Genomic DNA, 70,957 nt, shown 5'->3' with positions numbered 1-70,957 from the left:
GCTGAAAGCTTGGACTCAAAACTATTAAGGTTGGGGACTCCACTCCCACTTTGGTTTTCTTGTGCTGGTTATTATCTTTATTGTTCTTATGGAGTTTAATTCTTGTTGAAAGGAAAAGGCAAGGAACTTTTTGTGTTAAGCAATGTGTGGTTGTGAAGAAGATAAAAACAACAACAACAAGAAAAAAAAACCCATACGTTTTTGTGAGACATAATTAAAAAATCAACCCAGTAAGCATTTTTTCCTTGATAACCTTAGTTTCTGATGTGGGAATTCTTATTTTGAAGTGAATGGCTTAGATCAGTGTCAGCAAAACATGTGCCCCTTCCCTTGCTATACGTTTAGAATTCAATATTTTGCCAAGAACGTGCCTTGATAATAACCCTTGGCTTCTCCGTAGTCTATGGTTCTTTCTGTTTATTTCTGAAAACAAAGTTAGAAGTTTCTTTGGGTACCAAGAAAAGTTTGTCTCCCAGAGTTTGATACTGCTTTCATTGCTACTACTTTGTGGATGTTTACCATAAAGCCATGTCATGGGCTCTCTGGAAGCCTCTAGAAGAGATATAAAGTCAATATAGAGAAAACCATTTATTTATGATCTTGTGAAGAGTATATGCCAACAGTTCTGTTCATGCTGTGACCATCTAGGTGATGAAAAGCAATAGATATATTCTTTTTTGTTGAATTCAGAATTTTTATTTTGTGACTGACTGAAATCCTCAAGATGAATTGGATGCTGCAACCTCTGCGCTCTTGGGTTTAGAATCCATGTCTGAATCTGCGATAGACAATCCTTAGGTGCCTCATCTGTCCAGTCCTGGTAATGTTTTGTCTCTTAGCCTTGGCACTCCAGTTATACTTTCTTTTGTGTTTTCCAGGTGGCACAGGCTGACTTCTGAAGGCTTTGGAGCTACAGCGGAGAGATAGCGTGGGCTTCTCATTGCAATGCTTTCCAAAAGATGATGTTCCTTTCATCATCTTCTACTACCAGCAAGTCCAAAGAGCTAGATACATTCCTATATTATGCTTGCCATTATTAACCGATAGGATGCAAAGATGTTCTTTCCATAGTTATATACATATATGTGTATATATATATATATATATATATATATATATATATATATATATATCATTTGTAACTTCACTTGGGAATTTTACTGCAAAAGAATAAAACGTAGTCTATTAAATGTCTTCTTTCGCAATTTCATATATATGTAATAGCTCGAGTTATTTTCCCCCCAACCCTCCCTTATCTTCCTCCCAATACTGTCAGTACTGTAAGGCCCCATTGGAGTTGGTGTTGGACATAGCCAGACACCAAATTCCTCCCTTACAAGTAACCCTTCATACAGGTCCCTTTCCCATGTTCAGGTGTTTTTGTTTTGTTTTGTTTTGTAATACAACAAGCCTAAGGAGGGCTGTCTCTGTGGATATAAGTCTGATGATACTGACTCTCCCTCCCTTTGACTCCTTCACTCACTAACAGTAGAGGTCAAAGCTGTAGGATCCCACAAATCATCTCCATCCATTAACTTAAGATACTGTATAATTTCATTAATTTCCTTCCCATGTTTATATACATTTCAAAATAACTATTTTTTTAAGAGAATTATTTGTCATGTGAGAATGTGTGGAGGCCAGAAGGCCACAAACACTATTTGTGGGAATGTCATTTCTTTCCACCTTGTGGATGTGGATGTTGGGGATTGAACTCTGGTCATTAGGCTTGCCAGCAAGGTACCTTTTCTCAGTGTTAACATTTCTGCTCCATAAAGTTGTTGTGATTACAGTTTGAGGTCTAGATGACTTGTTCAAATAGAAATGCAAAGGTTTATGGGCTGAAGAGGTGGCTCCTCAGCTAAGAACACTGGCTGCTTTTTCCAGCACCCTAATTAGAATCTCCACTCTTACTCAGTGGCTCCCACATGTCTGTAATTCTAATTGTAGATCAGATGCCATCTTCTGCCCTCCACTAACATCAGGCACATGGAATGTATAGATATACACACAGAAAAAAACAACCATACATATAAAATACTTTTTAAGTGTTATGAACAGCACTGGCATTATCACCATTATTCGTATTTTGATGGGAGGGAACAGGGTCTCGCTGTATATCCTTGACTGACTTGGAACTCACTATGTAAACCAGGCTAGCCTCAAACTTCTAAAGATTCACCTGTTCCTTTGGTTGTTTTCTCATTTGGGGGGGGGGTTTGGTGCAGAGGACTCAGTATGATCTTGGCACCACAGGCACTGACACTATTAGATTACACCAATTACTTATGAGGCCTTTTTTTGCTGATCCTTAGAGTCCAATGTCCTGTTTCTCTTCCTTGGCCCATATTATTCACTGACTGCTTATTACTCAAGACACTACATTCTATTCCTTGGCCCACATAGGCTTATCATGATGCAAAATGTAATTAGTCTAACTTCAAAAATCCACACAGTTTATTATTGTCTCAATACTATTTAAAAGTTCAAAGTCTCTCTGTCACTGTTTTTATTTTAATTTTATTTTTACTTATTTCCTTTATATCTGCTCACTGACACTAGACATCTCCTTCCACAGTCCTTCCCCTCCCCCCTTTCCTCTGAGTAGGTGGAAGCCCCAGGGGTATCCTCCCACCCCAACACTTAAAGTCTCTGCAAGGCTAGGCACTTCCTCTGCCACTGAGGCCAGAGGCAGTCCAGCTAGAAGAACATATCCCATATACAGGCAACAGCTTTTGGGGTAGCCTCCCAGTTGTTCAAGACCCATGTGAAGACAGTACTGTGTGTATGGCGGACAGTTTTACAGAGACAGGTGGCAGAAAGAGCAAGTTAGACACAGATTAAGACAGAATGAGCCAGAAAATGAGAAGGAGCCAGAAGATTAAAACATATTACTAAATTAGTATGAGGCCAATCAGAGAAATTCAGGCAGAAGCTGAGAGAACTCAGATTGAATCACTCATCTTGGAAGATTAGACTGTGTGAAGTCTAGAAGCTTCCAGGACAGAGAAAGAAACATTTTGGACTTAGCCCAATCCCTGTATTTGTACAGCTTAGATACAGTTCTCATCTAATCTCTACATCGGAGGAAATAAATTCTTCAACTCCTCAATGTATGGGAATCATCTTATAAAGCTGCTGCTATAAATACCATTGGAGAGTTAATCAGATATATCAAATTTATAAATGGGGAATCAAGAAAGTCATGAGCTAATAAATCAGCCTTGGATCTTTTTTATTAGTTTCTGAAATATTTTATATCTTTTGTATTTGAATCTGAAATATTTGTTTCTCCTTGAGATTAATTTTTTTAAAAGTATAACTATTTTTGAAATATTTGATGTGATCTACTATGATGGAATAAGAATAAGTAGTTATAAAGCAAAAAATATAATAAAAGAGAACATTTTTGTCATCTCAAAAGAAAGTTCAAAGTCTCTTCTGAGACTCAGGCCAATCCCTTAATTGTAACCCCCTGTAAAGGACACAATGGCATAGGATATACATTACCATTCCATAAAGGAGGAAAGGGAGCCTAGTGAGGAAATACTGGACCAAAGCAAACCAGCTGGGCAAACTCTAAACTCTACATCTCCATATCTGATGCTAAAGTACTCTTCCGGCCTCCAATTCCTTTTGACTTTGTTGACTGCAACACACATTTTTCTCTTGAGCTGTTTCTACATCTGTGTAGCAGCTTTCTCAGCAGCTATCCCAGGGCTCTGACATTTCCAACATCTTGGGGTCTCCAAGGCAACCCAGGCTTCACCTTCACAGCTCTATGCAAAGGCCTCTGTGGACCTCCATGCAGGGACATCCCTAATACATGCCTGACTTCAGTGGTTTTCCTTAACCCAGGGAGGGGCAGTTCATAACTCCTTTCTTCTATCCTTGACTCTAAAGCCAGAAGCACAAGTGGTGAAGTACTGCTGCTTCCTGGGGATGGAACTTGGCCCTCTTGTTCAATCACATTTGCATCAACTTTCTGTTGTTGATGGTTTGCTATACTGTGTAAGCTTTAACTACTTTTCACAAGAAGGAAGTTTAGTTAGGTAATGTCTTGCCCTGAAGTCACCACTCCCTTTATTCCATTTAGCATCAGGCTCTTCAACCTTATCTCCTTGAGACCTGAACCTTCTGTCTTCCATATTACATTTCCTGGTTCTCCTTTTCTCCTCAAAGTATACATTTTGTATTTGTTCTTGCCTGCCCAGGTTGCTCCTTTTCATTGTAGATCTGCATTATAGTGACCACTAGTAATCATGTGACATAGTCAATACTAAGATTTCATGAAATCTTCTCTAGTATTGTCATTAATCTAAAACTCCTGAACTTAGCCGAAGGCATATTTTTAGGACACAATCAGAAAGCAGCCACATTCTTTACAAAAATATCACAAGAATGGTCTCTAGGCCATTATTACTAATATTCTTCTGCCCTAAAACTTCTTGAGTTGGGCCCATGTAGTTCAAATCACTCTCAGTACTGTCTTCCATGCTCCTACTAGGATGGTCCATTAAGCTCAGTTTAAAGGTTCCAAACACTTTTCTAGTCAAAAGTTCCAAAGTCTTCCATATTACTCCAACAAACTGCATAGCCAGGCCTATTACAGCAATACTCTGCTCCCTGGTACCAACTTCTGTCGTAGTCACTGTTGTGTTGCTGTGAAGAGACCCTATGGCCGAGGCAACTCTTATAAAAGAAAGCATTCAATTGGGGCTGGCTTACAGTTTTAGAGGCTTAGTCCATTATCATCATAGCAGAAAACGGCAGTACCCAGGCAGACATGATGCTGGAGAAGTAGCTGAGAGTTCTACATTGTGATCTACAAACAGCTGGGAAAGAACTGAATCTGGCATGGCCTTCTGAAACCACAAAACCCAACCCCAATGACACACTTCCTCCACCCAGTCTGTTCCCACTCCAACAAAGCCACATCTCTTAATTCTTTTAATCCTTTCAAATAGTGCCATTCCACAAAGACTAAGCATTCAAATACAGGAGCCTACAGGGGCCATTCTTACCCAAGCCAACACAGCTTCTAGAAGTGTTTCCAAATGGCAAGTGGTGGCCAATGTAAGCATTCTTCCAGGCCCGGGAAATACAATGATGGAAAAAAAGAAAATGAATTTGTTGGCCATATGTGGAGAACTAACATTTAGAAGGGGGGAATGAGTATTCTTACATATCCATAAACATCTCAAGTGTATCTTCCTGGCCAGCAGAAGCAACATTACCTGAAACAGCTTACAAAACAATTTTGGGATTTGACAGAAAATGAAAAGCACTTGTTGGATTCCTGGCCCAGCCCTATGTTGTCCTTTTGTCTCCACAGTGTCATATTCAGCTAAATAATTTACTTACATTATTTTTAAAAAATTCCATGATTATTTATGTGTTTGTGCATGTGTGTAGCCATGTCATGGCATCGTTGCAGAAGCCAGAGGACAACTTGTGGGAGTCAGTTCTTTTCCACTATGTATGTCCTGTGTCACAAACTTGCTCGTGCTTGCCTAACACTTTTACCTGTTGAGCCACTTCACCAGACCTTGTTTTTCTCCTTAATGCAAGAATCAAAGATAATTTAAGAGCTAGAGCAACCTGAATAATGAGACAGGAGCCAAGGGCTCTGGGCCAGAAATCAGAGATTCTGTAATCTGCCAGGGATAGCATAGACTCCAGAGATCAGGGCACAGATTCTCGTGCCCTACAATGCTAAATCTGCCACAATTATTTCTACAGAGACCTGAAAGATCCCTACAATTTTGACTTTATACATTTTTACCAGGAAGACCAGAGGCTATAGTAGCTTCTCACCCTCAAGACACTGCAAATTCATTAGGACTTGTTTGCTAGCTCTATCTATATGCAGCAGTTAGCACATCATTTCCCTGGGTCTCAGCAACCAAGCATCTATAAAAGCTGCAGAGATATTCATGCCATTCTTCTCCATGGTGGCACTCTTCAGCTGCCCAATATTTGCCAGTCACAAAGGTGGAATTGGGTATAGAGGACCCTAAGGAGATGGGGATCTGCTTATGAAGGCTAACATTCTAGTGCTGGTCTCATTCACATTCTCTTGGCTCAACTGTTGGCTCAAGTATCTGTCCAAGGGCCTTAGCCTTGAGCTCCACAGGAGCCTTAGCCTTGAGCTCCACAGGAAGTACAATGTAAGAGGCATGGTCAGTGGTGGCATCTGGTAACATGAGAAAAGATGTTTTGGGACATACACTAGGCTCTCTGCTTGTACCACCTGCCCTGCTTGGCCCAAGAGAGCATGTCATATGACTCAGTTTATTCTTTCTGTCCTTACAATCCATGGATGCTTGCACTACACACTTGGCTGGCCAAATGACCATGACAGAAACTCTATACATGCTCATCTCTTCCCCACTGGCTTAGAGGAAAAAAGGGAGGAGAGAGGATGCTTCTGGAGTGTACAAGGACTGTTCAACACTGCACCCCCCCCATCCCTATCCCTTCTTGAAGTATAGCAATTTTGGCTATTCTAGCTAGCTAGCTAGCTCTAGGAATTTCTGTCTCAGCCTCCTGAGTCCTGAGGTGACAGTTGGAACCATCAAGTCCACATGAATTTTACATGGGGACTAAGGGAACTGAACTCTAACCTTTACACTTAAATAATCAATTGCTGTGTTTTCTTCCCAGCTCCTAATTCAACATGTTAGAAGGTGAAACAAGTAATAATTTTCAATTGTTTTAAAATGCATATGGCAGTGCCCTAAAATGAAACCATCTGATAATTCATTCAGCCTTTGCTTATAGAGATAAATATGCCTTATATTTTTTCTATTCTTTTTTAAGTCATCAAAATAATTTATAATAGTTAAATGCCTCTTAAATATACATAATATCTTCTGAAGCTAAAAGTTATATGCACTCAACCAGTTTTTATAATCTATTTGGAACATTAAACATGATAGAAGTAGGAAAAAAACTCTTCTGAAGTCCTTTATGAAAGGAAATTATGACAGGTTCCTGATTAAACAAAAAAACGTTCTGTCTCCAAGAGAAAATATTCAGAGTAATTGTGGCTTTGTAGAATGAATTGGGTACTGTTCCTTCTGTTTCTATTTTGTGGAAGAGTTTGAAGACTATTGGTATTAGGTCTTTGAAGGTCTGATAGCATTCTGCACTAAAAACATCTGGTCTTGGGCTTTTTTGGTTGGGAGACGATTAATGACTGCTCCTATTACTTTAGGGATTATGGGACTGTTTAGATGGTTTATCTGATCCTGTTTTAAACTTTGGTATGTTGTATCTGTCTAGAAAATTGCCCATTTCATCCATATTTTCCAGTTTTGCTGAGTATAGGCTTTTGTAGTAGGATCTGATGGCTTTTTGAATTTCTTCAGTTTCTGTTACAACTCCCTTTTCATTTCTGATTTTGTCAATTTTGATATGGTCTCTGTGCCCTTTGGTTACTCTGGCTAAGCAGACTATTTTGTTGATTTTCTCAAGCATTATATTTTTTCATTAAAATAATGTTGATATGAATTCCCAAGAACAATCTGAGGCATGACTCTAGGCACATTCAATTAAAGGGTCTGAAGATGGAAACCAACACTGTGTTTACAAGTTCTCTTAGTGGTTTTGCTGACTGCCAATGCCAAGAGAAACATTGATGCAAATAACACAGAAAAATACCAGGTGGTAAAGCTTTTGGATTCTGGTGGGTTAGAAAGAGAGACCCTGGGCACCCTGAAGCTGACCCTGTGACACAGCTTTCCATACCCAAATTCCTCCCAGAGAGAACTGGCCTCCAAGGAGTGCTGACACACAAGGCTTGCAGGAGGTGCAAGCCACAGTGAGAGAAAGCAAGACCAGCTAACATCAGAGATAACCAGATGGAGAGAGGCACGGGCAAGAACATAAGCAACAGAATCCAAGGCTACTTGGCACCATCAGAACCCAGTTCTCCCACCATAGTGAGCCCTGGAAACCCACAACACACCGTAAAAACAAGATCCTGATTTAAAATCACATTCATGATGATGATAGAGAACTTTAAGAAGGATATAAATAACTCCCTTAAAGAAATACAAAAGAACACAGGTAAACAGGGAGAAGCCCTTAAAGAGGAAATGCAAAAAAAAAAAAAAATCCTTAAAGAAGGAAGTGAACAAAACCATCCAGGATCTAAAAATGGAAGTAGAAACAATAAAGAAATCACAAAGGGATACAACCAAGGAGTTAGAAAACCTGGGAAAGAAGTCAGGAGCTATTAGATGCAAGCATTACCAACAGAATACAAGAGATAGAAGAGAATATCTCAGATGCAGAAGATACTACAGAAAACATTGACACAACAGTCCGAGAGAATGTGAAATGCAAAAAACTCCTAATCAAAAACATTCAGGAACTCCAGAACACAATGAGAACACCAAACCTAAGGATTATAGGTATAGATGAGAGTGAAGATTCCCAACTTAAAGGGCCAGTAAATGTCTTCAACAAAATTATAGAAGAAAACTACCCTAACCTAAAGAAATAGATGCCCATGAACATACAAGAAGCCTACAGAACTCCAAACAGACTGGACCAGAACAGAAATTCCTCCCGTCACATAATAATCAAAACACCAAATTACTAAACAAAGAAAGAATATTAAAAGCAGTAAGGGAAAAGGGGCAAGTAACATATAAAGCCAGACCTATCAGAATTACACTAGACTTCTCACTAGAAACTATGAAAGTGAGAAGATCTTGGGCAGATCTCATACAGATCCTAAGAGAACACAAATGCCAGCCCAGACTACTATACCCAGCAAAACTCTCAATTACCATAGATGGAGAAACCAAGGTATTCCATGACAAAACCAAATTTACACAATATCTTTCCACAAATCCAGCCCTACAAAGGATAATAGATGAAAAACACCAACACAAGGAGGGAAACTACACCCTAGAAAAAGCAAGGAAGAGAGACCCTGACAATGAAGTAGAAAGAAGAAAGAATGAATGAAGCAGGATACGGAGTACATACTACTATGTTAGTGGAAGACATATATGCATGGGCAAAAAATAGAACAACATGCTAAGAATTCCTTTGAGTATGGAGCACTATAGAAGCTACATTCTATGGTTAAGGGGAACAAAAATGAAGGGATCTTCTAAACATTGCAAGTTCTTGTCAGATGTAGAGAAGGCAGACAGCTAGTTTCCATAGAGAACAGCTATAGACTGTAAGGAAGTTGTGCCTATTCTGTTGACAATGGTGAACACAAACTGGACAACAAATAGATACATAGTTATCATATTTGTCAAATTAAATAGTAATGTTAGCTATCTTCCTGGTGAAGTTTTTGGTCCTCTGGTTTTCATTGACATCTAGGATTTTCTACTTGTTTCCTTTATTTTTACACTGGGAATAATGGCCTCTTCTTCACTGAACAAGCTAGATATGGAGATGTTTCATGACCTATGAATTTACTTCTTTCTTAGCTACTCAACTGGCTTGTTTCCACACTTTATTTACATCTTTGTTGGTTGGTAAGGTCATCTTCTAAAGGCCTTTATGATTTCTCTATCCAAAACTTTGGCAGCTGTGCCAGGCTTTGTAATTAACCTGGTTGGTAGGCAAAGTTCACATAGAAGGATACCTGCAGGTTGAAACCTCATCTTCATTTCTTTAAGTGTATTTATATGTCTTTTTGCATGCTTTCTAAGTTTTCAAAGCATGCAATGTTTAACATTACATCAGCGATGTAATGAAACGTTTTCACAGAGGGTGGGTGGGATAACAGAGCAAGGGCCAGGTTCACCATCCTATAACAAACAGTGGAATCTGTGAAGAACAGATGAATAATATTCAGAACAGCATTCACAGTGAATGGGGATTGGTTTGGAGATTTAGCTGGTAATGGAAAAAAATAATAAAATAAAAAAAGAAAGAAAAAGAAAATTTCAATACACGTGGAAATTTCCCAATATTTTTATCAGCTATTTTGTTAAAAGAATGATATTGGGTACAGCAGTATGGCAAGTCCAAAGTACTTTATTTAACTGCTTTTACAATTCTCATTCTCAAGGTGGTGGTGTATGGTTTGTGTCCCAGCAATAATTCACTTATAGGGCATTCGCTTGCAGGGAAGAGATGTGCAGAGTATAAACTTGGGGTGACTGCCTATTCCTAAATCAAACCTAGTCCTTCTACATGCACTATTCTACTCCTATATTCAACATCTGCCCATCTGTCCCAATGCTTTTGGGGTTACCACAGATTAATATCCACTTGGTTCTAATATTCACAAAAACACAAGTGTTTTTTTTTTTTTTTTACATTAGCAAAGTACCAAATAATTGGCAATTCATTGGGACTCTGGTTGCTACATGCAACTGCTCTCAATTTTGGGTCACTTTGGCCACAATATTAAGAAGTTGCTACTATGTTTCCCATCTCATGAAATTTCTTTAGTCTTTAGTATGGACCTATGGTGAGGATCACATGTCTACCACTGTCACCCATTTCCTCTTCTATCCCCTGGCTGCTATTGGGTGCCTTAGAACCTTTCAAACACTCACAGGACATTTGGTTTTTCATCCATTTTCTCCTAGGAACACAAGCTTGACATAAATCTTGCCATATTTTCTTTTCTGCGACCTGTACAGTAAGGTCACATCTTCCACTTTTCTTTTTTTTTTTTACCCCCTTCTGGATGCTTCAGCATGTTATGAATCCAATTCAAACACCAATCTATGTCATTCAGATCTACAAAATCCTCTCATACCTCTAAAGACCATGTTTAATCATCAATATTACACCCCTAACTTCGTTAGATTTTCTATTGCTGTGATGAAGCATCACGATCAAAAGAAACTTGAGGAGAAACAGGTTTACTTTGCTTACATATCCATATCATAGTTCACACAAAACCTGGAGGCAGGAGCTGATTCAAAGGTCATGAAGGCGTATTGCTTACTGGGCTTGCTCTGCATGGCTTGCTCAGTTTTTGTTATTTACATATACCCCTCCTCCAGAGAGAGAAAAACAGACACACACACACACACACACACACACACACAGAGACACACACACACACACACACACACACACACACAGAGAGAGAGAGAGAGAGAGAGAGAGAGAGAGAGAGAAGAGCTCCCAGAGGCCTGAACATGGCATAACAAATTACAATAAAACTGGGTACAAACCTTCATATCATTAGTCTACTTTCTTAGAGAAGCCAAGACCACTAGCATGGCACCACCCACAATGGGCTAGACCTTTTGCCATCAATCACTAACTTAGAAAAAGGCCTAGGCTTGCCTATGGCCCGATTTTATGGAGTCATTTTCTCAATTGAAGTTCCTTCTTCTCAGATGACTTTAGCTTGTGTCAAGTTGACATAAAACTGTCCAGCACATTCCCTCTGCTTAAGGCTCAGGGATGATCATGGAAGAGAAGGCAAAAAAATTACATGGTCTAAGGTCAGGGAGGAGTAACGCAAAACACCTTCTGGACATGTCAGAACAATTGAAGTTACGAATTCAAAAAAGCTGTGCTTGCCACCACAAGACCTATATAAAATCAAACCAGTCAGCATTCCATTATGAATTGCAAACGGGCTCATGAACTCCTCCTCTTACCTGAGGAGGTACTGATTGTTGATAGCTACTAGAAGAAGAAGAAATAGATTTCATAAAGAATGTGGTCCCCAGTAGGTCAGTCATGCAGTCATGCTCCAGTGGATGTCCCTACACCCATGAACATACAGGTAGCACAAATTAGACGGTGTTTTTTCACATAAGGAGGATAACTGTATAGAAGGAGGGGGGGGGTAGGGCTGGACCTGGGGAAAGTTAGAGGAAAGAGTAGGTTGAATATAATCAAATACATTAGGCATATTCATGAAGTTTTCAAAAACTTAATAACACATTATACTAAACAAAGGTTATATCCCATGATATGCAGAGCAAAGTCAATAAACATCCATACCAGTGCTAGGTCCCTTACTGAATCAATCATTCTTCCCTCTACAATAAATAGTCATGTACAGCCTGTAAAGCTGGGCAGAAGAAATCACTTCTGTCATGTCAAGTTTCCACAGTAATACTTGCACTTCCTTTGTTTGTCTCCCAATTCCTGATATTAGTGGGAAACAGCTAATAATAACCAAGCATCACTAACAGGGTTTATAAGCCAGGGATTTTGTTCCTTCATATTGCCTTAGGCACATTACTTAATTTCTCTATTTTCACATCTCTTAGACAGATTCCATCCATCCTTAAGTTCCATACCCTCAAGATATAGGTTGCAAGAGGGCCTTTCATTGTTTGTTAAAAACTCTCCCCTAAAGAGACAGAGAATACCCTGAGCTAGGCCAATATTGTCTTTTACCTCCCCAGTGGTAAAGTTGAGGCATAAAGGATGTCTTTTTTCACTCCTACCTTGTTTTCCCCACCACTTACTGTCTATTTCTTCTCATGGGTTCCAAATCTTGGGTCTCCAAATGTGCTCTTTAGCACAGATCCATTCTGCACCATCACTCCTCTAAAACTAACTGATTTTATGAAATGACAAGCTGACACCTTCATGTTATCGCCCCACCTCACTTTTCCTGCCAAAATCAGAATAACGAGGAGGATTGCATCCACTTGTCTTATCTCTGTTGCAGTTCCTCCTTTAGCAAGTACAGCTTCTTTCTGGGCAGAGAATGTTGTTTTGTTGGGTGGTGATAGGTCCTGAATGTATGATGTTATGGAATAAAATTTAGGAAGTATGTGGTTATAATAAAGACAAAGAATTTATTCTGGGAAGATTATGTAAGATAGATTTAATGGACTGTTCTATGGTTATATTAACATAGTCTCTTGTGGCTAGAATTGATATAAAATCTTTAGTAGACACTGATGGGTATTTATAACCACTACTTCTAGCTCACTGAACTCCATCCAAAAAAGACAGAAAGCCAAGTAGAGTACTGTAATTTGCACAAAGCTACCTGCTTGCAAATCTACTCCTGGCAAAGTACTGAGGAAAGAACTGGCTACAAAAGCCCCTCTCTCTCTGCTGGAACAGTTGAGATGTTTCCTCATCACAGGCTTAGCGCTGTACCATTCTGTGAAATTTAGCACTACTAGCAGTCCATTGAACTTTTGATTTCTAAAGTTCCCATTTAGCATCTGGTGAGAGAAATTGCTCCAGACCTGAAAATAGAACTGAACTTCCAGACTGTGGCTATTGGTACTTTGCTGGAGGCAAATCAGTGATATCTAGCATATCTTTGGAAGTTACCAACCTGTGTGCTATCCATGCCAAACATGTAATGATTATACCAAATGCTATTGAGTTATCATGCTATGTGTGTAGTGAATGTCTCAGGAATCCTCCATGAAGGGAAAGTTTTATTCTTACTTTTTCCATTGGCTTATTTTCACTGGTACTAAATGTTAGATAATTTCCCCCATGGAGCACAAAGTTATGTAAGTATCTGGTATGCTAGGAGAAAAATAAGGGAGAAAAGTCAGATAGCAGCAGTTCCTCTCTTTTCATGTTTATAGGAACTTTTACTAATAAATGCTGACTATAAAGCATAAATGCAAATCAGAATATTACATTAAAACTTTTAGCTGTTCAATATTATGACAATTATAAATAAGCATGTGGACTAGTGAGATGGCTCCACAGTTAAGAGCACTGGATAGTTTTTCAACATCCATATGGTGGCTCACAACCATCTATAGCCCCTGTGCCTGGGAATCCAATGACCAATTCTGGCCTCCACAAGCACCAACCATATACATGGTGCAACACATGTACATGCATATAAAATACCTATATGTATAAAATAAAGAAATCTTTAAAAAGTAAATGTCATCTTTATCAAAATAAAATGAATTGATTAAATTTATATATTAAAAAAAGACTAGACAATCATGGACACAAATACAATGGAAAATCTCAGAGAAAGAATTGTTCCTCTAAGAAAGGATGGGTCCCTTTATAACAGTTGAATAAATTTATCTGGTCTGTCCTCTTGGGTTACTTAAGTAGGATTATATTTTAACAGAGTTCAGCATGTAAGACCCCTATTTTGGGATAATAAAGTGTATAATATCATGTCCTTCTTGAGACTATTTAAGGTGATGTACCAGGACCAAATTGGAAGTTAATCTCTACTTGTTTGTATAAGACATATAAATAATTGTGTATGTTCCACACATTTCAGCTCTAGAAAATGAGAAATTTTGCTTTTATTTTTAAAAAAATTGCTTTGCCTCTACAGAATGTACACCTATCTAGAAGTATAATAGTGATCACAACTGACAACAGAATCATAAAATATTCATAGACTAATGAACCTAATGATATTATTAGTATGAGAATTAATATGTAAGCAGTAAGTGACCTTCAGAAGTTGTAAAGTTTTGGAATAATTAGTTCCAGTGAAGTTCTAGAGAAGAACAGAATATATCTTAATCCATTTGTGCTACTTTACAAGAATATATAAGACTGTATAATGCTTGAAGAATAGAAATTTCTTTCATTGTACTTCTGGCATCCAAGGATTCTAAACTGGATTTGCTAGCAGTATAGGTGTCTAATAAGGGCTGCTCTGCTTGTAACACAACATTTTCAATAATGTGCCTTCTGGAGGGAAGGAAATTCAGGTTATTAAATGCCAGAAGGCAGAATGGTAAAAATAATGACTTATACCCATCTAGCCTTTCATAAGTCCCATTCACAAAGGTTCTACCCTCATGAGTTGAATCACTCACTCACTTTGGGAATCACCCCAAAGGACTCACCTCTTTACACCATTAGATTTCTGGCTAAGTTTCAACATGAGTTTGGGAGGAGACAAAAACTATAGTGATTTTTGCTGTAGGAGAAGGAATATGACTCATGTTGCCCAATCCCATGAAATCTCCAAACACACAAGACCTGAAGGGAAACTTTCAAAATAACTGTATTAGCTGGGTAGTGGTAGTGTATGCTTTAATTCTAGTACTCAAGCAGCAGAAGCAGGTGAATCACTAAGTTTGATGTGACCTTGGCCTATAGACTGAACTCAAGAATGTCCAGGACTCCAAGACTTTTTTTTTTATCAAAGAGGACATTCAAGGCTAAGATGACATAACCTACTCTTAGTTTCATAGCCTGTTAGAAGAAGAGATTGGGGTTAGAATTCAGACCCTTCTTCCATCCACTCTGTTTTCTATCCAGGCTATTTTATCTCCATATGGTAGTGGCATATGTGTGTTGTTATACTCTGGAGCCAGACTACTGTGTATCACATTCTAGTTCCTAGATGTAATGCTGTGAAACTCATCTTTCTCTTATGAAATGTGGAAGCCAACACTGAAGGCTGTTCCACTTGCTTTGGTGGACAATCAGGAGACCAAATTTTTTCTCAGTTATATATAAAGTTTGAGGCTAGTCAGAGCTACATAAGACCCTATCTCAAAATCCAACAATATAAACAGAAATACATGTAAAGTTATTTCCAAATATACAAAAAAGCATGTAAACAATGACACAGGAAATAAGGACAAGAAAACAAAGTGCAAGCACTCATGAGATTAATAAAACTATGGAGAAAAGTCAGTGCCAATCTAATACCCTCTAATTTATTTACTGAGATTAACAAAAAATTTAGCAACCAAGCTGACATCAAATATAGGACATACAATAGCAAGATGCATTGTGTGCCTCATAAGAAACAGAAACAAAACCAGCAAACAAATTTCAGTTATTTCAGTTGTTCTCCCAAATAACTTCTGTGACCAAAGTAGCTTTCTCTGGGAATTCAAGGTTGTCTGAACACTTAGAAAGCCCTGGAATTCTTCATATCAGCAATATTAATAATATAATAGCAATACAGCTCAGTGATAGTGGGTAAAACATAAGGTTTGGGATAGGAATAGCATTCGAAGGTGACTCTGAGACATATTACTAGGAAGTCATGAGTTTATTCTAAAGGTTACTAATACCATGGAAAGACAGATAGGCAGCAGTATGGTACAGATGTTGAGGGGAGTTGAAGACCCTAGCACCAGAAATAAACAATATTCTCTGAAGAGAGGAAATCAGGGCACACATGACAGATGTAGAGGTCTCTTCCATATTTTAGATGATGGGAGAGGCTTCACAAAACATGTCTGGAGTCAGGCTTTCTGACTTCTATGTAGGAAGCATGGAAGAGGTAGGCAGGAGGATATATAGCCATCATAATGCACTTTTACTTAAACTCACTACTCCAGGTGAGAAATATTGGCATCTAAAAGTATGTTACTTAGGGATTTAGAGATTATGTTTCACTAGGATGCCTTCCTGTATCTATGCAAGGAGATAGGCTATGCTAGCTATCGTGGTTTGAGCAGTAGCTGGATTCTGATATCACATACTTTTGGTAGTAATTTATTTTCTGATCAGTATGTATTCTTAAATCACACAGTGACTTTATACTAATTCTAATACAAAAGGTTGTTCATGATAGTTTAATCAACTGTGTGAAAATAATAGGGATTAATCAAACTTTCAATCTGCTTGGAAATTATTTATTTTCTTCTTTCTCACATAGTCTCTTGGGTTCTTCCTTCTTATTTTGGACCTGACCCAAATTTTTCCAAAGATCAAGTATCAAGAAGTGATATTTTGCCTTTCTTCAGGTAGTGACTGAAGAATACACCAGTGACAATATGGAATATACTCAAAGTATATAGTATATGTCCATAAAAATGGCCTTGTGTAATGTGGTAAAATAAAATTATAGTTAAGTGAAATAAAGTAATGACCTTTATTTCTAAAATGAAATTAAAGATCCAAAAGGGGAAAATTAAGGAGCATAAATAGAGGGAAAAAAAATAAAAAACAGGGTTCACAACAAAAATATAAAAAAGCCTCAATAAATAAAATCTCAAGGAAAGAAAAAGGATCAGCAATATTCAGAACCATAATACTAAACTAAATAAAGAACAAAATAAGGACAAAGGTCGATCTAGTCTCTGTCATACACATGGGTACAAGTGATGAACACTAACATGCATTCGAAATCCACTAAATTGTTGTCAGCACACATTTGCTACCAGATGGTTAATTTGTTTTAACATGAGGAAGACAAAAAAGTTTTATTCAGCATAACACTTTAAGGGGAAAGACATATGATCATTTACATACATATAGAAACATAATTTAGTAAATGGCAATATATTTATGAATTAAAATACAACAAAACAAAGAACAAACAAAGGTCTCTTAGCAAATTAAAAGTAGAAGGTAAACATTCAAAAGGAGGAACTACCAAAAAACCTACATAAAGCATCATTATCAACAGAAACCACGGAAGCATGTTCTTGACAATAGGTTTAAAGAAAAACATAATAAATATTTATAGTCTAGTCATTAATAATAAAGCAATTGTCCATATAATAAAAAAAGGAGACAGGAGAAAGTGAGAGTTGAAAAGTAAAAAAGAAAAATGTCATTATTTTCAAATAATATTGCTGTTAAATACCTACATTTTCTAAAATAATTTACAGATTAATAAAAATCCTCATCTTAATGACAATGACATTTTACAAAGTATTAGAAAAACATTGCCCTCAACAATGTCTCACATAACATATGTTAGAACTACAAAAGAAAACTTTCAAAGCGTACTAAAGAGAGAGTAAACAAAATAGTAGGCAGTAACAAAGAATCACAAATATCACAGCTATGGTGATGCCTGAGTGGATAAGAGCACTTGTTGTTTTTGCAGAGGATAGGGGTTTAATTCTCAGCACCCAGATGGTGGCTCACAATCATCTGTAATTCCAGTCTAAAGGGAGCAATTCTGATGCTAAGGTCATGTTCTCCCATTGGTTTTTGATTTTTTCAGTAAAGAAATCAGGGGGCCAATTGCTGGGTCGAAGGTTCAAGTGGGACTTCTGGGTCCCAGGTAGAAAGATGGACACATGGAAGAAGAGAGGAGTTTTCTGCCGTGCTTTGGAAGGAGAAGAACACAACAATAATGTGTCTCGGGGGAGCTGGGGCCCGTGGCCACTAATACAGGCAGGTGGCTAAGGATGTTTGACAGGAGCCAGGTGGGACAAGCCACTAAGTTTAGGGAAGGAGGAGAAACAGATAAAATATTATTAAGGGCACACTTTTCCAAGTGGGAGATGTCTGAGCTCAGCAATTATGCCAAGAAGGCAAGTTGTAAAGCAACAAACTGTATGTATGTGTTTTACCCTTGGATTAAGGGAAGTTGGGAAGGGACTGGTATCACAGTAACTTCCTGGAAAAAATGTGAGTAGAACAAAAGGGAAGCTGGGTAAGAGCTGGTAGCAATGGCCAGTTCCAGTACAAAAGGCAGTAGCATAAAACTACATGTAACAGCAGTCCCTGTGGATTTGACCTCCAAGGGCATCAGGACCATATGTGGTACACATACACACATGTAGGCAAAATACTTACACACATAAAATACAAAATAAATTAACAGAAAAATTTGAAGAAGAATCACAAACACCAAGGGAAAGAATGGATAACTGCCAAAGGAAAGCATACTAGCTTCCAAATTAACTGGTGCTCAGTGGCAAAAGTACTTACCTAGAGTGCCCAAGACCTCAATTTGCACCTAATCTCTAAAAGAAAACATAAATAAGGTATATAAATCAATAAGTTTAATAGCAACCAATTTTTAAATACCAAAAAACCCATAAGCAAATATTTTGAGGAAATAGAAAAGCATATGACTACTATAAGTTTTCAGGAAACAAAAGTGTGCATGATGAGAAAAATATAAAAGACTCTAATAAATATCATTTCCCCATACATTTAAATAGCAAAATTTAGAAATGTGATCAATATCAAGTGATCATGAATATAGATAACAGTGTTCTGGTTTTTTTATATTATGTTTTTTCTACATTTTCATGAAATTATCCTTATGTCCAAATACCTTTTAAAAATTTAACAATATGCTGTTATGGGGAGACCACCAGAAATGACCACTGAGGCAGTTTTACACAATTGAAAGTTTTTGTTCCAATTGGCTTCAGTTACACAAGGTTTTTTGGGAGCCAAGTACAGCCTTGAGTCTTTAAGATAAGGTTTTGTTGTTGTTGTTGTTGTTGTTGTTGTTTTAAAGAAAAGAAAGCTTATCCTGGTATCTCAGCAGCTGAGGAGTAGGGTTGTAGAAATTGCAAGCAAGCAGTTAAACGGAAGCTAAAATAAGCTATTGTTTGTAGGGAGAGATTTACACAAGCAGGCAGTTTAACAGAAGGTAAGAGAAGCTGTTAGCTAGTGCACCTTGATTATGGGTTCCTAAAATAGAATTGGGAAATGTTTTACAGAATTCTCCATCAAGGAGATCAAATTCTGGTCATCTCTTGTGAGTTCTCTATAACATGCTGGAGAACCCAGAAAGATTCAGAGACTGTACCTGTACACTTAAGGGAACTTCCAGGAGCAGGCAAGAGTGCATGCCCTGGCTGCAGAGGACACCTAGAACTTTAGATGTTCCAGGGATGAGGGAAAAATCTCTGGCCAATTGCTACAATGTGTCCTGGGGACACAATATGCTGAAAATAACAAAAGGTAAATCTGAACACCTCCAGAAGTAAGTTTGGTTTTTAGGAGAGGCCCAAATTATTTTGATCTGGCCAGGTTGCCCAAAGAAACCCCAAATGTACCTGTTTTCTCAGCCCTGCTGGAGGACATTGGCCCTCCTCACCCCTCTTATATCAGACTGTTCTCACTTTGTGCTTCTTTAGTGGTTTGAGTATTGCTCCTCATCCAGGAGTCTCAGTCTGGTTGTCTGTGTAGAGTCAGGAGAGGCTGGAGGCCCCTGCCAACTAAGCAGAGTACAGGCCAGGAGTAGAAATATGTCCCTGAGATGCTGTAAGCTGCTAGGTGAGGCCAGGGACAAGGGACATAGTTTTCCAAGTTGTACCAAGGGGAAAAGTGATAGTTCAATTTCAACCCCGTCGTTCCCTACTAGTGACTGTCGTATAATTGGAAGACTCCAAAACCATCTATTTTTCTGAGAAGCTACAGGCCTTTATCATCCTGTTGGAAATTGTTTAAAGGTAAAGGTACCTGCTTCCTGGCCTGACAAGGACCAAATAATGGACAGAAATGACCGACTACCTCAAGGAGTCCTCTAAACTATACACAATTGCTATATGTCTTATCCACAAATAACTGTAAATTTTTATTACTTTTTAAATTTTTTAAATTTATTTTTCCAGACAGGGTTTCTTTTGAGTACCTCTGACTATCCTGGAACTTACTGACTGTGTAGACCAGGCTGCCCTCGAACTTGTGAGTGCTGAGATTAAAGGCATGCACCACTACTGCCTGTTTTATTTTTCTCTTTAATTTTTAAAATTATTTAAATTATGTGTATGGGACGGCATGTTCACGTGAACACAAGTACCCATAGAACTCCAAGGTTTCGGATTGCTGGTGTTACAGGGAATTGCAAGCCATCTGATTGCTAGGAATCAAATTCAGATCCCTTGGGAAGAATGGCTTATGCTCTTAACCACTAAGCCATGTCTCTAACTCCAAATGTAAAGTTTTAAAATAATTCTAATGGACTGGTTAATAGCCACACCCATTCACCCCCACTGGTTCTTTCTGATAAGCTTTACCTTACCCTATACCAACCCACATGACCCAAGTCACACCCCATAGGATTTCCGCCTTTTTCTGCCTTCTCCCACACATCCCTCTCCTTGTTGATGGGGTCTGTCTCCTTCCCACAAAACCTGGATGAAGACTGTAAAGTCACCATCCACATCCAAGCCCTACCCCTCAAGGAGCAGCCCAACACGGGATGCCCCTCCCACACCCAGATTTTTGCTACACCCTCAAGAGCCTAGGAACCCACATACGCATGCGCATAGCATTCATCCAATCAACGAGGCTCCTGGGTGAGCCTTTCCTGCTTAAATTCGCTTACCTTAGCCTTGCCTCACAGCAGTGAAGCAGAGCTCCGGTGGACCCAGAGGTTTTAGCCTTTCCTCGAAGGCTGCTGAAGCCTGCCAGAGTTGTGAAGGTGATTATGTATTGGAACAGTAAACATAGTTCAGCCAAGGGAGTTAGTTCAGGTGGGAAGAGGGGATGAATGTGAGGAGAGAAAGAGTGTGGAGGAGGGGAAGAGTATGAAGGAAGGACTTTTAGGAAAGTGAGAAGGAAAGTGTGGGAATGAAAGAGAAGGAAGTAGGAGAGGAATGTGGACCCTTGGAGGATGCCTGGACCCTGCTGCCATTTTATCTGTAAGACAAATCCCTTTGGCATTACTTGAAGCCACAGAGGCAGCAGCAGGCCTTGCGGAGGTCCGGAGGGGAAAATGGAGACAGCAGTAGGCCTTGCGGAGGTCCGGAGGGGAAAATGGAGGCAGCGGCAGGCCTTGCGGAGGTTGCCGAGGGGAAAATGGCGGCAGCGGCCTTAGGCCTTGCAGAGGTCCGGAGGGAAAATGGAGGCAGCAGTAGGCCTTGCAGAGGTCCGGAGGGGAAAATGGCTTCTGTGGTGGGCCTTGTGGAGGTCCGGAGGGGAAAATGGCAGCAGCGGCCTTAGGCCTTGCAGAGGTCCGGAGGGGAAAATGGCTTCTGTGGTGGGCCTTGTGGAGGTCCGGAGGGGAAAATGGCAGCAGCGGCCTTAGGCCTTGCAGAGGTCCGGAGGGGAAAATGGCTTCTGTGGTGGGCCTTGTGGAGGTCCGGAGGGGAAAATGGAGGCGGCGGTAGGCCTTGCAGAGCTCCGGAGGGGAAAATGGCGGCGGCGGTAGGCCTTGCAGAGGTCCGGAGGGAAAATGGAGGCAGTAGTAGGCCTTGCGGAGGTCCGGAGGGGAAAATGGAGGCAGCGGCAGGCCTTGCAGAGGTCCGGAGGGGAAATGGAGGTGGCGGTAGGCCTTGCGGAGGTCCGGAGGGGAAAATGGCCGCTGTAGTAGGCCTTGCAGAGGTCCGGAGGGAAAATGGAGGCAGCGGCAGGCCTTGCAGAGGTCCGGAGGGGAAAATGGCAGCAGCGGCCTTAGGCCTTGCAGAGGTCCGGAGGGGAAAATGGCTTCTGTGGTGGGCCTTGTGGAGGTCCGGAGGGGAAAATGGCAGCAGCGGCCTTAGGCCTTGCAGAGGTCCGGAGGGGAAAATGGCTTCTGTGGTGGGCCTTGTGGAGGTCCGGAGGGGAAAATGGAGGCGGCGGTAGGCCTTGCAGAGCTCCGGAGGGGAAAATGGCGGCGGCGGTAGGCCTTGCAGAGGTCCGGAGGGAAAATGGAGGCAGTAGTAGGCCTTGCGGAGGTCCGGAGGGGAAAATGGAGGCAGCGGCAGGCCTTGCAGAGGTCCGGAGGGGAAATGGAGGTGGCGGTAGGCCTTGCGGAGGTCCGGAGGGGAAAATGGCCGCTGTAGTAGGCCTTGCAGAGGTCCGGAGGGAAAATGGAGTCAGCGGTAGGCCTTGCAGAGGTCTGGAGGGGAAAATGGAGGCAGCGGTAGGCCTTGCAGAGGTCCGGAGGGAAAATGGAGGCAGCGGCAGGCCTTGCAGAGGTCCGGAGGGGAAAATGGCGGCAGCAGCCTTAGGCCTTGCAGAGGTCCGGAGAGGAAAATGGAGGCAGCGGTAGGCCTTGCAGAGGTCCGGAGGGGAAATGGAGGCAGCGGTAGGCCTTACAGAGGTCCGGAGGGGAAAATGGCGGCTATAGTAGGCCTTGCAGAGGTCCGGAGGGAAAATGGCGGCTATAGTAGGCCTTGCAGAGGTCCGGAGGGAAAATGGAGGCAGCGGTAGGCCTTGCAGAGGTCCGGAGGGGAAAATGGAGGCAGCGGTAGGCCTTGCAGAGGTCCGGAGGGGAAAATGGAGGCAGCGGCAGGCCTTGCAGAGGTCCGGAGGGGAAAATGGAGGCAACGGTAGGCCTTACAGAGGTCTGGAGGGGAAAATGGCGGCGGCGGCCCTAGGCCTTGCAGAGGTCCGGAGAGGAAAATGGAGGCAGTAGTAGGCCTTGCGGAGGTCCGGAGGGGAAAATGGAGGCAACGGTAGGCCTTGCAGAGGTCCGGAGGGAAAATGGAGGCAGCGGTAGGCCTTGCAGAGGTCCGGAGGGAAAATGGAGGCAGCGGCAGGCCTTGCAGAGGTCCGGAGGGAAAATGGAGGCGGCGGCCTTAGGCCTTGCAGAGGTCCGGAGGGAAAATGGAGGCAGCGGCAGGCCTTGCAGAGGTCCGGAGGGAAAATGGAGGCAGTAGTAGGCCTTGCAGAGGTCCGGAGGGGAAAATGGCGGCTGTGGTGGGCCTTGCAGAGGTCCGGAGGGGAAAATGGAGGCAGCGGCAGGCCTTGCAGAGGTCCGGAGGGAAAATGGAGGCAGCGGTAGGCCTTGCAGAGGTCCGGAGGGAAAATGGAGGCAGCGGCAGGCCTTGCAGAGGTCCGGAGGGAAAATGGAGGCGGCGGCCTTAGGCCTTGCAGAGGTCCGGAGGGAAAATGGAGGCAGCGGCAGGCCTTGCAGAGGTCCGGAGGGAAAATGGAGGCAGCGGCAGGCCTTGCAGAGGTCCGGAGGGGAAAATGGCAGCAGCGGCCTTAGGCCTTGCAGAGGTCCGGAGGGGAAAATGGCTTCTGTGGTGGGCCTTGTGTAGGTCCGGAGGGGAAAATGGCAGCAGCGGCCTTAGGCCTTGCAGAGGTCCGGAGGGGAAAATGGCTTCTGTGGTGGGCCTTGTGGAGGTCCGGAGGGGAAAATGGCAGCAGCGGCCTTAGGCCTTGCAGAGGTCCGGAGGGGAAAATGGCTTCTGTGGTGGGCCTTGTGGAGGTCCGGAGGGGAAAATGGCAGCAGCGGCCTTAGGCCTTGCAGAGCTCCGGAGGGGAAAATGGCTTCTGTGGTGGGCCTTGTGGAGGTCCGGAGGGGAAAATGGCAGCAGCGGCCTTAGGCCTTGCAGAGGTCCGGAGGGGAAAATGGCTTCTGTGGTGGGCCTTGTGGAGGTCCGGAGGGGAAAATGGAGGCGGCGGTAGGCCTTGCAGAGCTCCTTAGGGGAAAATGGCGGCGGCGGTAGGCCTTGCAGAGGTCCGGAGGGAAAATGGAGGCAGTAGTAGGCCTTGCGGAGGTCCGGAGGGGAAAATGGAGGCAGCGGCAGGCCTTGCAGAGGTCCGGAGGGGAAATGGAGGTGGCGGTAGGCCTTGCGGAGGTCCGGAGGGGAAAATGGCCGCTGTAGTAGGCCTTGCAGAGGTCCGGAGGGAAAATGGAGTCAGCGGTAGGCCTTGCAGAGGTCTGGAGGGGAAAATGGAGGCAGCGGTAGGCCTTGCGGAGGTCCAGAGGGGAAAATGGCCGCTGTAGTAGGCCTTGCAGAGGTCCGGAGGGAAAATGGAGGCAGCGGTAGGCCTTGCGGAGGTCCGGAGGGGAAAATGGAGGCAGCGGCAGGCCTTGCAGAGGTCCGGAGGGGAAAATGGAGGCAGCGGCAGGCCTTGCAGAGGTCCGGAGGGAAAATGGAGGCAGCGGCAGGCCTTGCAGAGGTCCGGAGGGGAAAATGGCGGCAGCAGCCTTAGGCCTTGCAGAGGTCCGGAGAGGAAAATGGAGGCAGCGGTAGGCCTTGCAGAGGTCCGGAGGGGAAATGGAGGCAGCGGTAGGCCTTACAGAGGTCCGGAGGGGAAAATGGCGGCTATAGTAGGCCTTGCAGAGGTCCGGAGGGAAAATGGCGGCTATAGTAGGCCTTGCAGAGGTCCGGAGGGAAAATGGAGGCAGCGGTAGGCCTTGCAGAGGTCCGGAGGGGAAAATGGAGGCAGCGGTAGGCCTTGCAGAGGTCCGGAGGGGAAAATGGAGGCAGCGGCAGGCCTTGCAGAGGTCCGGAGGGGAAAATGGAGGCAACGGTAGGCCTTACAGAGGTCTGGAGGGGAAAATGGCGGCGGCGGCCCTAGGCCTTGCAGAGGTCCGGAGAGGAAAATGGAGGCAGTAGTAGGCCTTGCGGAGGTCCGGAGGGGAAAATGGAGGCAACGGTAGGCCTTGCAGAGGTCCGGAGGGAAAATGGAGGCAGCGGTAGGCCTTGCAGAGGTCCGGAGGGAAAATGGAGGCAGCGGCAGGCCTTGCAGAGGTCCGGAGGGAAAATGGAGGCGGCGGCCTTAGGCCTTGCAGAGGTCCGGAGGGAAAATGGAGGCAGCGGCAGGCCTTGCAGAGGTCCGGAGGGAAAATGGAGGCAGTAGTAGGCCTTGCAGAGGTCCGGAGGGGAAAATGGCGGCTGTGGTGGGCCTTGCAGAGGTCCGGAGGGGAAAATGGAGGCAGCGGCAGGCCTTGCAGAGGTCCGGAGGGAAAATGGAGGCAGCGGTAGGCCTTGCAGAGGTCCGGAGGGAAAATGGAGGCAGCGGCAGGCCTTGCAGAGGTCCGGAGGGAAAATGGAGGCGGCGGCCTTAGGCCTTGCAGAGGTCCGGAGGGAAAATGGAGGCAGCGGCAGGCCTTGCAGAGGTCCGGAGGGAAAATGGAGGCGGCGGCCTTAGGCCTTGCAGAGGTCCAGAGGGGAAAATGGAGGTAGCAGTAGGCTTTGCGGAGGTCCGGAGGGGAAAATGGAGGCAGCGGCAGGCCTTGCAGACGTCCGGAGGGGAAAATGGAGGCAGCGGTAGGCCTTGCAGAGGTCCGGAGGGGAAAATGGCGGCGGCCCTAGGCCTTGCAGAGGTCCGGAGGGGAAAATGGAGGCAGCGGCAGGCCTTTATGAGGTCCGGAGGGAAAATGGAGGCAGCGGCAGGCCTTGCGGAGGTCCGGAGGGGAAAATGGAGGCAGCGGTAGGCCTTTATGAGGTCCGGAGGGAAAATGGAGGCAGCGGCAGGCCTTGCAGAGGTCCGGAGGGGAAAATGGAGGCAGCGGCAGGCCTTGCAGAGGTCCGGAGGGAAAATGGAGGCAGTAGTAGGCCTTGCAGAGGTCCGGAGGGAAAATGGAGGCAGCGGCAGGCCTTGCAGAGGTCTGGAGGGGAAAATGGCGGCGGCCCTAGGCCTTGCAGAGGTCCGGAGGGGAAAATGGAGGCAGCGGCAGGCCTTTATGAGGTCCGGAGGGAAAATGGTGGCAGCGGCAGGCCTTGCGGAGGTCCGGAGGGGAAAATGGAGGCAGCGGTAGGCCTTTATGAGGTCCGGAGGGAAAATGGAGGCAGCGGCAGGCCTTGCAGAGGTCCGGAGGGGAAAATGGAGGCAGCGGTAGGCCTTGCAGACGTCCGAAGGGGAAAATGGAGGCAGTAGTAGGCCTTGCAGAGGTCCGGAGGGAAAATGGAGGCAGTAGTAGGCCTTGCAGAGGTCCGGAGGGGAAAATGGAGGCAGCGGCAGGCCTTGCAGAGGTCCGGAGGGAAAATGGAGGCAGTAGTAGGCCTTGCAGAGGTCCGGAGGGAAAATGGAGGCAGCGGCAGGCCTTGCAGAGGTCTGGAGGGTAAAATGGAGGCAGCGGTAGGCCTTGCAGAGGTCCGGAGGGAAAATGGAGGCAGCGGCAGGCCTTGCAGAGGTCCGGAGGGAAAATGGAGGCAGCAGTAGGCCTTGCAGAGGTCTGGAGGGGAAAATAGCGGCTGTGGTGGGCCTTGCAGAGGTCCGGAGGGGAAAATGGAGGCTGTAGTAGGCCTTACAGAGGTCCGGAGGGGAAAATGGAGGCAGCGGCAGGCCTTGCAGAGGTCCGGAGAGGAAAATGGAGGCTGTAGTAGGCCTTGCAGAGGTCTGGAGGGGAAAATGGCGGCAGCGGTAGGCCTTGCAGAGGTCCGGAGGGAAAATGGAGGCAGTGGTTGGCCTTGCAGAGGTCCGGAGGGGAAAATGGCGGTGGCGGCGGTAGGCCTTGCAGAGGTCCGGAGGGAAAATGAAGGCAGCGGTAGGCCTTGCAGAGGTCCGGAGGGGAAAATGGCCGCTGTAGGAGGCCTTGCGGAGGTCTGGAGGGGAAAATGGAGGCAGCGGTAGGCCTTGCGGAGGTCTGGAAGGGAAAATGGAGGCAGCGGCAGGCCTTGCGGAGGTCCGGAGGGGAAAATGGAGGCAAAGGTAGGCCTTACAGAGGTCCAGAGGGGGAAATGGAGGCAGCGGTAGGCCTTGCAGAGGTCCGGAGGGAAAATGGAGGCGGAGGTGGGCCTTGCATAGGTCGCGGAGGGGAAAATGGAGGTGGTGGTGGTCCCTGCTGAACTTGCTGAGAGGAAACATGGAAGTGACAGTGAACCTTGCTGAGGTCGTTGACAGGAACATGGAAGTGGTAGTGATCCTTGCTGGGCTTTGAATGGGTTGAAACCTAAGTGGAAGGAAGGAAAGCATAGAGCAATGTGTAGACCCTGGGAGGTATTTGCTGTCATTACAGGGGTGGCAACTTAGAGTGTGGGGCTTGGGGAGTCGGGGTGGGGGGACTGAAGGCAGACACTAGTAGTGAAGAGAAGCTGGTGGTAAAGATATAGAGCTATCCAAGTCTTCCTTATAGGTAGTCTCTTCCAGTTAATTTTTCTTTGGGGGAGGAGGAGGAGCAGGGAGAGTAGTTAGGAGCAAGGAAGAAATCGTGGTGGTAAGAATAAATTCTGGGTGATGTGGAGTTGGAAAGAGGAGGGACTATAGACCAGTTCAAGGTATGGAGGAGCTTACCAGGGGGATGAGTTGGGGAACTGATAGGAGGGGTTGGAGACTGCTTGGCTTTCCCTTTGAGGGTAAGGGTAAGGAAGATCAGGGGCATGGTTAGGATTGGGGATGAGGAGGAGCTGGGGACAGGTAAGGAACAAGAAATACAGAGTGAGGATGTTTTGGGGAGGAAAAGCACTGGCTGGCCTGTACAAATTGAATAGGAGCTGAAGGTGAGGAGAAGATGGAGAGGGGCTAGAGAGGAGACTGTAGAGCTGAGGCAGTGATGGGTGAGGAAAACTTGGGAGAGACTATGGATAAGAAAGACTTGGCCAGGGATAAGGAACAAAGAGAAAATAAGCAAAGAGACTTGGGTAGGGAGAGGATGGGGATAATGGGGGAGAGTAGAAGTTGGGGAAGGGCTAGGAATCAGAATTGGGAGTAGAGGTTTGGGGAGTAGGGAAAAGGAGGAGCAAGGAGGGAATACCTGGTGATGAGGAGTTGGGAAGAGAAGGGACAGTGGGGAATTTGAAGCTGGGGAGGAGCTTAGCAGGAGGAGGAGTTGGGGAAGAGATAGGCGAGAAAGAAGTTGGGGAAAGCCAGGAGAAAAGATACGGATATGAGGAAGATCTAGGAAGAGACTACAGATGAGGAAGACCTGAGAGGTAATGAGAAGCAAGGAGAAAACAGAAGATGAGGAAGTTATGGAGGAGCAGGGGAAAGGCTTAGGGTTCAGGAGCTGAGGAGGAGTTAGGATGATGGGAGAGAATAGGAATTGGGAAATGGTAGAAGAAAGGAGTGAATAGGAGCTGGGGCTTATGAAAAAGTTAAGGAAAAGTTAAGGGTGGTGAGTTGGGGGGAAGGGCTAGGAATAAGGATGATCTGGGTAAGGGTATGAGGAGCAAGGAAGAAATGGATGCTAAGGAGTTGTGGAGGATGAGGGGAAGGTGGGGGGCAGGCTGTGAATGAGTTGAAGTTTGAAAGGCATGAGCTGCACTGTTGAGCTACATTCCTACTGCTGTAAATATTAAAATTTTTGCTTTTAATATTTATTTTGTTAGGAGCAGATTTTTGGCATGCTCATGCTCTATTTTTCCAGCAAAAAAAAAAAAAAAATATATATATATATATATATATACACATATATACATATATGCAAATGTGCAAATGACATTGCAAACTTACTTCTTTGCTCAAATGTATAGAGAATTAGCAAACAAAAGATTCATAAAACTCAGAACATTGAGTGAAGGGGTGCAAATGTAGTCCAAGTTAAACCACCTTGTTTTAACTTCTTTTTACATTGATACCTGAAATTCACTAAAGTAAGAAAACCAACATTATTCAAATAAGAACATCTTGGTTTTATATGATAGTTTTCTAAGTTAATTTAAATAATGCCTTTGGATTCGGATGGCTTGGCTGAAAGATTTGTTACTTATTCTGTTTTAAAATAGAAAACACAATTATGTTTCCCCATGGACGAAGAGACCCTGAAGAATTTGAAAGCACACCAAGGGACCCTGAAGAATTTGAAAGCACACCAACAGAGGAGGAAGAACATTCAGCAGTTTATACCTTTGATGATGACTTTCAGCACCCCAGTGTTTCACAGAGGAGTGACATTGAAGGTATAAGGTGTCAAATGTTGGGCACTGGCAAGCTGCCTCAGGGGGTAAAAAGTGTTTGCCATGTGAGCCAGAGAGGATCTGAGTTTAATCCCTAGAGATCACACAGGAGAAGAATCTACTCCAGAAACCTGTCCTCTGATTACCACACTGATGTGTGTGTGCATACACATATTATTAATTTTAAAAGAAAATTTAAAGCTTATAAATGTTGAATATTGATGATATCTTCTAGTACTTTTGTTTTGAACTTAAAATCTGTTAGTTTCTTTCATGCACTTTGCTCTCATCTGATGTTCATATTCCCATATCTAAGTTCTAGAAATTCATGTGGTCTTGCCTTTGAAGTTCTAACATGTTAATAATACTATTTAATATTAATACTATTAATGATTATTATTAATACTATTTAATATTTAATGTTTTCTATTTAATTTTATCTAAGAAAGACTTGGAAATTTGTTTTTACAAATGACCATGAATTGTGATCTAACTTCATCTGTCAAAGAAAATTTTATATTGATGTATCTAATACAAAGTTGTCAAATGTCTGTGAAAAAATATAAAATATACTGTTTCATTGCAGTTTCTTTTTTTCTTTTTTTAGGTTTTTCCAGACAGGGTTTTTCTGTGTTACAGCCCTAGGTGACTTGGACCTCTTTGCAGACCAGGCTGGCCTCAAATTCACAGAGATCTGCCTGTCTCTGCCTCCAAGTGCTGGGATTAAAAGTGTGCACCACCATGCCCTGCTTTATTTCAGTTTCTTAAAATAACATTTAATTTCAAAAGTGTTTTTCTTTTTCTTGTCAACAGAACTGAGTTCCGCATCTGATTCACATGGGAAGAAAAGTCCTATAGAACTGTTTACAGATGCAGGGTAAAATATTAAAAAATGTTTGCTGAATAATGTTCTTCAAGAACTGTTTGTTTTGTTTATGTAACAAGTAGCATACATAAAATATTTGCTATTTCTCCCAAACTATTTTACCTTATGAATCTTTAATTGAACAGTGATATCCAACAGAGGGTTTTATGCATGCTTGGGAAATGCTCTATTACTGAACTACAGTGCCAGCTTTAATAATTTTTAAAAATGTGATTTTTTTCATAGGGAAAAGGTAGAGGTTATTCTTGGAAAAATTGGAGGTATGTTTTTGGGTATCTTTATATTTTTATAAAAATTGTTTAAAGCTACATAACAATTTGCATAAAATGTTAGACAATATATTTCTGCTCTTTAATGCCTTGTTTTCATAAGATTTTTCATAAATATTTATGATTTAGCATCATAGATATTCTTCCTTAAATGTTTCCGTGGTGAGAGAAGTAAAATTGATGTTTTAGGACATGTAACTTTAATGGAATTCCAGAAGAAGAAAATAAGAAAAGTTTTTATACTTCTTTGAACAGATGAAGTGATGTAGTATTTCTGTATATCAGTTTCTTTTGCCGTCTATATTAGTTTTTTTAATTCAATTTATTTTCTAGGATTTATACTGTATTCCTTTTTTAAGAATAGGCGGTATAAATCAAAGCTTCTTAAATAAGTCCTTATTATTTTCATTCTAGTAAATTATGTGAAACTTTGCTAGTAAGAATTTTAAAATACTAGCCAAAAACCTCTTTTGTTTTAAGAACAGTGTTAAAGATCAGTGATACTGGCTTTCATGGAGAGAATATTCACTGTTGTTTACTTTGTTTTAAGAAAGTCTTGGTATGGGGCTGGCATTAACACTGTAGATTTTTGACTTAACCTCATAGATGTTGACATTATAAGGACAGACAAACCCAACCAAGGGGACAGTACTCTTTTTAAAAAAGTTAATAGAGGTCAGAGAAATGGCTCAGTGGTTTAAGAGCACTGGCTGATCTTCTAGAGGAATCCAGTTTGATTTCCAGAACACCCATGGTAGTTCACAGCCATCTTTAACTTTAGTCCTAGGGGATCCAGTGCCTTCTTTTAGCATTAGTTGGAACCAGGTTCATGGTGCACTGGCATAGATGCAGCCAACCATTCCCCACACATACAAAAATAGTTAATACCAGATCCCTTTAAAGACTACTCATATAATCAACTTCTTTGGAAGAAGCACATGTTTTATAATATATTGTTTCATCCATGTATTATAGCAGCTAAGATCATCTCTTTCATATATTATTATAGGAAACACTTTTATTTAGCTGATAAAATACGATAAATTATTGATATAATAATGGAGCTTTGCTATGGTTACTAAAAGTAACTGGTAAAAAGAATATTTTTCCTTATTGAGTCACAGCTTGAATATGCAGCTCTGGATGGCCTGGAACTTGATATGTCAGACAGGCTGGCCACAGACTGAATATTTGACATTTGCCGTATAGAAGCTTGATGAAATATAAAGGATAACCAAAGCATACTAAAAAGATACCATAAGCAGGCACTTACCAACTGAGCAACAGCCCTAGCTTCTCATTGACAGTCTCTTTTACAAGTAATTTTAATAATTAAATGAACTATTTTTTTGTTTTTAGTGACAGGGTTTCTCTGTGGCTTTGGCTTTCCTAGAACTCACTCTGTAGACCAGACTGGCCTACAACTCACTCTGTAGACCTGGTTGGCCTGAAACTGACAGAGGTCCACCTGTCTCTGTATCTCAGGTGCTAGGTTTAACCTTTTTTTAGATTCTATTTTTAATAAACTATTTCATTTCTTTCTCTCAAACAATAACTCAGGCAATCATATGCTTCTAGTATAGAATGTTTTATGAATTTTTTATTTAATTCTTTTCTTGTAGATAACATCCACCTTCCCCCTTTGTTTTGTTTATTAGTTAATTTTTATCATCTCTCCCAATATCCATTAGAAAAAGCCTAATTGTGGTGTGCTTGCACAAAAATAATTAGGACCAGAAAGGTTTCAGATTTCAAAGTTTTAAATATGGAATGTTTTCATCGAACTTGCTGATGGAACAGACCTGGTCAGAAAATTCAAAATACCAGATGTTCAAAGTATGAAAATTGTGTACTATCATGTTGATAGCATTTTAAAATTTAGTTTTAAATGTCTTTGCTATTGATGAGTACACATTACTCATATTTGTAATTATCTGAATATGTAGGAACAAAATAATTTTCTTTGACATTGAATTCTAACCAACATTAATTTTTAATATAGTTGACATTAACCGTGCTCTTACTGCTAAGAGACAAAGAATGGAGACATCTGCCCAACAATCTTTTGAGGGAGTTGAGATGAAAATGAAAGACGTTTGGAACTCACATGAAGATGCACTGTAAGTTGTTCTTTAAGAACCATGTTTATGTCAATTTTAATATATACTAATATAAATCACTCAAGAAAAATGCTATAAATCTGTTTATTTGGAAGTCTAGTGAAAATGTTTGACTTGAGTTTTCTTTAGGAAGGTACATCCTACCTTCATAGAAGCCAGTGAAGATTACATTTAAGTAACAACCCTTCAAGTAACAATTGAGGTTTATCACTCCTTGGTATTTACTCTTGAAATTAGTTGGATAAATTTTAGATGAATAAAATCTAATAATTGTTATGCTATGTCATAACAGTTGTCAGCTATGACTGACAGTGTAGAGAAAGGTCAATTTGAACATATTAAACATCATGCTTTATGCTAAATTGTGGCTGTGTCAAAATGGAGAGTGGGGAAATTAGTGAAATGTTTGTACTTGTAAATCATTTGATAATTTGTGAGAATCTACCTTCGGTAGAAAAAATGAAAAATAAATTCTTTAAAGAGAATATTTTCTGAAAATTGATAAGTATGATAAAAGTTGCTTAGTTTTCAAAAGCTGCTGCATGAGAGCGACATTTATATTAGGAAAAAGATCTACAATCAATATAAATCTAATTTACTTCAGAGTTTTCAATCAAAGTATTTAACTGTTATTTCCTCTTTATGCTGTGAAAGTGTGTCAATTCAATTTTGTCTCAAGTGTTGTTTACATGATAGTATAAGAGGTAACGTTATTACTGAGTGTTGTTTTTATAATAGTAAGAGATAAAACATTATTATGCCTTTCAGGGCACAGCTTAATGAAGAGTCTGCTCAGGCATTTACAAATCTGTTTGAACAATGGGATGAGGATTTTAAGAAATTTCGAGAACAACATGAGAAGCTTGTGGTCGGTATCACAATTGTAATTACTCTATTATAAGTAAAGCTCAAGTAAGAATAGTGAAGCTATCTGAGTTGAATGAAACACATCCAAGCTTGTTGAAAGATGTCCAAGAATGAAATGTCCAAGAATGAGTGATGTCTTGAAGATGATTTCCTACCCTGTGTGAGGGTTATTTTAGGATGCTGAGTAAGGGGAAACATAGCATGTGAGGAGTAAGAGTAGCCTCACTTAGACATAATGCTTACTATAGGAAAATACTAAGGGCGTTCATCTTAAAATGTCTTTTGCTAAGTTTAGAATAGTATTGTTTTCTTAATTTAAAGTTTTAGGGTTCAAGCTATACCTCAGAGGGACTACATTTGCCTTACACATATGTGACCCACAGCAACAACCAGCTCTTACTAAATTGTTAATGCAGGTTTTTTTTTGTATTTGTAGAATGATTTTAAGGAACAGGAGAAGGTTTTTCAACAAGCTAGATTTATTCAGAGCCAGAGACTGAGAACAATTCAACAAGTACATGAAGAATTCTTAAAGGTATATTTGCATGATAACGTATGTTCCTTAAAATAAAGTACATATTTTTTCTTACGAGAATAAGATAATTTCCACTTTGAATTAATTGTTTCTAATTGATATGAATAGTAGTTATCTAGCATTCTAATGTTTTCATGGAAGTTGTTAAATACAGAAGATAAGTTGTGAATTTTCTGTAGATATATACTTGACATGTAGTATAGACATTCTTCAAGTTTAGTCGTTTTTTACATAACTGAAAAGAGAAAGATTGCATATCATTTCTATGGTCTTTGTCTTTGTATCCCAGTAGATATTAAATAGGAAATGCTTGAAATAAATCTTCTTAAGGATTTAAGGCAAAACATGCCCTGGAACTGGAGTTAAAGTTACGAGCTGTTTTGTAGGCACTAAGAATCAAACCCAGGCCCTGTGGTAGAGCAGCTGGTACAGTCATCTCTCCAGCCTCAGGCAGGAGCCAAATTAAATCAAACCCTTTTTGGAAACTTAGTAGGGAAATAGCTTCTGGTATGTTATATTTTAGAATGATTGATTGCAGCGACTAAAATAACTGTATATATAAATTTGTAATGTTAGCTCAGAATTTAATAAAGATTAATAAAGTTGTTGCTTGAGAATTAAGCTTATACTGGTAAGTTGAAGTATAAACAATAATTTTAAAACAAGTATTTTAAAGTACTTTAACTTCTACACAAATTACTTTATGTGTTTCCAAATACAGTTCTTAGCAGTTTGCTCTACTGTTCCCTGAAAACTATTTGTTAATTGGTACTGATAAAAGTATGTTATCGATAATATCAACAGATATTACTGTTAATTAGTATAATTTTTATTTCCTCTGTAGCCCATGTTTTCACATTCAGTATCTACTAGGATTCTACCATTTTTTATTTCAATAGTTATTTATTTATTTAACATTTATTTCATAATTAGCACATGCTATTTAATATTCTTAGGATCCTTTGCTAGTACTATGAAAACTGTTTTTTTCTGTTCTTCAGTCAATGCTTCATAGACTTGTCATATATTTTTAAAGCGTTGTTTTTCCTGTAAGTATATTAACTTCCCATTTTCCATTTTGAAGAAGCCCTATGACACGAATCACTTTTGAGGTTACATTTATTCTAATTGTCCATTAATATACATATCTTTCTACATAATCATTTTCTTTGTACCTGCTGTCTGTCTTCCCCTCACTTAAATGTTTTTAACTCCTTTTCATTAATTCAAATTGGTTCCTTTGTTACACAAGCTGGAATAATTTCCCACTTTGTACTTTATATGAAGCTGCACTATCGTTCCCAATGTAAAGTTTTTGTATTATTTCAGTTTAAATTTTTATTTTCTTTGGGAAAAGGAGCAATTATCTATTATAATCTTTTATTTTCTCCATAGTATTTAATGTGGTATTTATGACTTGGTTGGTGATTTATCTCACTGGAAAATGATTAGAAAAGATTTAAAGTATCGTTTTAAATGGACAGCACATGCATATTAGTGCTGAAGAGACTTGGACAGATGGATAGATGGAAAGTTGGAAGGTAGCCTGGCTAATATAGTGAGAAACTGTCTTACAAAACAAAAAGAGGAATTTTGCTATTAATTACTTGTAAAAGGATCTCATTTTTTAGATTATTTTCCCCTTTAGTAAATTCATCTCACATTAGGTCACACTGACTTTTGGTCTTAAGTAGAATGGAGCCTGATGTTTGAGAAAATTAGTAGAACTACTCCCAATTATGATGTTTGCTAAGAAGACCCTGCTTTGCTTCTATATTTTTCATTTTCTTAAAAAGTGTATGTGTTTCACAGGCTAACTTTCAAGCTCTCAGTCCTTCCAGTTGTGCTTGTGAACCTTGTGATTCTGTGCCCAACTATCTCCTTCTCTCCTTTCCCTGTCTTGACCTTAATATTTCCTCAAACCATTTTTTGATCAGCGAGTACCATTGGATCTTCTATAATTAACATTTGGCTGGTGTCTGAGTTACTTTGCATCTCAAGAGTAGAAATTTGGCTTTTCTTGAATTGGAATGTTTTTTTTTTTACTTGAAATAATGTGTATTCAATATTTAAAATTCACTTTTGAAATTTTATTTGAAAATTTTACAACTTGAGGTGAAAAAATACTGCCCTAGGGATAAACTAGCCTTTTGCATTTTAGAATTTGGAAGACCTGGAGATCAGGAATGATGCTCTTCTTACTGGGACACAAAGTGAACTTAAGGAGGAAATTAATAAGCTGCAGAGAAAAATTATGAGAGAATCCGTAAGTTATGTTTCAAATTGGAAAAATGAATTAATGAAAGCACTTCCTGGTTGATAAGTACCACTAAAATGAAAATATTCTCTCTCTCTCTCTCTCTCTCTCTCTCTCTCTCTCTCCCCCCTCCCTCCCTCTCTTTCCCTTTCCCCCTCCCTCCCTCTCCCTCTCCCCCTTCCTTCCTTCTCTTTCTTTCCCTCTCTCTCCCTTTTAAATAGCAGCAGCAGGAAATGGCAAATGTTCGCCAGTCTCTCCAGTCCGTGCTCTTTTGATGGGAAGAATATTTGAAGAAGGAACATAAACTGAAGCGATACAGTTCAAATGCCAGCTAGCAGCCATGTTTTAAGACAAGTATTAGTATAAATGATAAGATCTTTAGTCATTAGTTTGTTACCCTCATCCTTTATTTAGAATATGTTAGTATCAACTATTCCTGTATTTCAAGGGTTTGCCTCTTGTTATAATGCAGTGAACTTTTCTTTATGACACTGTTGAGTTTTTATCAATAAAAATGATTAAAGTGTGGATATTGACTTTATATTTATCACTCCCAAAGGCACAAAGTTCAGGTATAGAAAGTTATGTTGGTTTTATTTTTTTTCTTTTTCTTCTTTTTTTCTTTTTCTTTTATTTTTTTGGTTTTTGGGATTTGGTTTTTTTTTTTTTTTTTGTGACAGGGTTTCTCTGTATAGCTCTGGCTATCCAGGAACTCACTTTGTAGACTAGACCAGGCTGGCCTCGAACCCAGAAATTTGCCTGCCTCTGCCTCCCAGAGTGCTGGGATTATAGGCGTGCACCACCACAGCATGGCAGGTTTTATTTCATTTATTTTTCTGGCAAGGTCTTACCATGTTTGCCATGATGGTGTCTAACACTGAACCTAAAAGATTAGATATAGTCGTCCTTAGATATAGGTAGTCCTCGAACCTCAGCCTCCAAAGCACCTGAGACAACAGGTGAGCACCTCTATTCCTCATTTACATGGTTCTTTAAAGAAAACCCCTTTCAGTCCATTTTATATACTTTCTAAATTGCTTAACCCACTTTAGGAAAATGTATTAAAGAGTTTGAGTTCATGTTTTGGCATTAAACATTTAAGACATTAATCTAGCTGACTATATATATTAGGGTTTACTTTGTTTTTGTTTTTTGAGACAAGATCATGCTATGCAGGCTTGCTTGGCCTGCAACTTACTATATAGACTAGGCTGGCCTGAAACTCATTTATTTACAAACTGTCTCTGTTTCCCAAGTGCTAGGATTAAAGGCATGTACCAGCATGCCTTGACTACATACTAGATTTAAGACATTACAAATTTCATTTCCGTGGGCTATCAAAATGTCATTAAGATTGATCTGCTGTTAAATAGCAAGTATCCTTAGGAGGATTAAGTAACAATTATCATAATTATGAAATAGTAATGATTATCATGAAGGCAGGGCATGGAAGTGCATGCCTTTACTCCCAGCACTTGGGAGTCAGAGTCATGTAGATCTATTGAGTTTGAGGCCAGCTTGGTCTACCTAAAGCAATTTCCAGGACAGCCAGAGCTACAAAGTGAAACCCTGTCTCAAAAATTAAAAAAAGACACCGCGGCGGCGCACGCCTTTAATCCCAGCACTTGGGTGGCAGAGGCAGGTGGATTTCTGAGTTTGAGGCCAGCCTGGTCTACAAAGTGAGTTCCAGGACAGCCAGGGCTACACAGAGAAACCCTGTTTCAGAAAAAAAAATAAAAAGGATATCCTGAGTATAGCTACTTTTCTATTTAAGGATGTTTTATCTGTTTTCAAAGATAATTTCCCAACTAATAGAAACAGATGCAGAGACCTACAGCCAACTATACAGAGCTTAGGGAATCCTGTGGAAGAGGGGGAGGAAAGAGTGGAGAAGTCAGAGGAGTGAGGTCATCACAAGAATATCCACAGAATCAACTAATCTGGGCTCTTAGACAATGAATCTACAACTAGGGAACCTCCATGGGCCTGACCTTGGCCCTCTGCTGTTACAACTGTGTAGCTTGATCTAACAGCGGGAGCAGAGGCTATCTCTGTTTCCTGACTTTAGAACCCTTTCCTCCTACTGGTTGCATTGTCTATCATTAATAGGAGATGAAGTGCCTAGTCTTAGTGCAACTTGATATATACAATGGCTGCTGGATGTCCATGGGAGGCCTGGCCTTTTCTGAAGAGAAACAGAGTGGATTGGGGGAGGGGAGGAGGAGAGGCAGGAACTGAAGAGAAGAGAGAGGGGAACTGGTCTGAATGTAAAATGAAAAATAATTTCCTAGAATAACATTTCAAACACTTGCATACTAATGTTATCAAATATTTCCAAGTTTCATTTTTACATTAATCAAATATGAAGTTTAATAATTTGCCTTTTAAGATATAATTTGCCTTTTAAGATAATAATTTGCATTTTGAGCCAGGAGGCCTTGGTTTGCACCTTTAATCACAGCAGTAGGGAGTCACAGGGAAGTGGCTCTGAGTTTTAAGGCCAGCCTGGACTACAGAGCAAGTTCTAGGACACCTAGGGCTACACAGAGAAACCTTGTCTCTAAAAGACAAAAAAAAAAAAAAAAAAAAAAAAAAAAAAAAAACCCAAAAAACCCAAAAAAATAATTGTCCAGAGAAACTTAACAAAAATGTGTTTAATAAATTTGAAAGTTTAAACATATTTTTGGAATTAATAGGTTATTCTCGTTGTAGTTGACATTGCTCTCAATGAAGCATTTAGAACAACTCCTAAAATTCTATTTTTCTCTTAAATAACCCATTCTTAGCCTACAGTGAATGTTCTTCAACTTAAGAGACATGTTTAAGTTGTCTTTTTTTAAACTTCTATAGCTTATATAGAAAGTCGATTAAGAGAATGGTTTCATTACTTATTGTGTGTGTGTGATTCTGGGATCCTTCTAATGTCTTATACTGGAGGGAATCTCTCAGGTCACCCATGACATAAACGCTAGGTTCCTTTCATTGCTAAGAATTGAGCAAAACACATAGTGGTAGTAGTAGTTAAAGTCTAGACTTAATAGAAGTAAAAATAAAAGCGTGAACTCTGCTGCACAGAACTGGAAGGGCCTGAGTAAGTGTGTGGCTCAAGAACCCCATTTGATGTGTCCAGGTGCTTTATATTACAAAAGGGAAAGTCAGGGTACTCTAAAAGGATGGAGACTTGGTTGGCAGGTCATGTGATTAGTGTTCTTTGCTGGAAGGGTTTTGTACAATCCTTAGGGCAGTCAAATGGATGATTTTTTTTTTCGGGTTTTGTAATCTCGTTATGACTCATGGTCATGTGTGGCTGGCCCTATTTTCCTGCCTCATTTTCCACAGGACTATATTCCCAACATGAAATAGGAATTGTAAATACTGACCAAGTTTCTAAGGGGTTCTTTATGTTTTAAGTTACTGATAGTTACAGACATGAAATAAGTACTTCAGAGTGTTCTCTGTGTACTTAATTCACATAAGTATGCTTTTCCTTTTATGGTATATTGTCTTTCTTCATTGTGCCTGTTCTTAATATATATAAAGTACATGTGTCTTACTCTAATATATCAACAGACATATGGCATATGGGCAGTCGAATTTTAAAATGCTCCCTTTCTTCAGCAAGCCCACCTTCCTCTTTTCCTCTACTGAGCTGACTTAAATGGCAACTTTGAAAAAGCTGTTTGCTGTGTCCCCACCCTTCCTGTGACATTGCCCCCAAGTAAATAATAAGGCCTTTCCCAAAGGAATCCCCAGACAGTTGTGTCACGTGCTGGAGACATTCCTGTATGGAGTATGAGTAGGTTGTAGGCCTTGTCTGTGACTGTCTTGCTGAATAGTATGTCCTACTGCAAGAATGGAGCCAAGTTAATGATAATGCCACCATGTAAATGGCAAGTTGTTACCTGGGCAGCTAAACATTCAATCTCTTAAATCACCAAACCATCCAAAATAGCAATTTAGGAAGTAACTAAAAAAAGGGGGTACATATTATGTAGTACAGTTTACTGGTTAAGGATATAGGTGAAAGTATCTGGGTAGGAATAGCTTACTGCTAAATATTCCTGGGTTTAGGAACCTGAGAAATAGTGACATGAGCCAAGTTCCATTAAAACCTGGACATGTGTGTTTTTTGTTTCATTCCAATGTATAGATCACAGCTGGATACCTAATACACAGTTATCAAGAATTTACTTAAGAGTGAACAAGTTTAATTCCTATGATCTTAATTACAACATGGAGTAAAACCCTTAGGACCATGGGGAATGACTACTAGAAATACAAAGCAAATTCATAATCAAGCTTATTCAGGGCCAGGAGCATATGTTAAAATAGTGAATCTTAAGAGTGTTAGAGCCCACCATTACTTTCTGTAGGCAACACAACCTGGTAGTCACATGGGTACATGCTGTTAAGAAAAAAAATAAAGAAATCTCATGGAGTAGACCAATGAGATCCTGGGAACAGTTCCCAGCTTGATTAAGAAACTTCTCTTCCTTTATAGTATTTGGATTTGCTCCAATTCTTGCCTGGAAATAGGCAGTACCTACCTCTCTCAGAAAGAGGCTCATGGAAAATTATGCACACCCCATACAGCATTGTTTTTGTTTCAAAAAAAAAACACCAGCAAGTAAATAACTAACAATATACAGAGCAATTTCATTCCTAGATTCTGAACGGCAAATTGACCACATGTAAACATTATTGATGCTCAAACAACAGCTTTACTGAAGGTAGTAATGTGCGGTCTGCCCCAGCCACCGAGCACTGCTGAGAGACCATGGAATAAACAACAACACTGTGTGTATGGCTTTGGCATTCTAACATGGGAAGATGGGGTCTACTAGAAAAAAATATTAAATTTAGCAAACTGAGCAGGTAATGGAAAATGAAAAATGTCATGGAAAAGTAAACACTCTACACAGCAGGAGGGAACTCAGAATTGAAGGCATCCAGAACTTTAAATTACACACATCTACTTCTGGCCTCCCTGTATATGTTTCTCAAGGGAAAAACAAGGCCACTAGCAGCATTCCTGACCTTGGAAAAAAACAGAATTTATTGTAATATGCAGTGTTGTTTCCTTGCTGTAGACAAAAAACAGTTTGGGGATATCTTTGAGTAGATTAGACACCTTCCTAAAGTGAGTCCAAAAATAATTACCAGGGCATTTCCACAAACAAAAATGTATTTAACATGTATTTTGGCTTACTATTGCTATTACTATTCCAAAAACTTGCATTAAACCAGGTCCTTCACTACTCATATAAGTATCATTGAAGGAGGAACACAGGGGTTTGGTTCCTACAGTACTACTGGGGTCATTGCAACTGCTCTCCAGAAATAGTTGGGTTGAATACTCTGTACTGCAACCACATTGACAACATCATCTGGTTGCGGCACATATCCAGAAGGAAGTTTAAGAGAATCCAAGGTGAAAAATATGGTGTCTTCCAACACCCCAGTTCTTCCATCTGTTTTGGTAACACGGACCTGTGAATAAAAAAAAATGGCAACAATGAGTGTAGAAAATCATAATCTATGGTCATAGACTCTGCCCTTCTCTCTGGCCCTAAGCATCAGACTCTGGCATTCCACTACAGATTCCCATCCTGCTTTGCATGTTAGCAGCTCTAGGTGTTGTGTAAACACCCTCCCTCAGCCCTCACCCCTCACCTCTCCACCTAGGTCCAACCTTACAACAATCAAAGCAGTCTGGGGATGAGCACCAGGTCTCCACCGAGATAATTTTGTTCTAAATAATTACCCACAATGGGTGTGAACTTGTAGTTAAGGCTGATTGCTTGAAAAGAAAAGAGAAAGGAATGTGTTGTTAACCTTTTTCTCTGCTTCCTCTGTTGCCTTAGAAGCACATTCCTTCATTTTTCCAATGGCACAAAACAAATGCCAGCCAATTCATTTTCATTCTTTCCTGCCCATATCATACTCACATGCTAGCTAGGAGTTCAATTGACACTCCACCCATTTTTCCTAACAATTCCAAAAAACCTGATCATTCTTTTTTTTTGATTTTGTTGCTCTTAGAACATTCTAATGCCTCCCAGATAACGCAAGTTTTGTCATTATGTACTATATATTAGTCTCATAATTTCCCTTCAGAATTACAGTATTTTTATTTACTTTACATCCTGATCACAGCACCCCCACTCCACATTCCTCTCTCCTTGTCTCACCCTCTCAAATCCTCCCATTGCCCTTTCCCCTTCTCAGAGAAAAGGACCCCCCACCCTTGATGATCACCCAACCCTGGGACATCCAGTACCAGCAGGGCCAGGCACATCCTTTCCCACTGAGGCCTAACCAGACAGTCCAGGAAGGGGGAAGGAGATCCACTGGCAGGGGACAGAGACAACAGTCCCTGCTTCACTTGTTAGGGGACCCACACAAATACTATACATCTGCTACAAATGTGGTTCAGCCCTGCATGTTCTTTGGTTGATGGTTCAGTCTCTGTGGGCCCCCATGGGCTCAGGTTAGTTTCTTCCTGTGGTGTCCTCGACCCCTCCAACTTGCACACTTCCATCCCCCACGCTTCCACCATACTCCACAGGTTTTGTTGCTCTTAGAACATTCTAATGCCTCCCAGATGCCTGATGTTTGGCGGAGGGTCTCTGCATCTGCCTCCATCCACTTATATAGCAAAGCATTTATTTTTGGTTTCCTAACGATCACTAAAGGAAAGATAAGCAGAAACAAAGGACAAGTGCAGCACACAGAAACTACCTCATTCACATGACAATGTTTCAGAGGCTTCACCAAGGTGGCTCTTCTGCTCTGTGTGTCTTGCTCCTCAGAAAACTCAATTTCTACCAGGTCCCCATTATAAGGTTGAAAATCTGCAACAGTCATGGAAGAAAGTCAAGTTAGAAGAAGCACTGTGACATTTCACCATTTCCTGGAATGTTAGCCCTGACACACAGTTTCCATCACACATAAAGTACATGCTGAACCTTTAGGAGCCTAGGGTTGGACAGATGGCTCGGGGAGTTTTACTGCTGTTGCAAAGAATTTAGGTCCACCTCCCAGTGTCCCCAGTCACCTCTAGCTTATCTGTGCATTCCTCCGGTCTCTGTGGGTACCCACATACATGTGGCATATGCTTGCACAAAAGCACACATACACATAAATAGAGACACTGGTTTGTAAAGGATGAGGGCTGGGAGGAGGTTCTTCAGCTAAAGGTACTTGCTGTTCTTGCAGTGCATCTGGGTTCAGAGTTTCCGCACCCACATGGAGGCTAGAGATGCCGGTGGCTTCCACCCCCAGAGCCTCTGAAGGCATTTGGATAGCGTTGTAACACATACATGCAGGCAAACTTCTCTCACACATAACATTTTTAAAAGATAAGAGTAAATAAAAGGATCTGGAACAGCGTGAGACAGTAAAATAACCTACACAATGAATAGGAAGGAAATAACATATTCATTGCTCAGTTGAAGTCAAAACATGCTTTTTTTTCCTTCTTCTTTCCATTCTTTAAGTTTCTCATTGAAGAAATTAGTGAGGCTGTAGCTTAGTTAGCATGGGCAAGAACCGGGATTCGATTTCAAGCAACACACAGATAATAAAAATAGTAATGAAGAACTGTTTGACATTTTCACTGGGTTTCATAGAATTCATTTAATAGTATTTAGTCTGACAATTATGGATATGACTGGCTAAGCCCTCTAAGACTGGTTCCTAGTGCTAGGGATCAGCCACACCCTCTTTTTTAGCCACTGTCTTTTCTTACCCTAGAACAGTCTGCTATGATGACTAACCCTGCTTCACAGGAGTAAGCCTTTCCGCCTATGCCTTGGGTCCTACCGTCTATTTATAGCTCAGGGACCTGACTCCATCCTGCTCTCTTCAGAACCTTTAGTCATATCCTTTGCACTACAAACATGTCCAAGTCTCTTCCACTCTAAGAAGAGTATTTCTAGCATCCTTCTTGTTGTTGACAACTTCCTGTTGGCATAGTGACAGGCTAATACATTGTCTTTGGAACTTTACAATCACAGGGACCTTTTTCTCTGAAAACTGAAAATTTCTGAGGGAAAATGTCATAACATCCTAGACATCACCAAGCAATTATCATTGGAGAGTTCCTGAGATAACACCAATATCAAGTTGAAGTTTTTACACCCAAGAAAATTAAACTAGAAAGCAATTTTGTGTAGCTGAGACAGTATCACTCTTCTTTTTATCCAAGTAAAATAGCACCTGTTTGAAAAGAGTTCAGCCTGGTACTGGAAGGCGTGATTTTAACAGTTTGAGACAAAACACAGGACTATTGGAAGTCCCTATCTCAATTTGGGGGGTGGGAGGGTTATAATAAAGGTATCAAGTTTGCATTTCATTAGGTTTACATTTTATGAGGTTTACATTTCATTACACATAAAACTGTTATTTTTCATTTTGTCTTGGTCTCAATCTTGATCATTAAAGGCACAAAGTGATAGGGTATAAAGTGCAGCTTGCACAGTGCACAGCCCAATCAGCCTTCCCTGATTCTCCCTCGCACTGCTTTTGAATGGATTCACATGTCTGTCTCTCCCAATGATGAGCTATGAACTCTTAATAAGCAAGGTTTAATGAAGCCTTCTATATTTTGTTCTATGCCTTAAATATCTAGAACTCTCTTAAACCAAATTAAAGCCCAATAAACTGTTTAAATGATCATGTCGTTGCTTTAGATATAAAACCAATAAAATGTCATATCAGAGAAATACAAATAGAATTTAACACTGAGTGCATATATACACGGTTTTCAGGCTATTTCCAGGTCTTATTTTAAAGCATTGGAAGTATTATGAAATAGTGTCTTTTCATTTGTGTAATGGTGTTAGAATAGAAATTTGATACCTATATAAATAAAATGTTGCACAAATATTAATGTACCCAAACAAATGAAGATGCAATAAATAATAGCATGAGATTTTGTGTCCCTTGCTACACATTATTTTCAAACTCCAGTGGTCCACTTCACATATTGAAATGAAGCTGAAAGTGCCAAGTATAGGACTGGGAATGTAGCTCCGTGATCAAGCACTTGCCTTGCAAACACAGGCCTGAGTCTGATCCCTGAAAAGATCCAAGTATATTGCACTTGTAATAGAGAAACCCTCTCATCAAATAAGCATGTTCTAAATTTAAGCCTAAAGAAGACTCCTACACCCAATTGGTAATATTTCAAAAATGAGTGAAACTTAATTTTACATTTAAAAATGTGAGTTGTACCTTTGCAAGCAATGTCTAGAGAGAAGGACAATTCATGATCATTGTAGTCAGTGTCACCCACTAGAGAGGTAATACAGCCAAGCAAAACTCTCATGTGAGATTCTGATGGTTCTTCGCCATGGTCATCAGAGAAAGCATCCACCTATATAACAAACAAACTAACTTTAAAAAATGTTACTTCAAACAAGCCAAAGCTAAAGAAAAAAATTAAAAAATCTGAAACCCACCCTAAAATCATTGTTCAAGAGATAGTTCAAATAATGATCATAGACAACTGACACATAAATCGGCATGCACTAATGAAATAATGCTTGAGCTTCATATAATTTTTGTTGTAGTTTTAGAGTAAATTTGGAGAATTGAGAAGAAAATAGAGTGTTGCCACATACTCATATTGATTATAACTGATAAGCCAGCATCAACACTTTATAAAATCCACAGGTTACATTAGGGCTCAGGCTTTGTGTTGTATAATCATGAATTTTAAAACATTATTTGCATGTCTGCCAGACTTAAGGGACTGCTATTATTTATGTAAAAAAGATATATAGATTCTATTATCAGTAATTAAAAAATAAAAAGTGAGTAAAAGCTAATTCAAAGTAAATCATGGTATGTGATAAAAAGATTTAAAAATTGGTCCCTGGAGTTTGAAAGAAAAAGAGAATTAAGACAGAAGATTATTAAGCGAACAGAAAAGGTTTTCAGCAAGTGCTTTTTGACCTGGACTGTGAAAGAAAAGATTATCTGGTAAGTTGAGCTAGGATCTATGTTTGTCTCTATGTGTGTTTGTGTATCTACATGTGCATGTGTGTGAGGGTCACTGAACTAGAAAAGGGATCATGAGACAGGAGGAAGAGTGCTAAAGAGAATAGGGGAAAGACAGGGTAATAGAATGCATGTGACATAAAAACAGAAAGGGGGATGGGAGAAAGGTAAGAGGCACACAGTGAATACTAGTGAGTCAGTGGGAACGGGAAAGAAGGGCAAAGCATCGTGGTATGTAAGCATGAAAACAGCATAATGAAGCCCATTACTTTGTATGCAAACTTTAAAACTCATTTAAGATTTTGTGTATGAGTGTTTTGCCTGCAGGTATGTATTGTGCCACTGTTGCTAAAATTTCTTTTTCCCAGGGAGAGGGGAACAACATCTACTACCCCTTCTCTAAGATCCCAATGACAAGCAGAGACAGGATTGCACTGGAGTTCGCTCTCAGGAACCAATGAGTTCATTAGGCTCCCTTACATAGATGGTGAGGAGCTACTTATGGGGTGTGGACACTCCTTTTCCATCCAGCCACAGTGGAAAGCCTTACCTAGCAGGGAAGAGTGTTTCCTGTAGTTGCATAGGTGAAACTAACTCCCCACCCCAAATCAGTCGTCCCTGGCCTACATATTGACTCTAGCCTCTTCCCCAGGCCATATGCAGAGTTGATAGAGAACAGCTGGATATTTAGGTGGAAGGGGGATGGTGGCTGAACAGGTAACAAGCCCAACTGGAATGATCTTTAGAAAGGGGGCATTTAGCTAAATGTACCAAATACCAGTTGCTTGACTTGACATGGGCCTGCCCAAGTGCCTTCAGAGATCAAAAGCAGAGACATGAAGAGGTTATCAGATCCCTTGGATCTGGAGTTACAGATGGTTGTAAGAAACCATGTGGGGACTGGGGATCAAACCATGGTCCTCTACAAAAACAACAAGTGTTCTTAACTCCTGAGGCATTTTCCAGTCCCCAAGCTAATTTAAGAAGACTCAACAGCAGCAGCAGTAGCAGCAGCAGCAGCAGCAGCAGCAGCAGCAGCAGCAGCAGCAACAACAACAACAACAACAACAACAGTAATAAGAACTAAAAATCAGGAAAAGGGAGAAAAGAACTTAGGGTTGAAGTTGGGCAGAGGGCCAGGGAGACAGCAAGGGTACAAGAGAAGGGTAACTAAATCAATGCTAGCACTCCAGAGAAGAGCATCTGGGGAGACAAAAGAACATTGAGATAAATGTGAGAAAATAAATCTAATAGCCATATGCCACCTTAAATATGATCAGTCTCATCTGACCTTGGACACGAAGCAGGGTTAGTGTCACTCTGGGACAGAAGAAAATAACCAAGAGCTACAGGGTCCGAAAATCACAGTTAATTTAGGACTTTAAAATATTTTTTAAAAAGTATCTACATTTTTATTTCTTAAAATTATAGTCATCTTTACCTTATGTTCTGTTTTTCTCATTACAAAAATAACACATGTTCAGCATATAAAATGTAAAAAAGACAGAAAAGCAAGAAAATCACATATAATTCAGAAATACAATCCCTAGACAATAACAGCTGGCCACGGTCTTAAGAAGTGACCAAGATAACTACATCTTGGCCTGATCTTACCCTGAATCCATTTCTTTTCTGCTCAGTCAATTTTCATTTGTAATTCCATTAACAGTCACATCTGCTTGGGCCACACATTGGAGGCTGGGCCCTGACCATGGCCTAGATATATAATCTAAGTACTGATTGAATGTATAACCAAAGCTAATCTAATGGTTTTCTCCTGACCCATACCTGACAACGCCATTGCAGGTTTTTGCCTTTATAAACTCTGTATTCTGAGCTTTGGTGCCAAGAGTTCAGTGTAGCTACAACTTGTTCTCTACTGTCAGCTAATAAAGGACTCACAAGCTGTGCAGTGGTGGAGCATGACTGTAATCCCAGCACTTGGGAGGCAGAGGCAGGCGGATTTCTGAGTTCGAGGCCAGCCTGGTCCACAGAGTAAGTTCCAGGACAGCCAGGGCTACACAGAGAAACCCTGTCTCCAAAAGCCAAAAGCCAAAAAAAAGATATATTTGTTTTTATATGGTAGTAGTCTATAACTTTCTTCCGTGGACTTGTTCTACCAGATAATTTACCTATACACTCTTTTAAAGGAAAAGGTAATAGCACACATGTATAATAAATATAGAACAAAATGGACCAATTAAGCCAGTTTATTTTAACCTTTTAAAGGATGGTGTCCTATGAAAAGGAAGTGCTGTAATTTAGGGACACTATTCCACAGTTTGGCATACAATTTATGAGCTAATACACTACATTGTTTCCTAATATACACATGTAAGATCAACTCTCAGGAGCAGAATTTCATGCTTGAAAGTTTCCATTGACAGTTCCCACAGCTGCTGGACTCTGGTACAAGCCCAGTGGTCCTGAGCTCCACTGTACCCTGCCCCAGCTTAGGTCCTACTCTAACTTCTGCTGTGGCCCCTGAAGCCGCAGAGTCCCTAGATGCCTGATGCTAGTGATGTCCTGCTGAAGGGAAGAGTTCAAAGAAACAAATGAAGGAGGCTGTTCTGAGGCTGGGAAAGTCAGTCACACAGGGCCTGTGCAACCTGGGGCTCAGAACATTTGTTATCTTGCAAATATGGCTGCCTTGCTTTTCTTACCAGGTCCTCTGAAAGAAGAAGAGGACGCCATTGCACAGACTCAACGTTGCCCTACTTTTTCTCACTCATCCCTGCCCCCACTAAACCCTAGCCTCAGGCTTCACCCAGAGCTGAAGCTGCTGTCTCCATCCTGAGGCAATGGTCTTTGCTTCAGATTGGCCAGAATGCACCCAGCTGGGCTTGTCCTGCCTCTTTGAAGATTTCCCTCTGGGCAGGGAGTAAATTGAGGCTGCCTGCCTGAAATTGTCTCTGAACTGACTTGGTCTTTGGGACATTTTGTGTTTGGACTGTTTAGAGAGCTTCATCGGTTTTCTTGTTTATTGGTCTTTCTTTCTTTCTTTCTTTCTTTCTTTCTTTCTTTCTTTCTTTCTTTCTTTCTTTCTTTCTTTCTTTCTTTCTTTCTTTCTTTCTGTCTTTCTTTCTTCTCTTATAAAACACATCCCTGTTCTGCCCTGTCTCCCTCACCCCCACCCCTTTGTGTCTACTATTATTGTAAATAACTTTTTTTGTTTGTTTCTTTTTCTGAGGCAGGGTTTCTCTGTGTAGCCCTGGCTGCCCTGGAACAATCCCTGGAGTTCAGGCTGACCTCAAACTCCCTGAGATCCTCCTCTTTTTGCTTCCTGAGTACTGTGTCAATGACTGTTACATAGCTATTTGCCCTGAATTGCAAGGCCCATTGCACAAGTCGTCATTGATGCTGGGGACACTTTGGTGACAAAGCTGCCTTTGAGTCACTTGTGATCCTATGACTAATCTGCCTCTAAGACTCCAATAAGCTCACTACATATCCAAGTTAGAGTTGGCTAGATAGTCTGTCTCTGGTGTTCTGTCTGGAGTCAACTTTTGTTCCTACATCCCAAGGAAAAAAGCAAGTACGGGTGACTAGAATTGTGGTTTTCAATGTGACTGTCTCGAAGGAGAAAGTGTTGGTTCACTCTCCCCTTGTAAAATGTCTGTGTTGGAGGAAGCTGTGGCTGGGAGATGTTCATGCCTGTACTTGCAGAATTCAGAGGCTCACATTGGGATCGTCTGCAACTGGTCTCCACCTTACCTTAGAAGGTAGAGCCTCTCACCAAACCAGAATGCTCTAACTGGCTGGACTGCCTGGCCAGCAAGCCTCAGGAACTCTCCTGTCTCTGCTTCTCCAGCACTGCGATTAAAGGTCACACTGCAAGTGGGTGCTGGCCCAGGCCACTCTGCTTGTGCAGCAAGCACTGACTTCACAGGCTGAGTCATTTCCCTGAACCTCCTTACTCTCCTGAAAGTTGATGACATTTTACTAAGCTGCTAAACAATTAAGGACGTTTTCATCTTCCTGATGTAGCTACAGGCATAACCCCATTACAAAAGAGTAAATGAATCTGTGGTGATCCTGATTTATGGAGCTTACTAAGTAAATTTCCTTGGGCGGGAGGAAATGAGTGAGAATTTCATGCATTATGAATTTCTTTGCATGTTTCCAATTTGGAAGACCCTAGATTCTCCATCTATTTAACCTCCATCTTCAGCTGTCAAAACCAGTTTCATGATTCTTTATTCACTCAGTTTTATCCATAAATCAAGTACCAGAATCACATCTCCCTACCACCACTGAGTAGCGTGTCAGTGCTCGGTCTTCACAATTAACAAATAGCCATTCTACATGTGGAAGCCTGACTGGCTTTTCTCCTCCTTCTCCTCCCCCTCCCCCTCCCCCTCCTCCTCTTCCTCCTCCTCTTCTTCCTCCACTTCTTCCTCCTCCTCCTTCTCTTCTTCCTCCACCTTCTTCCTCCACCTCTTCCTCCTCCTCCTTCTCTTCCTCCTCCTCTTCCCCCTCCTCCTCCTCCCGGCACTTGCTCCTCCTCCGTGTGTGTGTGTGTGTGTGTGTGTGTGTGTGTGTGTGTGTGTGCGCGCGTTCAAGCTCATAGTTGGGGGTTTTGAGACAGGGCTTCTTTGTGTAGCCTTAGCTGTCCTAGAACTAGCTCTGTAAACTAGGCTTGCCTCGAAAACACAAAGATCTGCCTCCGGCTGCATCTCAAGTGCCAGTATTAAAGGCATGTGCCACCACTGTCTGTCTGTCTTTTCACATCTTAGATAGCTAAAAATCTCAAAAATTGATAATACTTCCACTCTTGCCAAACCTGAGAAATAAGGAGTCTCACATTCTGCTGATGGTGGTGTCAATTAGTAATAATAATATTCTTCGTTTGCATATACTGATCAAAATGATAAGTATCTGAACTTGGATGCTAGATTCAGATTCTGTAAATATAAAAAGGTTTTAAACTGTGGAACTTCATACTAAGTAAATTATACTTCAATAAAATTATTTTTTAAAAATATAATTAAGGTAAACACATAAAGGCAGACACTCTGAAGCTAATAGAAAAGAAACTGGGGAAGACCCTTAAGGACATCGGTACAGGGGGAAAGTTTCTGAACAGATCACCAATAGCGCATGCTCTAAGATCAAGAATTGACAAATGGGACCTTATAAAATTACAAAGTTTCTTTAAGGCAAAGGTCACCATCAAAAGGACAAATTGGCAACCAACAAATTGGGAAAAGATCTTCACCAACCGGACACCAGATAGAGGACTAATATACAATATATACAAAGAACTTAAGAAGTTAGACACCAGAAAACCAAATAACCCTATTAAAAATGGGGTACAGAGTTAAACAAAGAATTTTCACCTGAAAAACTTCGGATGGCAGAGAAGCACCTTAAAAAATGCTCAACTTCATTAGTCATTAGGGAAATGCAAATCAAAACAACCCTGAGATTTCACCTTACACCAGTCAGAATGGCTAAGATTAAAAATTCAGGAGACAGCAGGTGTTGGCGAGGATGTGGAGAAAGAGGAACACTCCTCCACTGCTGGTGGGGTTGCAAATTGGTACAACCACTCTGGAAGTCAGTCTGGCAGTTCCTCAGAAAACTGGGCATGTCACTTCCGAAAGATCCTACTATACCACTCCTGGGCATATACCCAGAGGATTCTCCGGCATGTAATAAGGATACATGTTCCACTATGTTCATAGAAGCCCTATTTATAATAGCCAGATGCTGGAAAGAACCCAGGTATCCCTCAACAGAAGAGTGGATGCAAAAAATGTGGTATATCTACACAATGGAGTACTATTCAGCCATTAGAAACAATGAATTCATGAAATTCTTAGGCAAATGGATGGAGCTGGAGAACATCATACTAAGTGAGGTAACCCAGACTCAAAAGATGAATCATGGTATGCACTCACTAATAAGTGGATATTAGCCTGGAAAACTGGAATATCCAAAACATAATCCACACATCAAATGAAGTACAAGGAGAACAGAGGAGTGGTCCCTTGTTCTGGAAAGACTCAGTGTAGCAATATAGGGCAAAACCAGAACAGGGAAGTGTGAAAGGGTGGGTGGGAGAACAGGGGGAGGGAAGGGGGCTTATGGGACTTTCAGGGAGTGAGGGGCCAGAGAAAGGGGAAATAATTTGAAATGTAAATAAAAAATATATCGAATAAAAAAATAAAATAAAATAATTAAGGTATATGTTCACCTAGTAATTAACAAATAACACAGACCTATTTGCATTATAAGAGGAAGTTGCAGGATAATATAAACTCTAATAATTATTGTTAAATACTGGTCATACAATTTGTACTTTTCTAAACAGATATTACTACAAAATAGAACAGATGTGCCATGCAATCCCCTAAATTAGACTTCACCTTCCATCCACTACAACATGTCCATTTAAGAGGGCCTGAGAACTAGAAGCCATGGTGAAAGAACTCGGAAACAGAGAAAGTATCCAGGATATACAAGTCTTACTGTGGCTGCGTTCAATCCACAAGTGTTTTGTTCTTCCGCAGCTGCAGGAAGTTTTTGTTCAGCTTTCGGAGGGTTGTCACCAGTCATGCTGTCAGCACTGAAGTGGATGTGCTCAGGGATCCAGTCATAGTTACTACTGGACCCTGCCACAACTTGCTGTTTGTTTTGTAATGTAGTACTATCTAAAAGATGAGCAAAGATGAATTTATTTATATAAATTATTTTCAAGTACAAACACATACTACAAATAAGCCCAACCAGAGAAGCTGTGATAAATAATCATCTAAGTCTAGAAATAAAGTGACTTTGATTTGGGATAGGAATTAGGTTGGTGAACAATGATTACTCATGCTGAACTCCAGAGGGAGAATGACAAGGTTTAAATCTCTCTCTCTCTCTGCCTCTCTCTGCCTCTCTCTCTCTGTCTCTGTCTCTCTCTCTGTCTCTGTCTCTGTCTCTGTCTCTCTCTCTCTCTGTGTGTGTGTGTGTGTGTGTGTGTGTGTGCGCGCGCGCGCACGCGCCGTCCTTTATTTGTTCAATCTGGGTGTGTTAGGGTATGAGTTCTGTTGATCCACAAACCAGCTTGTGCACTCTCTTTGCTGTCTGCCTACCTGACTTGGCCGTAGCACAGATATGGTAATACTGAAGCTTCTTCTGTTAGAGCAGAGATACCATTCACCCCAGCAACATTTCACATCATTTAATGGACTCTCCTAACTAAATACAAATCTTCAAAATAATCCACTATATAGGCAATCAGTGGCAGTCTCTAGGGCATGTGTTTAGGGATACATAGCGAGTGAGTAAACTTTGATTCCTATCTCCTTACTCGTCATAGCTAACATATTAAAAACTTGGTCCCCAGTGTAGGAGTGTTCAAAAGTGAAACCTGTGGATTAGAAAGGCTTTAACCTTATTAGCTGAGTAATTTATTTATAAATTGTTTATAGCTTCATGAATTTGGAACTGAAGGTCTTTGTTACAAAATTGATCTTTTTCTCTCCCTTTCCTGACTCTCATGAGTTGAGCAACTCTGAACCACTACATCTTCCCCACCAGGACGTTCTGTCGTGCCAGAATCCCAGAAACATAGTCAAGAACTTGCTGATTGAACTCTCAGAAAATACCAGCCATTAGAGGCCTTTCTTCTTTTAAGGTAACTTGGTTTAGGCATTTTATCACAGTAACAGAAAGCTGGTTCATAGGTAGGTACAAACACGTGTTACAGTTAAGAAATAAAATCAGTGGGCTAGCAAAAGGGCTCATTGGGTAGTGGTATATGTCCCCAAGCCTGACAACTTGAATTTAATCCTGTGATCCTACAAAATGGTAGGCAAGAACTGACTCCTGAGGCATGCTGTGTATAGCTATACTCACACACACATGAAAACAAATAGATAATTTTTAAAATAAAGTAATTAAGAGAAACTACTACTATAAATACAGAAGATAATCCTTCTGTAACCTACAGTAAACTAAAGCAAATGAGCAGATGGAAATCTGGCTTAATGGAGAGACCTGCTCTCATTAAAAAAAAAGTTCCTAAAGTACGTAGATAAGTGCAAAACTGGGGCACAGACACCTCCCCTCTTCCACCGCATCCTCTTTCCACCCTTTCTCTGAGTTCCTACCTCTGCTGCCTTTGTTTAAAAACTTTCTTATTATTTGTTCTTTACGAATTTCAGACAATATATTTTGATCAAACCTACTCTGCCTGTTCCAGATCCTCCCAGATCCACCCCAACTCCCTAGTCACCCAACTTTACTGGTCTCTCCCAGTTTTCCTTTTTATCCCATCAAGTCCAATTCGTGCTGCCCAAATACTTTTGAGTCTAGAGCCTGTCCTTAAGGGTGTTCGACCTAGCAGTGGTCACATCCTTAAAGAAAACTGGTTCTTCCTGTCCTAGCAGCTGTCAATTGCCAATAGCTCCTCACCCCTCACTCTGTCCTGCGCTCTTTGCCTTTTGACACACTTTGTTCTTTTTATTTTAAAGAATTTTTTGAAAGAAAAATTATGGGCGTGATGGGGACATACCAGCACTCGCGTGTATGCACATGGACATGCACGCGAACACACACACACACACACACACACACACACACACACGCATGCTTATTGCTCCTCAGTGTATGTATGTGACCCACGTGCCCTCAGAAGGCAGAAGAATACTTCTGAGGCCCAAGAATTAGAGTTATTTGGAAGTTGTGAGCAGCAATGCGGCATTGGTAACCGAACCCTGGTCATCTAAGAACAGTAAGTGCTCTAAACTGCTGAGTCATCTCTGTAGCCCCCATTATTTTAAAGCCTTTGTCATTCCTGTGGGCAGGGGAGTTCTGGAGTGAGTCCATGCAAGACTATCTAGCAAGTGGCATATAGGGTGCGGGGCAAGGAACTGGCAATGCTCTACTCTGGAGATAAAATGGCGCTGCTCTGGCCAGTTACAGGGCAGGGGATGACGGGGGACTGGCGGGGTGGGGTGGGGGAAGATGCGGGGCGGGGGTTCTAAGTTCCTCCAACCCTGACCAGAGATAGAACACAACTCTAATCGAAGGTCTCTTTGGACAAAGAATTAGTGCAGTACCTTCCAAGAGCCTCTGCTGCTCTCCTCTCGCCTCCTTTTGATCCGCTTTCCTGTGAAAGAGGGTACGAAGTCTGGAAATTAGCCGGTGCATAGTTCGCTGTCGAGCAAGTGTGGGCACCAGATGGGACCTGAAATAAGGCTTCCTTCTATCTAGTTCTCTGTCTTCCAGGAGAGCCCTAATCGCAGCAACTCTCACAGACGAGATTCTACTTCCGTTCCCTGTACAGCCTAGTTTAAGACACGGGATTGGGGGGGGGGGCGGGGGGAGGCAGAATTACCACGTGTGGAGTGGCAGGGTATCTGCTCAACCAGCCAATAGGAGTGTAGTTTACTCAAGGAAAGCCACTGACCTATGGCAAATAGGGAGGATGAACTTTGCATGTTTGCCCCATCACGTAGCGCTGAAATCTAGTACTCAATCTAAAATGGCCTCCACCCATACACTTTTTATAGGTTCGGGGTTTTATTATTGTCATTGTTTTGTTGGTAAGTTTTTTTTCTGTGTTTTTGAGACAGGATTTCATTCTAACCTAGGTTGCCTCAAACTCATGACAATCTCCTGTCTCAACTTCCTGAGTGCTGGGTTTATAGGCATGAGTTACATCACATCCTACTGGACCGTTTCTACTTGAGAAAAAATACAGGAAACAGACATCGCTGTTTGTTTACAGCAAGAGATTATTGCTTTAAAATGTTTTTTTAAAAAAAGTCATGGTTTCCTGACTAGAACTCCAGAAGCTCTGGAAACAACAGCAAGAATGAGCAAATAGAGTTGCACTGGGAACGCCTTTCAGAAGATGACCGGGTTAACAAAAGTTAGTATGTGCCTCTCTCCCCACAGCCAAGCAATGCGCTGAAAGGGTGGGCCCAGGAACAAGAAGGAGATCAAAAAAGTGGAGAAATAACCTTTTAAAGACTAAAACAACAACAACAACAACAACAACAAAACCCAAAAAACAAAAGCTAAGAGTTTCTGGTATTGGACAGGACATTACAGCTCAAAAGATATCTTATTGGCTCTGTCAGATGGCTCTGCTACAACCAGCTACAATAGCAAAAGGTTCTCTTCCTTAAGTGGTCAAAACAGAACAGCCCTTGTCTCTTGTGATTAAGCAGACCATCAATGGCTACCCAGCTGCTCAAGCTCACCACAAGAACATGTCAGCTCTCACCATAGAGCTGGTGGTCTTCCTGCCTCCTTTAGGTCACAAGACAGGGATCTCCTGTTGCATGATCAAGGGAACAGCAGGACAGGGACCACCTCTCTCTTAACATAGATTACATTTGTCTTTCCAAAGGCGGGTCTGGTTAGCTGGTGGAAGTTCTGAGAACTGATGACAAGTAATACAGGGAAATCTGCCATCCTCAGTCCCAAATCTGTGGTTCTCAGTGCTAAGCCACAGAAGACCAAGGCTACATTGCGGACTTTGGTGTGTGTATGCGTGTGTGTGTGTGTGTGTGTGTGTGTGTGTGTGTGTGTGTGCGCGCGTAGTTTGAGTGTATTCAAGACAGAGTTTCTCTGTGTAGCCCTGGTTGGCTTGGAACTCACACTGTAGACTAGGCTGACCTTGAACTTAGAAATCTACCTGTCTCTGCCTCCTGAGTACTGGGATTCAAGTCCTGCACCACAACCACCTGGCCTGAATTTCCTGTACATAAATATAATTTAAAAAAATTTCATTCCAAAAATGGCATGTGTCTTACAATGGATTATTAGCTATAAAAATTAATAAAACATGAGGCAGTGGTGGCACATGCTTTTAATCCCAGCATTTAGGAAGCAGAAGCAGGCAGATCTCTGATTTCAAGGCCAGACTGGTCTACAGAGCAACTTCCAGTACAGTCAGGGCTACATAGAGAAACCCCATCTCAAGAAACAAACAAAACAACAAAAAAAGAGGAAGGAGAATAAAATCTAAACTACAGTGAAGTGCTATATCATATATACTTAAATATTCTCAATTTTTTAAAAAGACAAGCATTAACAAGTGTTGGCAAGGGTATAAAACGGTTATACCGCTCACACATTGTGAATGAGTTTGTTTAAATGGAAAAGCTGCTAACACAACCTCTCCCCTGGACTGGGCTGTTCCTCAGAAAGCTAAAAGCAGAATGACTACATGCCCCTGTGATTTTACTGGTAGACATATTCTCAAGAGAATGAGACTATGTGACCACATATACACCATATGTATTCATACATTTACAAACAAGCTGAACTTTGAACATTTTACTCTACGTGAAAGAAGTCAGTCAAAAATACCAAATACTAAATCAGGCATGATGGAACAGTCTTCTTGTCCCAATACTTAAGAAGTAGAGACAAAAAGATTGCTGATAAAAGATTGCTGAGTGCCTCAGGCTAGCCTGCAATATATGATGAGTGCACAGGGAGGAGAGGCAGAGACAGGCAGATGTTTTTCTTGTTTTCTTTCTTAGTAACTTATTTACTTACTTTTTCTTTTTCTTTCTTTTCTTTCTTTATTTTTTTTTTGAGAGGATCTCACTCTGTAGGCTGGTTATGGCCACCCTCCTGTATCACCCACCCTCCTAGTACAGAGATAACAGAAGTAAGCTACCAGGTCCAATTTCAGTTCTATGGTTTAAAAAGATGAACTTTGTACTATGGTGTGTTAGTCACTGTTCAACTACTATGAAGAGACACCATGGCCAAGGTAACTCTTACAAAAGAGATTACTTAATAGAGGCTGGCTTACAATTTCAGAGGTTTAGTCCATTATCATGGTGGGGAGCATGGCAGCAGACAGACATGGATTCCTGGAGAAGTTGTTGAGAGAATGGACTCTGAAATGTGCATGCACATGTGCACAATAATAGAGTTGAAATATCTAAGAAAACCATAAAATATCAAAATAAAACTGGCACTTTGCAACGTAAGGCCTATAGTGAGATACCATTCAGTTCTTGTCAATCATTCTAGCGCCAGGTGGTCAGGAACCTCAAGACAGTAAGTTATGCATGATGGGAGACATTTCACTATATGATCTGAAGTATCCTTTCCAGTTTCAGAATTTGGTGGCTCCGCATTCAAGTTCTAAAATTTGTCATTATACAGACGTGTTTGTTTGTAGGAGGCACACTATAAATTCAAGAATAAGCAAACTGAACTGAGGCATGTAACTCAGCAGTAGAGAGCTGGGCTAGCACACTCAAGATCCTAGGTTCAATCACTTACCAGTCAAGGGAAAAATCAGTGTGTAAAAGCTGTCTGTCACCAAGCCTGGCGACCTGGTTTTCATCCCTGATCCCACACAGTGTAAAGAGAGAAGCAGGTCCTCCAAACTGTCTTTTTAACCTCCTCATGTGTGTGACTAGTCACATGAGCACATGTGTGTGCATGTGTATATGTCCTTTGACACACATGTGCTCGTATGGACATTCTCACACACACACACACACACTCACAGAGATAGATAGATAGATAGATAGATAGATAGATAGATAGATAGATAGATACACAAATAAATAAATGAATAAATAAATAAATCATGTTCTGCCTGAGCTCTTGGCACTTCCACTTCCAGTTGCTGCCAGAAGTCCAGTGCCATAGGCTTGGGGTGCCATAGGCTTGGGGTGCCATAGGCTTGGGGTGCCAAAGGCTTGGGATACTAAAGGCTTGTGGTGCCAAAGGCTTGGTGTGCCATAGGTTTGGGGTGCCAAAGGCTTGGGGTGCCATAGGTTTGGGGTGCCGTAGGCTTGGGGGTGCTATAGGCTTGGGGTCATGCTGGCACATAGTCTAACAGGTACTATAGCAGCCAGCATCACAGACAGCTTCACGGGGAACTTTAGTGGGGTTCTGCTCAGAGTTGTCTTTTCAGTTACAAGGAAATAAAGACAAGGCATCAGAAGCTTCTCAATCTTATAGTTACTCATTTTTTAAAATTACATTTATTTATTTATTTATTTATTTATTTAATGTTCATAAACATATACATATGCATAGTACCTATGGATGTCAGAGGATGATATGACTTACAAAGTTGATTTTATCCTTCTGTCATGAGGAGCCTGGAGATTGCAGTCAGCTCATTAGGCTTGGCAGTAAGGGTGCCAAAAATGTAAAATTTTTGCCATTTGGGCTACAAATAAAAGAACACTCTGAGAAAGGAAATGAAAGAAAGCCCCAAATTCCTTCAACAGCCAAACCATCTAATCACTATTTTTATTTTTTATTTTTATTTTATTTTTATTTTTCAGACAGAGTTGTGCAGACTACCTTGGCCTGAAATTCACAGAGGTGTGCCTGCCTCCGGCTCCTGACTACTGAGATTAAAGGTGTATTCCAATATGTCCTGCTGTATAATCGTTCTTTAAAATAGAGCAGTGTTTTAACAACATGTTCCCTGATGTTTTGTTACTGAATTAAGAAAAAGCTAATAATAACAAAAACGCTTTAGAAATACAAGTTAGTGTTTGTAGTGTCTGAAAAGGAGAAAGCAAGACCAGAACAGCCAGGGAGCTGAACGGCAGACTAAGTTGAGGCCTTTGTTTTAAATGTTAGCTGCTTTGCTTTATTTGATTTGGTTGACTCTTGCAAGATGAACTATAGGGTATTATTTCACAGAACAAAGTATGATACTTTACAGTTATCATGGTTTTCATTACTGGTCTTTTCATCATACCCTCAAGAAGTAAAAAAAACAAAAATTGTTTTTTTGTATTTAGCAAGACAACACGTGTTTGCCGACTGCAGATCGCTGCAGCCCTGCAGGTATGACGTACCTTTGCTTTCCCTTGAGCCTGATGCTGCAGGGCAAACTGAATTTTACTAAACATCAACTCCCAGGTTGTTGGCCTTCTTTTCTTTTAACAGATTTTATTTAGGACAGGGCTGTAAAACATGGGAACAGTGGGGTTAAAAAGATTCATGGGGACACAACAGGGCTGTTTTCTTTGAAGTGGAACAGTTTTGAAAATATTTGATGTTTTATTTTAGTTGAGCTGGGTTTTAAAAAAAGATTTATTTATTGAAGTTGTATTGTACTTGTCCTTATATAATAACCACCAGTTATATCCATGTTTGTTTGTTTTTTTATTTTTTTTATTTTTTTATTTTTTATTTTTATTTTTCAAAAATAATGATAACTCAATCACTGGGGTGCAACAACTAAAATCTTTATCCTTTTTTTTTTTGAACTTTTTTTATTCAATGTATTCTTCACTTACATTTCAAATGTTATACCCTTTCCCGGTTTCCCCTCTTCCCAGTAAACCCCCAACCCATCATCTCACACCCTGCTTCTAAGAATATGCTCCTCCACACAACCAACTCCCATGACCCCCACTCGATTTCCCCAAGCTGGGGCCTCTATTGAGCCTTCACAGGACCAAGGACCTCTCCTCCCACTGATGCCTGACAAGGCATTCCTGTTATAAGCCTTATGAAATCTTAATCCTCCGGTAGCTAATCCTGATGGATCGGCCACTGAAACCACTAGTAATTAGATCTTGTCCTTATGCTATCTCCGTCCAAAAGGCTGATTTTATTTTTTATTCATTTTACATCCTGATCACAGCCCCCTTCCATCCTCTTGCCTTCCTCCCCTCCCCCATCACACCCTTATAAATCTATCCCCCATCACCCCTCCCCTTCTCCGAGGAGAAAGGGCCACCCTTGGGTACCACCACTACCCTGGGACATAAAGTCCCATTAGGATTAAGCACATCTTCTTCCACTGAGGCCCAAGCAGGCAGTCCAGATAGAGGAAGGAGATCCAATGACAGGCAACGGAGTCAGAGTCAGCACCTACTCTATTAGGGGACCAACCCACATGAAGACCAAGCTGCACATCTGCTCCAAATATGTGTGTGTGTGGGTCTTGTTTGTTTTTTTAATGATTGAATACTATTCTATGGGGTATGTGGAGAATATTTTGTTTATCCATTCATTAGTTGATAAGCACTTCATTTTTTATTTTGTTTTCTTTTTGTTTACTTTTTACTTCTTACCTAGTTGTTTCCTGTGTTGTGGTAGCTAAATGTTTTAAATTAATAAATTTTGAAGTGAGTTTTTAATCTATTACAACAATGTTTGTCTTCTAATTAATCTATTTAGATCACTTCAATTTAAAAGCTGGGCGTGGTGGTGTATGTCTTTTATACCAGCACTCAGGAGGCAGAGTCAAGGTGGATTTTTCTGTGTGTGCGACCAGCGTGGTCTATATAGAGAATTACTAGACAGCAAGGACTATATAGTGAGACCCTGTCACAAGAACAAAATTAAAATAAATACTGATAGGATTTGAGTAAGACATGTTAACATATTTTTGTCTCTTAATTCTATTTATTTTCCTGTTCCTATTATCTTCCAATCTTGTAGATTGCATGAAAACTTGTAAAATTTCATAGTGATTTATCTGTACTACTATAAAAATATGTTTAATGTAGTTGATTATGATATACATATTATTGTCTCACACTCTGCTGATATAAAATTTTAGATTGTGACCAGTGATATAGAATCCTTCTTTCTTTTAGGCCTGCTCGACTTTCTTTTAAACATATATTTTTAAATGTCTCAGCAGCAGAAGGAGAGCATTGTGGCATTTGTTTTTTGAGATTTCAATTCTCAAACATAATTTTAAAAACACATAAGGAGGTTGGAGAGATGCCTTGGCAGTTAAGTGCTTACTGAACTTTATGAGGACTCAGGCTTGGTTCTAAGAGCCCACATCAGTAAGCTCACAATCACCTAGAACTCCAGTTCTAGGAGACCAGACATTCTGTGGCCTTCCTCTGTGTACCTCGATGGGCACTAGGCACACATATGGGAAACAATTAACTCACACAGGTGAGCATACATACACATAAATAGAAATTAAACCGGCTGGATCTGGTGGTGCATGCCTTTAATCCTAGTACTCAGGACGCAGAAGCAGGTGGCTCTCTGTGAGTCTGAAGTCAGCCTGGTCTACAAAGTGAGTTCCTATATATACAAAATGAGACTGTATAAAGAAATCCTGTCTCAAAACAAACAAACAAACAAACAAACAACAACAACAACATATAAACCTTTAAAGGTATAAGGAAGAAAGTCTATTCCACTCATCCTTACTTTTACTCATTTCATTTTTCATCACATTATTCTTTTGACATTTTTTTTTTTTTTTGAGTCAGGGTTTCTCTGTGTAGCCCTGGTTCTCCTGGAATTCACTCTGTAGACCAGTCTGGCTTTGAACTCAGATATCTGCCTGCCTTTGCCTCTCAAGTGCTGGGATTAAAGGTATGCACTACTACTGCCAGACTCTTTTGATATTTTTAAGAGTAGTGTATCTGCTGTTCAAAATTTCTTCTTAATTCTGAAAGGATGTATTAATTAAAGTATAATCTGTATCATCTCTTTATGTTTTCTCATTGTTTCAGGTTTCCACCTAAAAAGAGAAACAACCAAACAAAATCTCTATCATGTAAGCAGGACTATTATCTATGTATACGTGAATGTTCTGGTTCCTCTAAGCAGTTGTATGGGAAGTCATAGAACAAATAAAATGTCATGGTAAACAGGCCTTTTGAGAGGACCTAAATACTCAAGAATAGCATCCTTGTAAAGGTACCAGGGTGACTGCTTTTAACATAACTATAAGGAAGCATGAGGATATATTGTTTTATAAAATACATAGGGCTTTGAGTGTGTTTAGTGTAGTTTAGTTTATAAAACACACAAGTAGGTGAAAAGGCATAAGACCATTTAAGCACACTAGTGTGTAGAGGTTAATAAATAAGGCACAAATGTAAGTACAAGGCAAATGTGTTTAGCAACCAGGATAAACAGATTAAAAGAAGCATTCTTAGAAATCCAGGGACTATGTTGAAATTTTCCAAGAAGGAAATACACAGCTCCAATAAATATACTAGAAAAAATACCTGTATAAAAATATCTTTGATAGTATTCCATGGTACAACTAAAATTCTATGTGAACTCAAGAAAAATCCAGTGAGTTGGGAGGCCACATTTCCTGAGGAGACTGTGGAAGAAGGGAAGAAGGGTAAAGCTAGCCATAGACCTGGATTTCTGGATATGATTTCTGTACAATGGCAGCAAAAAGGTCAGTAGCTGATAACCCTCCATTATCCTAGAGGAGTCACAAGAGCAAATTAACACCTTCTCCTTCTAAACAGTCCTAGGGCCTAGGCCGTGAGCAGCCAGGAAGGCAGTGGAAATTAACTCACAATGTGTGCTACTGGGTAACACTAGTCTAGTGAAAGCCTAGGCTCAGAGGAGAAACCCAGTCTCAGGGCCTCAAAACCAACAGCTCCAGGCTACAGCCTCCTCACAGAGCAAAGGGGGAGGGGGTTCCATTACACAACCTTTGAGATGGGGACCTTTAAACCAAAGACTCCAGGCCTTGACCTCCTCAAAGTACAAAGGGGGGTGTCCTTTACTGGACCTTTGAAGTTTGACCCTTAAGCCTTTAACAGCTCTAGGCCATGGTCTCAAAGTGCAAGGGGGTCAGAGAAGGGATTGGGTTTAGCCCTTTACAAGACCTTTGAGTCTTGTGTGTTTGCTAGTTCTCAGCAGGAGGGTGGCCATCTCATTCTTCCCAAAGCCTGAAGCAAAAGGGCAGAGCTGAACAGCTGCAGGTCTGACAACACTGACTCCTTGGGGGGGGCTGAGGGGCGGGGCGGCAACTGAGGCAGCTTTGCTGGGGGTGGAATAGTGTAGACTTCAGGGACCCAGGAGCCCTAGGGCACAGCTTCTGGCAGCATAGGCTGGCGCCAGATGGCTGTTCCAGCTGTTTCTGCAACACGTGAGTACGTGAGCACGTGACCCAGGCCAATGGCGGTGACCTCAGCCCTCTCTGCTGCAGCGGCGGCGGCGGCCCTGTCTGGCTTGGCCGTGCGACTGTCGCGGTGGGCGGCGACGCGCAGCTCCTACGGTGCCTTCTGCAAGGGGCTCACGCGCACGCTACTCACCTTCTTCGACCTGGCCTGGCGCCTGCGCGTGAACTTCCCCTACTTCTACATGGTGGCCTCGGTGATGCTCAACGTCCGCCTGCAGGTGCGGATCGAGTGAGCAGACGCCCTCCGCCGCAGCGGAGAGGGCCACCCGCGCCTTCCACGCCACCCTGGCGGCCGCAGGAAGGACCGCGGGGCCGCACAGACTGCGGCGGGGGGCGCAGGCGGCACGGCCCGGACCCTCCATATTAGGTCTCTGCGGAGGGCCTGAGGAACCGCATCCCATACCGCAAAAACCTTCACAGCCCGGTCCTTTTCCTCTGCATCCAGAGAATCACCAGAGTCTGCCAAACCTGTTGCCTCCCCCTTGGCGGAAAGCAGAAGAACCCAAAAGAAGGGATGCTACCACAGGATTTGATTTACCAGGCCCCATGCCTGAAGGTAGGCGACCACAGGTCGGAATGGGGGCAGGTGGGTATGTGGCCATGGCATCTACATGCCCAGACACATGGTTTGTGGGGAGAGAGAATACAGCCGGGCACACCTGCTGCCCAGCCAAGCTGGGAAACTAGAAAGGTAGGTGAGGCTCTCCCATGTTCCCTGATAGTGTGATTCCTTGACAGGGTGAGGAGCTTCTTGGAGACCCAGCTCATCACCAGCACACAGACTGGGAGACCCACCCACCCACCCTGCAGGCATCCAGTCCCTTTTCATGCAGAGGACTCATGAGATGTCACCTGAACTCCGAATGGAAGAGGATTGGGCCAGTGAGCTCCCAGGAAGTCCCTACACAGTAAAGGTTTATCCATCCATCTCTACCTAAGTCAGGTGAGCTGCTAAAATGTCAGTCCCAATCTGCACACAGGTCAGTCCCAATCTGCACACAGGTCAGTCCCAATCTGCACACAGGTCAGTCCCGATCTGCACACAGGGCAGTCCCGATCTGCACACGGGTCAGTCCCAATCTGCACACAGGGCAGTCCCAATCTGCACACAGGGCAGTCCCAATCTGCACACGGGGCAGTCCCAATCTGCACACAGGTCAGTCCCAATCTGCACACAGGGCAGTCCCGATCTGCACACAGGTCAGTCCCAATCTGCACACAGGTCAGTCCCGATCTGCACACAGGGCAGTCCCAATCTGCACACGGGTCAGTCCCAATCTGCACACAGGGCAGTCCCAATCTGCACACAGGGCAGTCCCAATCTGCACACGGGGCAGTCCCAATCTGCACACAGGTCAGTCCCAATCTGCACACAGGGCAGTCCCAATCTGCACACGGGTCAGTCCCAATCTGCACACGGGTCAGTCCCTATCTGCACACGGGGCAGTCCCGATCTGCACACGGGGCAGTCCCGATCTGCACACGGGGCAGTCCCGATCTGCACACGGGGCAGTCCCGATCTGCACACGGGGCAGTCCCGATCTGCACACGGGTCAGTCCCGATCTGCACACGGGGCAGTCCCAATCTGCACACAGGTCAGTCCCAATCTGCACACAGGTCAGTCCCAATCTGCACACAGGTCAGTCCCAATCTGCACACAGGTCAGTCCCGATCTGCACACAGGTCAGTCCCGATCTGCACACGGGTCAGTCCCAATCTGCACACAGGGCAGTCCCAATCTGCACACGGGGCAGTCCCAATCTGCACACGGGTCAGTCCCGATCTGCACACGGGGCAGTCCCAATCTGCACACGGGTCAGTCCCAATCTGCACACGGGTCAGTCCCGATCTGCACACGGGGCAGTCCCGATCTGCACACGGGGCAGTCCCGATCTGCACACGGGGCAGTCCCGATCTGCACACGGGGCAGTCCCGATCTGCACACGGGGCAGTCCCGATCTGCACACGGGTCAGTCCCGATCTGCACACAGGGCAGTCCCAATCTGCACACGGGTCAGTCCCGATCTGCACACGGGGCAGTCCCGATCTGCACACGGGTCAGTCCCAATCTGCACACAGGGCAGTCCCAATCTGCACACGGGTCAGTCCCAATCTGCACACGGGTCAGTCCCAATCTGCACACGGGTCAGTCCCAATCTGCACACGGGTCAGTCCCAATCTGCACACGGGTCAGTCCCAATCTGCACACAGGTCAGTCCCAATCTGCACACGGGGCAGTCCCAATCTGCACACGGGTCAGTCCCAATCTGCACACAGGTCAGTCCCCTTCTTGGTAGGGAGGCCCAAGGATATTCTCTGCAACTATGCACAGCCCTTCCCAAATTACCTCCAGCACTGTTGGGGATGGGGCAGGGGACTGGACTCTCCCTCTCTTGCTCCCCTAACCCTGTCTGAAGGCATTCCTGAGGCTCTGCATCTGCAGACAGGGAGGATCAGGAAATACTTGGTTCTAGCCATCTCTTCCCCCACAAGCTGCTTCTCCCACCCTTCCTGTCTGCCCAGGCTCCCTGAAGGACCTGCAACGACACTCTGGAGACCCAGAAGCCCATCTACCAGACATGACAGGCATGGCTGCTGTGTGCCACAGGATGTGGACAAGAGGGAAGGACCCCAGGGGCAGGCAGCTGCTCTCAGGATAGGGCAGAGAAGGGGAATGGCCAGGAGGTCAACTCTGAAGTCTCTTTTGTTTTTCAGGCATCGGTCTTCTGGGTGGTGGCTCAGACCTTCACTGAACATTCCAACTCCATCCTAGAGGTGCCACTGTTTCTGGGGAGCAGCTGTGTGAAGAGCCTGCCTAGAAGAAGGGCCTTTCTGGTGAGCCCAGAGGGATGAGGTGGCTCAGGTCTCCTGGTCCCTCCACAGAAAAGTGTGAACCCTTGGACACTGATATCTCCTAGCAACACTGTGAGGCATATGCGTTCTCCCACCTCATGAACTCGATGGGCTCAAGGAAGGGACTGGGATTTGCCCTTGTTACACAGAGAAGAGAGCTCAGCCTGCCCCTGACCGTCAATCCTTCACCCTTTCTGCACTTTCTTCATGACCTGGCAGGATTCTGGGGTTGGAAAGTTGTGGAGAGCTACCAAGGGACCTAGGGAGAAAGAGAGGCTATGAGATAGGGGAGCTAGGCACCTGCATTTCCTTGGAGTGGTCTGAAAGACAGGTGAACAGTTGATTTCATAAACAGAGGAGAAGGCTCAAGGATGTTGTAAAATGTCTAGTCCCCCACCAGAACCAAGCCCCCCACTTCTCTGGTGTTTGACCAAGGGCTCCTGAGCACTTGTGTGCTAGTGGACTGCAGTGATAACAGCATTGTGGTTTATAGGGTCATGATGTTACTGGACAGTTGAGGACATTTGGGCTGAGACCCATAGTATGCCCTGTTTCTCTGTTCCCAGGCTTGCAGCCCATCCCTGGCATCACATGGGCAGTCTCATCCAGATAAGATGGGGACAGCCTGTCCAGGAGGCCCTATGTAGGCTAGAAGTTGAATCTCTAAATGCCCGAGAATGGCCCAAGGGATACTTTTACTACATATCCCACACTCACCCAGCTCCTCGGGCACTGGTATCTCAAGGTCTATTTATTCCATTCTTGATAAGGAAACCTTCAGCATACCCACCAGCCCCAGGGACTGAGTGTCCCAACTGCCCACTCAGAGTCAGGAACACAGATGAAGATCTCAGTTTGTCTCACCCAAAGGGCACAAACTGAAAGGTGGCTGCCACATGGCCTCTGCTGCTCACCATAGGGCAGGACGGATGGCTTCCTTCTCCCGAGTTTCACTAGTAGTCCACGTGTTTGTGTTTGGGTGCATGTGTGTGCGAGCTTGTATGGAAATGTGTGTGATGGGGGTGGAGCCATTGGGTAGGGAGAGGAGCTCCTGACAGTCCCCTGTTTTCCAGGTACAGTAAGGATCACATGGACTACTGGGAGACTTGAGTGTGAAGTCCGAGGCCCTTTCCTCTTAGACCTCACACTACAGGGAAGCCCGTCCCTGCCCATGCTCAGGCATGGGCTATGGTGTGAGATCAGAGGCACTGAGACTAGGCTAGACTTTGGGCCCAGTGGTGCCAGCCAGGAGAGGGGCAGAGCTAGGACTCAGCATTGAGTTCATGTCCCATTCTGGCCCTGTTAGTCTGTGAGTTTCTGCTCTTCCTGTCCCCTTGGCTACTTCTGTTCTTCCATGGTACCCTCGCTGTATGATATCACAGTGCCCTTTATTTGAAGTCTGTATTGCAGGCAGTGAGGCTTCAACGAATTCAGAGATTAACCCGGATAACCTTACATTCCTGTGTTTACATTTCCATGTGTGATGGGTCTCTGCATGGCCAGCACTGTCCGGTCAGAGATGTGGTTTCTGAAGTTGTCACATGTTGCTCTCTCCCAAAGGTCAAAGAAAATCTGTACACTGAACTCTGCCTGGCTCCCTCCTGTTTCTGCTGAGTGCCATATCATACCCTTGGTGGGGAAGTGGGTGGGACATGGGGCAGCAAAGTCCAAGCCAAGAGGGCAATCCAGAGCTGAGCAGGGAAACCCCTCTCCTTCAGAAACTCCTTCCAGATCACCCTTGACAGGGCCAGAACACTCTGATCTTCCCCCTTCACACACACACACACACACACACACACACACACACACTAAATGTGCAACAGTGAAGTCAGGCTCAGAAGGCTCCTGTTTGTCTCTTTCACACTGTTCAGAGATAGAAACAGAATCAAAGTCTTCTCTCTTATTTTAGGTCTGGAGTCACGATGCTGAATGCAAGTTGAACCTCAAGGATAAGGGGAAAGGAGACAGATCTCTACAGGCCACTATGTGCAGCCAGAGACCTCTCCGCAGTAGTAAGTGGTAAAGTTCCCCAGTGCCTTTTGGCAGATAGCTTGCTAGAGACTGCTGAGGAGATAAAACACCCACCAGGGCTGGAACTGGATGCTGGCTTTTCTCTCCTGACTTTAGCTCTGGGCTCTCAGAGCTCCATTAGGAGAGATTGCCAGAAAAGTCAGGAACTCTAGAGCTGAGGTGAGGTGTGGCTTACTAAGAGGGCAGGAGGCTCAGTGGGGAGGAGGCTGGAGGAAATCAGATAGCAAGGCTGTAAAGAGAATCCCCTCAGCAGGCAAACAGGAAATAGTAAGTCAAGAGTCTGGGAAGAAAGGGAGAAAAAAACTTGTGAAAAGTACAGGATGCCATCAAAGTCCTTGTGGGATGCAGGAGAGAGTCAGGAGATTTTTCTGGGAGCATCGACAGGAGGAGCAGGGCAGGAGGCTCAGGCTTACTGTAGAACAGGGCAGGAGGCTGGGGGACCTGTAGTCCCCTGGAAGGTAGAGGTCTTGGGAAAAAGACAAAAACCTGAAGAGATGGACAAGCACTTCTTGGGGGACAATAAGATGCTGGGGTGGAGCGGGGGGAGGAAAGGCTGCAGAAGAAGAAGGCAGAAGAAGGGAGAAGGCAGGAAGCTCAAGGGAAATCACAGGTTCTGGGGAGGGGACAACAGGCTGGGGACATGGTAGAATGTGGGGATAATTGGAGGACATTGGGTGCAGAAAACCCTAAAAAGGGTAGGGGCCTTGAGGAAAAGTAATATTGTGAAGTGGGCAGGAGGCTCAAAGAGTGGAGTCTGATGCTAGAGAGGCAGGGCTAAGGCTCAGGGGGAGCTGGAGGAGGACAGGTTTAGAGGAGGCCCAAACTGTGGGAGAGTGCAGGACAGACTCTCAGGAAGTACCTCAGCAGGGACAGAGGATCAGAAGAGAGTATGAATCTGCTAACAGAGCATGAGGCTCATGGGACATGTAGAAAGCAGGAGGAGGGTCAGGGAGGAGGGAGGCAGGGACAGAGTGCTACCCTAGGGAGAGCAGAAAGCCAGGACTTAGGGCCATGCTGTCCTGGGAATGTGGTGTTTGGGGGACAAACAGAACACTGAGAAAGGTAAGCAGGGAGGAAGCCAAGAGGTTCAGGGGGCTGAGGAAGAGCAAAGGCTTGGGAGGTACAGGACTCTGCAGGAGAGAGTGGGAGGCCCTGAGGGAGGGAGGAGCTAAGGGAGGCCCAAGGGATGGAGAAACAGCAAGAAGCAGATCTGGAAAGAGAATGGCCTGGGGCTTGTGAGGGCTGCCTGCTGAAGAGGCAGGCAGAGTGTCATGGAGGATGTGAAGCTGGGTTGGGTTCCAGTGAGAGGGCTGGAGCTCAGAGGAAAGGAGGATAAAACTGAGCTGTCTGCTGGGAAGACTACAGGAGACAGGGAAGCACCTGAGGGGAGGTGGCAGGGGAGAGGTAACTCAAGGCTGGGGAGAAAGGAAATCTGTGGAGATGGGCGCATGGGCGAGGAGGGCCTCACACAGGACGGAACTGAGAGGTAGAAGGCTAGGTAGGAGAGGAGGATACTTGGGCAGATAGAGCAGGTAAGGCCTGGGAATGGTAAGGACAGTCCCTAGATGGCAAGAGAAGGGCAAACTGGATGAAGAGGGCAGAAGGTTCTGGGAAAGTAATAATGCTGTGGGAGTGTAGAAGTCTTCTGGGGAGAGCAGGAAGGTCATGGGGGAGGGACATAGATGTGAAAGGCAGAAGGCTGAGGCTGTGTGCCTGGGGCTAGGGAGTGGTAATGGAATCTCAGGCAGGTCAGGAGTGAGGGGGAGGAGCCTAAAGGGGAGCAGAAGGCTGGAGAGGGACAGGGACAGTGTAGAAAGGTGACTATGGCCAGAGGCCCACAGAAGCTGAAGGATCTGTTTGTCTCAGAAGACAGAGGCAGTAGGCTCAGGAGGAAGGCAGAAAGAAAATAGATGGTTAAAAGAAGATGAAAGTTTAGGGGAGCATAGATGGCTGGAGGAGGTAAGAAATCTGGGGACAAGGAACAGAAAGGTGGGGAGCAAGATGGGAGGCAAGGGAGGAGGAGAGGATGGCTCACATCCTGAGAAAGGCAGGAGGATAGGGGAAGGAGGCTTGGGGAGGACAGACATTCTAGGAGGAGGACAACAGCAACAACAGGGAACTTTGAGAGGAGGGTAGGGCACCACAGGAGCTCAGACTCACACCTGTAGGCTAGGAAGCTGATGAGAAAGGCC

At 42.5% G+C, this 70,957-nt stretch overlaps 4 protein-coding genes across 4 annotated transcripts; 2 read left to right on the top strand and 2 right to left on the bottom strand.

Moving 5' to 3' along the window:
* Window positions 1–759: 759 nt before the first annotated feature.
* On the bottom strand, window positions 760–978 carry LOC127675664 (60S ribosomal protein L37-like). Its single transcript, XM_052171723.1, has one exon. It carries the CDS (start codon window positions 976–978, stop codon window positions 760–762), a length of 219 nt encoding a protein of 72 aa, XP_052027683.1.
* Window positions 979–28,924: 27,946 nt separating this feature from the next.
* On the top strand, window positions 28,925–38,789 carry LOC127674691 (synaptonemal complex protein 3-like). Its single transcript, XM_052170341.1, has 8 exons — window positions 28,925–29,087; window positions 29,898–29,961; window positions 30,196–30,230; window positions 32,242–32,359; window positions 33,128–33,227; window positions 33,663–33,761; window positions 35,923–36,027; window positions 38,715–38,789. The coding sequence occupies exons 1-8, from the start codon at window positions 28,925–28,927 to the stop codon at window positions 38,787–38,789; spliced, it is 759 nt and encodes a 252-aa protein (XP_052026301.1).
* Window positions 38,790–41,319: 2,530 nt separating this feature from the next.
* Window positions 41,320–55,170, bottom strand: LOC127675266 (cancer/testis antigen 55-like). The gene is made up of 5 exons (XM_052171332.1): window positions 55,080–55,170; window positions 52,498–52,679; window positions 45,256–45,397; window positions 42,760–42,872; window positions 41,320–41,508 (listed from the first exon to the last, which is right to left on the bottom strand). The coding sequence occupies exons 1-5, from the start codon at window positions 55,168–55,170 to the stop codon at window positions 41,320–41,322; spliced, it is 717 nt and encodes a 238-aa protein (XP_052027292.1).
* An 8,706-nt stretch (window positions 55,171–63,876) lies between these two features.
* Window positions 63,877–64,402, top strand: LOC127675132 (small integral membrane protein 10-like protein 2A). Its single transcript, XM_052171104.1, has one exon. The coding sequence runs from the start codon at window positions 63,877–63,879 to the stop codon at window positions 64,111–64,113; it is 237 nt and encodes a 78-aa protein (XP_052027064.1). The 3' UTR covers window positions 64,114–64,402.
* Window positions 64,403–70,957: the final 6,555 nt, after the last annotated feature.

This window comes from Apodemus sylvaticus, chromosome X (assembly GCF_947179515.1).
Source record: "Apodemus sylvaticus chromosome X, mApoSyl1.1, whole genome shotgun sequence".
Taxonomy (NCBI): Eukaryota; Metazoa; Chordata; class Mammalia; order Rodentia; family Muridae; genus Apodemus; species Apodemus sylvaticus.
The sequence above is the reverse complement of the archived record's forward strand: the minus strand, read 5'-3'. Positions and strand labels throughout refer to the sequence as shown.

Bases quoted from the DNA above. Each gene is read 5' to 3' on its own strand.
- LOC127675664 (XM_052171723.1), bottom strand. From the start codon at position 978: ATGATGAAAGGAACATCATCTTTTGGAAAGCATTGCAATGAGAAGCCC.
- LOC127675132 (XM_052171104.1), top strand. From the start codon at position 63,877: ATGGCGGTGACCTCAGCCCTCTCTGCTGCAGCGGCGGCGGCGGCCCTG.
- LOC127675266 (XM_052171332.1), bottom strand. From the start codon at position 55,170: ATGCACCGGCTAATTTCCAGACTTCGTACCCTCTTTCACAGGAAAGCG. The intron at 42,873-45,255 runs GTACAACTCACA...TGACTGTTGCAG, and splicing joins TCTAGACATTGCTTGCAAAG to ATTTTCAACCTTATAATGGG. The intron at 41,509-42,759 runs GTAGTTTCTGTG...TTTTATTCACAG, and splicing joins AACATTGTCATGTGAATGAG to GTCCGTGTTACCAAAACAGA.
- LOC127674691 (XM_052170341.1), top strand. From the start codon at position 28,925: ATGTTTCCCCATGGACGAAGAGACCCTGAAGAATTTGAAAGCACACCA. The intron at 30,231-32,241 runs GTATGTTTTTGG...TTTTTAATATAG, and splicing joins TATTCTTGGAAAAATTGGAG to TTGACATTAACCGTGCTCTT. The intron at 33,228-33,662 runs GTCGGTATCACA...TTGTATTTGTAG, and splicing joins AACAACATGAGAAGCTTGTG to AATGATTTTAAGGAACAGGA.